This window comes from Rhinichthys klamathensis, unplaced genomic scaffold, assembly GCF_029890125.1.
Source record: "Rhinichthys klamathensis goyatoka isolate OS25496 unplaced genomic scaffold, OSU_Roscu_1.1 h1tg000035l_1, whole genome shotgun sequence".
In the NCBI taxonomy this organism is placed as follows: Eukaryota; Metazoa; Chordata; class Actinopteri; order Cypriniformes; family Leuciscidae; genus Rhinichthys; species Rhinichthys klamathensis.
In genome coordinates this window covers 855,409-927,497 of record NW_026606583.1, presented here as the reverse complement: position 1 = coordinate 927,497, position 72,089 = coordinate 855,409, and the positions used below count along the sequence as shown (strand labels likewise).

General features: G+C 41.4%; 1 protein-coding gene and 3 non-coding genes across 4 annotated transcripts in view; all 4 read left to right on the top strand.

Moving 5' to 3' along the window:
- Positions 1 to 43,288: 43,288 nt before the first annotated feature.
- Positions 43,289 to 44,132, top strand: LOC130080423 (zinc finger BED domain-containing protein 5-like). The gene has a single exon (XM_056245772.1). It carries the CDS (start codon positions 43,518 to 43,520, stop codon positions 44,130 to 44,132), a length of 615 nt encoding a protein of 204 aa, XP_056101747.1. The 5' UTR covers positions 43,289 to 43,517.
- Positions 44,133 to 50,964: 6,832 nt separating this feature from the next.
- Positions 50,965 to 51,046, top strand: trnal-uag (transfer RNA leucine (anticodon UAG)). The gene has a single exon. It is a non-coding gene; the product is annotated as a tRNA-Leu (tRNA).
- Positions 51,047 to 56,327: 5,281 nt separating this feature from the next.
- Positions 56,328 to 56,409, top strand: trnal-uag (transfer RNA leucine (anticodon UAG)). Its single transcript has one exon. It is a non-coding gene; the product is annotated as a tRNA-Leu (tRNA).
- A 15,664-nt stretch (positions 56,410 to 72,073) lies between these two features.
- trnal-aag (transfer RNA leucine (anticodon AAG)) overlaps positions 72,074 to 72,089 on the top strand; it is an 82-nt gene continuing 66 nt past the window's right edge. Inside the window, exon 1 of the tRNA in view lies at positions 72,074 to 72,089. This exon is cut by the window's right edge and continues 66 nt beyond it. This is a non-coding gene — a tRNA (tRNA-Leu).

The following is a 72,089-nucleotide window of genomic DNA, read 5'->3' as shown; positions in this document are numbered from 1 at the left end:
TCAATATGATATTGGCTAATTATAAATATATCAAGTAGTGGTTAAGTTTATAAACTTACAGGAAGTTATTGAAACAATAACAAACAGGCCCTTGGAAACAATCTAAATGGCACCAGAGGGGGGTCAAACATAAATATTTGGCATTCACATGAAGCATAGATTGTTGAACCAACAATAATTTTGAATATACTCAATCAAAAATGCGCAATGGTATTAAACCAGTGCGCAAAGGGGGGAGTAAGGTAAGGAAATATTAAGGCAGAGTAAAGGGGAGTAAAATTAAGGCAAAATTAATTAAGAATAAGGAAATTAAATTAATTAAGAATAAGGAAATTAAATCAAAAGGAAATTAAAATTAAAGGCATTTTAAATTAAAAGGCATTTCTGCAAAGTTTTGTGAAATTTATGGCAAAAACAAAGTTAAGAAAAGAACAGCGACAAAAATAGGCCAAATGTCAGTATACCAGAAGGACTATTAAAACATTTGGTAAGGAATATGTGGACATGATATAGATGGGTAAAAAGCAATGAAATCAACAGAGGGGCAGGAACAGAAATTAAATCTCTTACAGAGAAGTAATCCTTAGATTAGAAGTCTATCAGAAATAAGGTCAGATAATGGGTCAACTAAACAGAAGTTTTGAAGATTAAAAATAAGTTGCATACGAACACAAGGAAGTTTAATAATAAGGAAGTTTTAATAATGAAGTTATAATGCTAATGGTTTAAATGGTTGATATAAAAAACTTTTAGATCGTTAGATATACAGAAAAAGAAGTGTATCTAAGGAATATGGAAGAGTGCAAAAAGTTGTTGTCTAGAGTTATTTTTCTAATTGTCTAATGAGTTTATGAATGACTGTTATGGGGTAAATGTAACATTTCTTAGTTAGAGTGATTACATGAGACATAATTATCTTATTCATGATGGTTTATTTAGAAATTAGTAAAGAAGAAAAGGTATTCAGTTAAGGTAGTCTTGAACTGAAGAGCTATAAGGAGCTAACATGTGAGATTAAACATTTAAAAAATGGTATTTATTGTTTAAAATTTGGTAAAAAAAAAATAGACAGAATGTGAAATGTAAAACTTTATAACAAATATTAAAGCGTATTGCGAATAATGAAATAGAAGATTCACTAAAGTGTTCTGTTCGTTCATCAACTAAAAATGACTGACTAAAAAGATTGATTCTTCGAATTTAAGAATTGATATTCCTTCATAAAAATAAGAAGCAATTAAAAAATAGGAAAGAGGTATTTTTACCCAGCCATATTTTGATCTCATATTAATATGGATCATGAGAAACAAAAATGCAGAATTAATCAATTAGACAACTATAATAAGCAGAGATTTATTATAATGCTTTGTCTGCATTAGGAGAAAAACAATTACATGAAAAAAGTAGAATGACTTATGTTAGGAGATCAGTGTTGCACTTTTACTAAATAATACTGCGCAGGGAAAATTTAGCGAATACATCAAGTAAAAAAAAATAAAAAAATAAAACTTAAGAGCAGAAGTTAAGGAAAACGTGATTTAAACTTTGGAGAATTATGAGCATATTTTGCTAAATCAGGAATGTTTTTGGATTTGCAATATTGAGAGTGGGTTATTATTCTGTTGTGTACTTTGCATATTAAGATTAAATGAATGGAAATTTCATATTTTGAGATAATTAAAACTAATTTGTGAGGGCAACCAAATTGATATTTACAACCCCTGGATGTTGATTTAAGTTCCTCAAATGAGGATGAAGAAGATGATTGATGAGCCAGACCCTGGGTGTGTGTGCTAGCATAACCTCTCCCCAGAAGGGGGACCATCTATGATGTGCAAAGTGTCTGGGTCGAAGAAGATGTCTACACTGCAAGAAACCTTTTAATAGTATAATGTATTTTTATGTTTGACATATTTTACATAACTGTGACAATAACAGGCAATGCTGAACCAACTTTATACACACACTTATAACACTGTCTTATTCTTGGTTTAATTTTGAGTAGGGAGAATTCCGAGTCTTTTACTCTTTTCATTGAAAGAAAAAACAACTGAAAGAATATAGCTGCGAGCAGCGATTACGGGCCCAAGCCGGTGGCACCGCAACCCCGGTGCCTTTAGTTACCTAAAGGCACCGGAGTGGCGGTGCCGCCGGCTTTGGCCCTTCATCGCTGCTCGCAGCTATATTCATATATATATATATATATATATATATATATATAAACAAGCCGGTGGCACCGCCACCCCGGTGCCTTTATATATATATATATATGTCTACATTGTTCAATCACGCCTCACACACACACACACACACACTTTTGCAGAGCCCACACCAATGCAAGCTCTATAGCACACATCTTCTCAAAGGTCAAAGCGGAGTTACGATATTGCCCGTCATGCACAGTAACCCTAAAGGCACCGGGGTGGCGGTGCCACCGGCTTGTTTATATATGTATATCGTATTATTCTAACTTGTAAAAAACTATTAACTTTTGTTAATATTCAACCATTTCACAACTAACTTTTTTCCATAGATCAAACACAACATAATTATATGGTGGACTGAAACAAAAATTATTAATTAAATAAAATTATTGTTTTCCTCTGAAATAGCAAAAGCATCACACACTAGCTGTACCTGCTCTAAATAAAAAATAGTAATTCAATAAAAATACAAAATCGAACTAAATAAAATAAATTATTACAAAAACAAAATCAAACCAAAGAAAATATATCTTCGAAAAAAAAAGCGAGTGTCATGAGGAAAGGCGCCTCAGGAATCGTCAGGATTAACTCCATGTGTAAGGAATTTTGATTGATTTTATTTGTCACTTGAAAATTATTGTTAAATGTGTGCCTGCATAACTTTAATAAGATTTATTTTCTTTGATTTGATTTTGTTTTATATAATTTATTTATTTCGATTTTGTATTTTTATTTAAATACTATTATTTATTTAGAGCAGGTACAGCTAAGTGTGCGATGCTTTTGCTATTTCAGAGGGAAAAAAACACATTTTATTTCAAAAAGGCTTTTCAATTAAATAAAATGTTCAAGCTTTGTTTTCGTTTTATTATTTTGTTTGTTTTAAGCTTTGTTTAATTTATATTGTTAATCATCTGACACAAAACAAATGCATAAAGTATCATTTTAACTTTTAAAAAACTATTAACATTTGTTAATAGTACATTGCCTGTCTTTTGTTAATAGGACAAAACATATTTATTATATTTTATAATATTTTATAAATATATAAAATAAACATTTGTAATGAAATCGTTCAAAAAAATGATATTAGCATTGTTTTAAACTTTGAAATAGAAGTAGCGCAATGCCTGGCCACTCCCGCGCCGCCTCCTTTTCACAATCCGAGGGAACCGTCTCCGGAATATTAACCTCACTCCTAGAAGTCCAATTCTCATTATTCATGCCTCTTACCTGGGATTGATTGCACACACACACACACACACACACGCACGCACGCACGCACGCACGCACTCACACGCACACACACACACACACACACACGTGTCAAGTCACTTACATTTTAGATGCAATATTGACTGTTCTTCTGTTTCAGCAGCGAAAATAGTTAAACAAAGATCACAGCAGAACCATTGCATCTCACAGCAACGTGTTTTCTCATTACTGAATGATTCAGCATTTTGAACAAATTGGTTGACTCAAAGATTCAATGACCGATCCATAAACATCTGTCTCATTCATGAATGACTCAGTCGTTCAAACGAATCGTTTGAACGAATGAATCAATGACCCGCTCATTAAGACGGTCGCCTGGCGACACCTAGTGACGGTTTAGTGTTATTTGATTATACACTCAAAATATTCCACAACAAATCCTTTAAATTTAATGATATTCAGAACAGAACACGAATAAAAAAATAACTATAATAAAGCCAAAACGAAATAATTTAAAAACAAAAGTAAAAGTAAGTGGTGTTAGGCTCACGTAAATCTCTCTTTAGAATCTAAATGTTGCAACATTTGCGATGTATTTGGATGCTAAACTATTCTTTATTACAGGCTTTGTACTTCACTCACGTTCCAATATCGACGGAAAAAATCATCCTCTTCACTTGTTCAAAAATGTGCTTGGAAAAATCACAGTGGAGCGGTGCTTACTGTGAATGATACAAATTGTACTACTGACTATTTCAACATAGCAGTGTAATTTGTATATGTTAGGTTGAATGTTTTATTATTGTGTGTGTGTGTGTGTGTGTGTTTGTGTGTGTGTGTGTGTGTGTGTGTGTGTGTCAGTGTGTGTGTGGGGGTCTGGGTGGCTCAGCGCGATTGAACAGTGAAACATACTCCGTCATTTTCTTCATACAGGACATCATTCAAACGTCAAAGTGTTTACTTATATTTGTGTACACTCGCAATAAAACACAACATTGTGTTTTTGTTAAATAAATTAAAGTAATACGTCCCCCGAAATGGCGCTAATTTTAAAATGAAACTAAAATGCTCACGGCTGCACGGGCATTCATAACTCTGCGCGCCCACGGTGAGGGACGAGCAGAACAGAGCGAACGTTGTTTAGTTCATTCCTACTTCCATAGGAATTAATTGAAAAAGCTCACTCTACTCTGCACCATTATTAATGAATTGTGCAGACGTCCTTATTTTACTTTCGCTTTTTACCTGATTTTGAACACAAGAGGGCAGTATAACACTATGTATGATTTGGAAAAAAAATTTTTTTGACTAAACAACCATTCTGGCTGTTTTTAAACTTAAACATTATTCTCTCATTGCTCTCACCATGCCCGTTTCTGAAACTCTGCACATGTCTACTGTCTAATAAATGTGATGTGTCTGTCGGGTTTCATGCAATTTCAAGTATGTTAAGAGTCTCAAAAGCATCAACAAAGAATAATAAAGTTTGATGCGTTGCCACGGCAACAGTATCTAAGATATCAATAATCCTTTCTCAGGTCTACATCTGCCGTGTGTCTACATTATACACATAAAGTTTGAAGCAAATTGGGTAAAAATAAGAGGGTGATTTCAAAGCCTTTAGGAAGTGACACACTTCCTGCTGCCAGTTGGTGGCGCTATAACTTTGACTCACAATAGTCACATCCATGTGATCGGACTCTTACAGCGAACACACTGCTGAAGTTTCATCAAGATCAGTTAATGTATGCAGAAGTTATAACACACTTCCTGTTTCCTTTATTCGCCATAAATTCGTTTCCTCGCCACGGCCAAACCGTTCGAGATATCAAAAATCCCCTGGCAACTTTTCATCCTCAATGTCTTGACTTCATGCTGACCGAGTTTCGTGGCGATTGGTTAAATTCTCTAGGAGGAGTATATCGAATTCCAGGGGCATACGCTTCCAAACAAACCATAATAGCCGACTTCCTGTTGGGCTGGGGTAAAAAGTAAAAGTACAAAGGATATATGAATCGATGAGATCTATATGTGTACCGAGTTTCATATTATTACATTCAAGCGTGTTTGATTTATGGACCAAGTTTTCGGACCCTGTTCCAGGGGGCGCTGTCGAGCCCCCCTGCCACGCCCGGGTACCAGCTTCAGCCCGGCCCTGATGGCCGCGGGTTCTGACCCGTGTGCAAAGTTTCAAGAGTTTTTGAGCATGTTAAGGGCCCCAAAAGTGCGCTGAGAGTCTCAAAAGTATCCAAAAAGAATATTAAAGTTTGATGCGTTGTCACGGCAACAGCATCTAAGATATCAACAATCCTTTCACAGGTCTACATCTGGCGTGTGTCTACATTATACACATCAAGTTTGAAGCAAATCGGGTAAAGCCTGTTTGATTTATGGACCAAGTTTTCGGACCCCGTTCCAGGGGGCGCTGTCGAGCCCCCCTGCCACGCCCGGGTACCAGCTTCAGCCCGGCCCTGATGGCCGCGGTTTCTGACCCGTGTGCAAAGTTTCAAGAGTTTTTGAGCATGTTAAGGGCCCCAAAAGTGCGCTAAGAATCTCAAAAGTATCCAAAAAGAATATTAAAGTTTGATGCGTTGTCACGGCAACAGCATCTAAGATATCAACAATCCTTTCACAGGTCTACATCTGGCTTGTGTCTACATTATACACATCAAGTTTGAAGCAAATAGGGTAAAGCGTGTTGGATATATGGACCAAATTGTCTGACCCGTTCAAGGGGGCGCTGTCGAGCCCCCCTGCCACGCCCGGGTACCAGCTTCAGCCTGGCCCTGATGGCCGCGGGTTTTGTCCCGTGTGCAAAGTTTCAAGAGTTTTCGAGCACGTTAAGAACCCCAAAAGTGCCCGAAAGCATAAAAAAGCACGAAAAAGCTTAAAAAAAGGAATATTAATGTTTGATGCATTGCCATGGCAACAGTATCTAAGATATCAATAATCCTTTCACAGGTCTACATCTGGCGTGTGTCTACATTATGCACATGAAGTTTGAAGCAAATCGGGTAAAAATAAGAGGGTGATTTAAAAGCATTTTGAAAGTGACACACTTCCTGCTGCCAGTTGGTGGCGCTATAACTTTGACTCACAATAGTCACATCCATGTGATCGGGCTCTTACAACGAACACACTGCTGAAGTTTCATCAAGATTAGTTAATGTATGCAGTAGTTATAACACACTTCCTGTTTCACGTTTCTCGCCATAATTTCGTTTACTCGCCACGGCCAAACCGTTCGAGATATCAAAAATCCCCTGGCAATTTTTCATCCTCAGTGTCTTGACTTCATGCTGACCGAGTTTCGTGCCGTGTGTTTGAATTCTCTAGGAGGAGTATTTCACATTCCATTGCATGTGTTTTCCAAACAACCCTTAATAGCCGACTTCCTGTTGGGCTGGGGTAAAAAGTAAGAGCATGAAGTATATATGAACCGATGAGATCTATATGTGTACTGAGTTTCATATTATTACATGCAAGCGTGTTTGATTTATGGACCAAGTGTTCAAACCCCGTTCCAGGGGGCGCTGTCGAGCCCCCCTGCCACGCCCGGGTACCAGCTTCAGTCCGGCCCTGATGGCCGCGGGTTCTGAGATGTGTGCAAAGTTTCAAGAGTTTTCGAGCACGTTAAGGCCCCCAAAAGTGCCCAAAAGGTAGTAAAATAATAATAATAATAATAAATATAGCTGCGAGCAGCGATTACGGGCCCAAGCCGGTGGCACCGCAACCCCGGTGCCTTTAGTTACCTAAAGGCACCAGGGTGGCGGTGCCGCCGGCTTTGGCCCTTCATCGCTGCTCGCAGCTATATTTATATATATATATATATATATATATATATATATATATATATATATATATATATATGTATATATATATATATATATATATATATATATATTTATATATATATATATATATATATATATATATATGTATATATATATATATATATATATATATGTATATGTATATGTATATGTATATATATATATATATATATATATATATATATATATATATGTATATATATATATATAAAAAGCCGGTGGCACCGCCACCCTGGTGCCTTTAGGGTTATTGTGCACGACGTGACACAAAATATCTGCTCACTATCTGCCGAACGACTCTGGTAGTTCCGCTTCAGCACTGATGATGTTGTAGAAATAGTGCGCTCTGGTTGGTCTGGATTATTCGGGATTTTTTATTTTATACAGAAATAAGTTATTTATAATTCAGATGAGAATAAAGTTAGTGTTGATTAAAATGAAGGAAAACAAATATATTGATCTGAAATATAGAACATTAATTTTAAATTTATTTAGGTTCAATTACCAAACATACAATCTTAATTTAATTTAAAGCAAACAATACATTTAAAATATATTGGTTGTATGCACTTTTTTTTATAAAAAAAAGATATATATCCAAAAAGACAAGGCCTTAAAGGGTTAAACTCTTGTCACTGTAACAGACACAATCTCTCTCTAATATATAAATATATATAAATTCAATAGGCCTACCTGATTTTGAACACAAGAGGGCAGTATAGCACTATATATGATTTGGATTATTATTATTTTTGACTAAACAACCATTCTGGCTGTTTTTAAACTTAAAAATAATTCTTAAATTGAAAAAAAATTTCTGCTCTGAAAATATAAATAAGCATAAAAATTGAATAAGCACTTTGAATATTCTAAACAGAATAAGCACTAGTCACTAATGAGTAAGTACTAGTACTTAATGGAATAGATACTAGTATCTAAAAAATAAGTACTAGTAGCATGAAAATAGAGACTAGTAGGTTAAAATGATTAAATGTTAAAACGGCTTGCCATATTAGCTCAGAGAGAGACAGAGAGAGGCTCACCATATTCAAACCAAAATATCTGACTTCCTCTTGGTCTGAGCTAATTACGGTAAATTAGAAAGTTGTCCGGCTCGAAGAGTACAATATACATATCGAGTTTTGTTACTGTGGATAAAACTAACCCCCCCACTTTTGTCAAAAGCATTTAGAAAGTGACACACTTCTTGCTGCCAGTTGGTGGCGCTATAACTTTGACTCACAATAGTTACATCCATCTGATCGGCCTTCCTAAACCCATAATATATGGGTTTAGGAAGGCCGATCAGATGGATGTAACTATTGTTGCTATATAGCCGACTTCCTAATTTTAAATTTATTTAGGTTCAATTACCAAACATACAATCTTAATTTAATTTAAAGCAAACAATACATTTACAATATATGGGTTGTATGCACATTTTGTAATAAAAAAAGAGATATATATCCAAAAAGACAAGGCCTTAAAGGGTTAAACTCTTGTCACTGTAACAGACACAATCTCTCTCACACACACGTCAAATCACTTACATTTTATATGCAATATTGACTTTTTTCTGTTTCAGCAGTGAAACTAGTTAAACAAAGATCACAGCAGAACCATTGCGCATCTCACAGCAACGTGTTTTCTCATTACTGAATGATTCAGCATTTTGAACGAATCGGTTGACTGAAAGATTCAATGACCAATCCATAATCTGTCTCATTCATGAATGACTCAGCCGTTCGAACGAATCGTTCGAACAAATGAATCAATGACTCGCTCATTAAGACGGTCGCCTGGCGACACCTAATGACGGTTTAGTGATATGTTTAAAAGTATCATTCTTTCAAACGATTGTTAATTAACTCATATTTGAAACATAAGCTATATATATATATATACACACACATATATATACACAAAAATAAAATAAAAACACATTTGAAGCGTGTTTGCTTACTAAATTGTGAGCGGAACGAAAGTTGCAGCAAATATCAGCAATAAATTTCATTAATCACGAGAGTGAAGTGCTGACTGAAAAGATGATGACGGAATAGGCTATTTTATGTAAAAGCGCCTATTTAAGCGAATCTGTCATTGTACTCTTTTGTTGTTGTGTTTTCCGTGAAAAATAATAGACTATTGAACTCACAATTCAAGCAATCGGCCCCCGATATTGCACTAATTTTAAAGTGACACTAAAAAGTATGCGGCTGCAGTGGCATTCATTACAGTGCGCATCCATGGCGACGAGCGAGCAAAACAGAGCGAACGTTTTTTCATTTCTACTTCCATAGAAATTCATTCGAGCGCACTGCGAGCGCCACCACTATAAATGTCCTTACTTTACTTTCACTTTTAACTTAGCGATATAAAAGCCCCCGGTGTTACACGTCAAATAACCGGTGAGAAAAAATTCTCGGAGTCACATAGCAGCTACCTATATTTAAATACAACAGGCCTACCTGATTTTGAACACAAGAGGGCAGTATAGCCCTATGTATTATTTGATATATTTATTTTTTAACTGAATAGTGCATCCTGGCTGTTTTTAAACTTGTACATTATTCTTAAATTGAAAACAAGAATAAAATGGGTTTAGTTCTGATATTTGTATAATTTTATCTAGAAATAAATGGTGTATAATTACATTTTTAGAAGATATGAAGCTTTTAGTGTTTTTTTTTTTTTTTTTACATGACTTTAATCCCTCGCCATAGCAAAACAATTAGAGATATTCAATAGATATTCACAATTATGCTTCTTTAATGTATTTTCATCATGTTGAAAAAGTTTGGTGGGAATAAAATAAACCACTTAAGAGGAGTGATGCATATTTTGTCATTTAAAAAAAAATACAAAAATTGTTATGCGAAAAGACAAGGACTTAGAGATTTCTTTATCCTTTAATGCAGGAAAAATCATACAGCCAGCCACACACACACACACACACACACACATAAACACAGACACCAACCCTCCCTCCCTCCCCTCCCCTCTGCTCCCCTCCCCACACAGACACACACACAAACAGAATGGCAGGGGGACAAGAAATCCATTCAAACTACAATATCTGACTTTCTGTTGCTCTGAGCTAATGACTTTAAATTAGAAAGTCGATTGGCTTGATGAGAACAATATGCGTGGCAAGTTTTGTAACTGTAGGTAAAACGAGCAAAGTTATAACACACTTTATGTGTCCTTTTTTAGTCATAAAATTAATTTCCTCGCCACGGCCAAACCGTTCGAGATATCAAAAATCCCTCCGGAATTTAGCATCATCAATGTCTTGACGTCATGCTGACCGAGTTTGCTTGAAATCCGATCAATTCCCAAGGAGAATTAAATAGAATTTCAGGGGTATGCGTTTCCAAACAAACCATGATAGCCGGCTTCCTGTTGGGATGTCGTAAAACTTAGAGCACGAAAGTTGTTTAACCCAATGAGATCTATAAGTGTACACAGTTTCATATTATTACATGCAAGTGTCTTTGATTTATGGACAAGTGTTCGAATCCCAGTCCAGGGGGCGCTGTCGGTCCGCCCTGCCACGCCCGGGTACCAGCTTCAGTCCGGCCCTGATGGCCACGGGTTCTGACCCGTGTGCAAAGTTTCAAGAGTTTTAGAGGATGTTAAGAGCCCCAAAAGCCCCCGAAACCTTGATCAACAATAATTAAAAGCTTTGTCACTCAAACAGACACATCCCCCTCCCCCCACAGACACAGAGGTATGCAGAGAGAGGGAGAGAGGGACAGAGATTACTCCAAAACATCCCATTCAAACCAAAATATCTGACTTCCTGTTGTTCGGAACCAAAAACTGTAAATTAGAAAGTTGTCCGGCTTGATCTGAACAATATGCCTACCGAGTTTTAAGATTGCAGGTAAAACTATGAAACTAACCCTCTCACTTTTGTCAAAAGGTGGCGCTACTGAGTCCCTGCACCACGCCCGTTCCTGAAACTTTGCACATGTCTACTGGCTAATATATGTGACATGTCTGTCGAGTTTCATGCAATTTCAAGCATGCTAAGAGTCTCAAAAGCATCAAAAAATAATTTTAAAGTTTGATGTGTTGCCACGGCAACAGTATCAAAGATATCAAGAATCCATTCACAGGTCTACATCTGGCGTATGTTTACATTATACAGATGAAGTTTGAAGCAAATTGGGTTAAAATAAGAGGGTGATTTCGAAGCATTTTGAAAGTGACACACTTCCTGCTGCCAGTTGGTGGCGCTATAACTTTGACTCACAATAGTCACATCCATGTGATCGGCCTCTTACAGCGAACACACTGGTGAAGTTTCATCAAGATCAGTTAATGTATGCAGAAGTTATAACACACTTCCTGTTTCACGTTTCTCGCCATAATTTCGTTTCCCCGCCACGGCCAAACCGTTCGAGATATCAAAAATCCCCTCGCAATTTTTCATCCTCAATGTCTTGACTTCATGCTGACCGAGTTTCGAGGCATTTCTTTGAATTCTCTAGGAGAAGTACTTTAAATTCCATTGCATGCGTTTTACAAACAACCCTAAATAGCCGACTTCCTGTTGGGCTGGGGTAAAAAGTAAGAGCATGAAGTATATATGAACCGATGAGATCTATATGTGTACCGAGTTTCATATTCTTACATACAAGCGTGTTTGATTTATGGACCAAGTTTTCGGACCCCGTTCCAGGGGGCGCTGTCGAGCCCCCCTGCCACGCCCGGGTACCATCTTCACCCCGACCCTGATGGCCGCGGGTTCTGACCCGCGTGCAAAGTTTCAAGAGTTTTCGTGCACGTTAAGAGCCCCAAAAGTGCCCGAATAGTCGTAAGAAAAATAAAAGAGGAGAAAAAAAAAAAAAAAAAAAAAAAATATAAATATAGCTGCGAGCAGCGATTACGGGCCCAAGCCGGTGGCACCGCAACCCCGGTGCCTTTAGTTACCTAAAGGCACCAGGGTGGCGGTGCCGCCGGCTTGGGCCCTTCATCGCTGCTCGCAGCTATATTTATATATATATATATATATATATATATATATATAAAGCCGGTGGCACCGCCACCCTGGTGCCTTTAGGGTTATTGTGCACGACGTGACACAAAATATCTGCTTGCTATCTGCCGAACGGCTCTGGTAGTTTCGCTTCAGCACTGATGATGTTGTAGAAATAGTGCGCTCTGGTTGGTCTGGATTATTCGGGATTTTTTATTTTATACAGAAATAAATTCTTTATAATTCAGATGAGAATAAAGTTAGTGTTGATTAAAATGAAGGAAAACAAATATATTGATCTGAAATATAGCACATTAATTTAAAATTTATTTAGGTTCAATTACCAAACATACAATCTTAATTTAATTTAAAGCAAACAATACATTTAAAATATATGGGTTGTATGCACATTTTTTTTAATAAAAAAAATATATATCCAAAAAGACAAGGCCTTAAAGGGTTAAACTCTTGTCACTGTAACAGACACATCTCTCTCTCTCTCACACACACACACACACACACGTCAAGTCACTTACATTTTTAGATGCAATATTGAATAAGCAGAAAAATCGGATTTTCTGCTCTGAAAATATAAATAAGCAAAAAAATTGAATAAGCACTTTGAATATTCTAAACAGAATAAGCACTAGTCGCTAATGAATAAGTACTAGTACTTAATGGAATAGATACTAGTATCTAAAAAATAAGTACTAGTAGCATGAAAATAGAGACTAGTTGGTTAAAATGATTAAATGTTAAAACGGCTTGCCATATTGGCTCAGAGAGAGAGAAAGAGAAAATGACCTTTTAGATACTATTACCTATTAATAGATACTAGTATTTATTCAATAAATACTAGTACTAAGTCATTAGATACTAGTACCTATTAAATAAATACCAGTACTTATTCATTAGCTACTAATACGTATTCAAAAGAATATCTAAAGAATAAGCACTAGTATCTAAAGAATAGGCACTAGTACTAAAGAATAAGCACTAGTCGCTAATGAATAAGTACCAGTACTTAATGGAATAGATACTAGTATCTAAAAATAAGTACTAGTAGCATGAAAATAGAGACTAGTAGGTTAAAATGATTAAATGTTAAAGCGGCTTGCCATATTGGCTCAGAGAGAGAGAGAGAGAAAATGACCCTATTCAAACCACAATATCTGACTTTCTGAGGGTCGGAGCTAATTACTTTAAATTAGAAAGTTGTTTGGCTTGAGGAGAAGAATATACACGCTGAGTTTTGTAACTGTAGATAAAACTAACCCCCCCACTTTTGTCAAAAGCATTTAGAAAGTGACACACTTCCTGCTGCCAGTTGGTGGCGCTATAACTTTGACTCACAATAGTCACATCCATGTGATCGGCCTCTTACAACGAACATACTGTTGAAGTTTCATCAAGATCAGTTAATGTATGCAGAAGTTATAACACACTTCCTGTTTCCATTATTCGCCATAAATTTGTTTCCTCGCCACGGCCAAACCGTTCGAGATATGAAAAATCCCCTGGCAATTTTTCATCCTCAATGTCTTGACATCATGCTGACCGAGTTTCCTTGCGATTGGTTGAATTCTCTAGGAGGAGTATATCGAATTCCAGGGGCATACGCTTCCAAACAAACCATAATAGCCGACTTCCTGTTGGGCTGGGGTAAAAAGTAAAAGTACAAAGGATATATGAACCGATGAGATCTATATGTGTACCGAGTTTCATATTATTACATGGAAGCGTGTTTGATTTATGGACCAAGTTTTCGGACCCCGTTCCAGGGGGCGCTGTCGAGCCCCCCTGCCACGCCCGGGTACCAGCTTCAGCCCGGCCCTGATGGCCGCGGGTTCTGACCAGTGTGCAAAGTTTCAAGAGTTTTCGTGCACGTTAAGAGCCCCAAAAGTGCCCGAATAGTCGATAAAATAATAATAATAATAATAAATATAGCTGCGAGCAGCGATTACGGGCCCAAGCCGGTGGCACCGCAACCCCGGTGCCTTTAGTTACCTAAAGGCACCGGGGGTGGCGGTACCACCGGCTTTGGCCCTTCATCGCTGCTCGCAGCTATATTTATTTATATATATATATATATATATATAAAGCCGGTGGCACCGCCACCCTGGTGCCTTTAGGGTTATTGTGCACGACGTGCAAAAACGTAACCCTGCTTTGACTGTCGAAAAGAAGTGTGCTGTAGAGCTTGTATCAGTGTGGGCTCTGCAAAAGTGTGCATTGAGGGCACATGTCAACCACAAAGTATGCGAGAGCAACCTTCTGAAAGGTCAGGTCTACATCCAGGTCTACATCTGCCGTGTGTTTACATCATAGTAGTGAAGTTTGAAGCAATCAGGTGATTTCAAAGCTTTTTGAAAGTGACAGACTTCCTGCTGCCAGTTGGTGGCGCTATAACCGGGGTGGCGGTGCCGCCGGCTTTGGCCCTTTCATCGCTGCTCGCAGCTATATTTATATATATATATACACACACACACACACACATATATATATATATATATACATAAATATATATATATTGTTTTTTTAAGAGACAAGACAGAATATTACTTGCCTGATCTGATTAGAAAAATAGTGTTTGTGTGTGTGTGTGTGGCGTAATTGAACAATGTAGACATAAAGACATACTCCGTCCTTTTGTTCATACAGGACATTATTCAAACTGCAAAGTGTTTACTTATATTTGTGTACACTCGCAATAAAACACAACATTGTGCTTTTGTCAAACTATAAACTCTTGTCAAACTGTAAACTACAACTGTCACCCAACCAAAATCTCTTACACACACACACACACACACACACACACACACACACACACACACACACACACACACACACACACACACACACACACACACACACACACACACACACACACACACACACACACACACACACACACACACACACACACACACAGTTTAAAAGCAAAAAATATCAAACAATCCTATTTAAAAACAGTCTGTGGGAGCCATCTTTTGGACATTCATCATATCGCATTGGTTTTCATTTCTTGTCATCAAACATAGCCCTAATCTGTTTATTTTTTCAGTTACACATTCTACATTGATTAAAAAAGAAAAATCAAAGGTGTTTTTATTTTATACAGAAATAAATAATCTATCATTCAGATGAGAATAAAGTTAGTGTTAGTTCAAATTTTAAGGAAAACAAATATATGATCTGAAATATAGCACATTCATGTAAAATTCATTTAGGTTCGATTACCAAACATACAATCTTAATGTAATTTAAAGCAAACAATACATTTAAAATATATGGGTTGTATGACTATTTTTTAATATAAAAAGATATATATCCAAAAAGACAAGGTCTAAAGTTTAACAAGGGTTAAACTCTTGTCACTGTAACAGACACAATCTCTCTCACACACACGTCAAATCACTTACATTTTATATGCAATATTGACTTTTTTCTGTTTCAGCAGTGAAACTAGTTAAACAAAGATCACAGCAGAACCATTGCGCATCTCACAGCAACGTGTTTTCTCATTACTGAATGATTCAGCATTTTGAACGAATCGGTTGACTGAAAGATTCAATGACCAATCCATAATCTGTCTCATTCATGAATGACTCAGCCGTTCAAACGAATCGTTCGAACAAATGAATCAATGACTCGCTCATTAAGACGGTCGCCTGGCGACACCTAATGACGGTTTAGTGATATGTTTAAAAGTATCATTCTTTCAAACGATTGTTAATTAACTCATATTTGAAACATAAGCTATATATATATATATATATATATATATATATATATATATATATGTATATAGGGCCTATATATATATATATTATACACACACATATATATACGCAAAAATAAAATAAAAACACATTTGAAACGTGTTTGCTTACTAAATTGTGAGCTGAACGAAAGTTGCAGCAAATATCAGCAACAGGAGTCAAATTTCATTAATCACGAGAGTGAAGAGCTGACTGAAAAGATGATGACGGAATAGGCTATTTTATGTAAAAGCGCCTATTTAAGCGAATCTGTCATTGTACTCTTTTGTTGTTGTGTTTTCCGTGAAAAATAATAGACTATTGAACTCACAATTCAAGCAATCGGCCTCCAATATTGCACTAATTTTAAAGTGACACTAAAAAGTATGCGGCTGCACTGGCATTCATAACGGTGCGCGTCCATGGCGACGAGCGAGCAGAGCTGAGCGAACATTTAGTTAATTTATTCATTCGACCGCTCTGCAAGCGCCACCATTATCAATGTGGACGTCCGTATTTAAAAGCTCTCGATCCTCAGTCACATACTAAATATGTATATAATTTTGAACACAAGAGGGCAGTATAGCCCTATGTATGAGTTGGTGTTTAAACTAAACTATCACTCAAAGAGCCCCCCCCCCCCCCCCCTCCCCCCTCCCCCCTCCCCACACAGACACACACAAACAGAATGGCAGGGGGACAAGAAATCTATTCAAACTACAATATCTGACTTTCTGTTGCTCTGAGCTAATGACTTTAAATTAGAAAGTCGATTGGCTTGATGAGAACAATATGCGTGGCAAGTTTTGTAACTGTAGGTAAAACGAGCAAAGTTATAACACACTTTATGTGTCCTTTTTTAGTCATAAAATTAATTTCCTCACCACGGCCAAACCGTTCGAGATATCAAAAATCCCTCCGGAATTTAGCATCATCAATGTCTTGACGTCATGCTGACCGAGTTTGCTTGAAATCCGATCAATTCCCAAGGAGAATTAAATAGAATTTCAGGGGTATGCGTTTCCAAACAAACCATGATAGCCGGCTTCCTGTTGGGATGTCGTAAAACTTAGAGCACGAAAGTTGTTCAACCCAATGAGATCTATAAGTGTACTGAGTTTCATATTATTACATGCAAGTGTCTTTGATTTATGGACAAGTGTTCGAATCCCAGTCCAGGGGGCGCTGTCGGTCCGCCCTGCCACGCCCGGGTACCAGCTTCAGTCCGGCCCTGATGGCCACGGGCTCTGACCCGTGTGCAAAGTTTCAAGAGTTTTAGAGGATGTTAAGGGCCCCAAAAGCCCCCGAAACCTTGATCAACAATAATTAAAAGCTTTGTCACTCAAACAGACACATCCCCCTCCCCCACAGACACAGAGGTATGCAGAGAGAGGGAGAGAGGGACAGAGATTACTCCAAAACATCCCATTCAAACCAAAATATCTGACTTCCTGTTGTTCGGAACCAAAATCTGTAAATTAGAAAGTTGTCCGGCTTGATCTGAACAATATGCCTACCGAGTTTTAAGATTGCAGGTAAAACTATGAAACTAACCCTCTCACTTTTGTCAAAAGGTGGCGCTACTGAGTCCCTGCACCACGCCCGTTCCTGAAACTTTGCACATGTCTACTGGCTAATATATGTGACATGTCTGTCGAGTTTCATGCAATTTCAAGCATGCTAAGAGTCTCAAAAGCATCAAAAAAGAATTTTAAAGTTTGATGTGTTGCCACGGCAACAGAATCAAAGATATCAAGAATCCATTCACAGGTCTACATCTGGCGTATGTTTACATTATACAGATGAAGTTTGAAGCAAATTGGGTTAAAATAAGAGGGTGATTTCGAAGCATTTTGAAAGTGACACACTTCCTGCTGCCAGTTGGTGGCGCTATAACTTTGACTCACAATAGTCACATCCATGTGATCGGCCTCTTACAGCGAACACACTGTTGAAGTTTCATCAAGATCAGTTAATGTATGCTGAAGTTATAACACACTTCCTGTTTCACGTTTCTCGCCATAATTTCGTTTCCTCGCCACGGCCGAACCGTTCGAGATATCAAAAATCCCCTCGCAATTTTTCATCCTCAATGTCTTGACTTCATGCTGACCGAGTTTCGTGGCATTTCTTTGAATTTTCTAGGAGAAGTACTTTAAATTCCATTGCATGCGTTTTACAAACAACCCTAAATAGCCGACTTCCTGTTGGGCTGGGGTAAAAAGTAAGAGCATGAAGTATATATGAACCGATGAGATCTATATGTGTACCGAGTTTCATATTCTTACATACAAGCGTGTTTGATTTATGGACCAAGTTTTCGGACCCCGTTCCAGGGGGCGCTGTCGAGCCCCCCTGCCACGCCCGGGTACCATCTTCACCCCGACCCTGATGGCCGCGGGTTCTGACCCGCGTGCAAAGTTTCAAGAGTTTTCGTGCACGTTAAGAGCCCCAAAAGTGCCCGAATAGTCGTAAGAAAAATAAAAGAGGAGAAAAAAAAAAAAAATATAGCTGCGAGCAGCGATTACGGGCCCAAGCCGGTGGCACCGCAACCCCGGTTCCTTTAGTTACCTAAAGGCACCGGGGTGGCGGTGCCGCCGGCTTTGGCCCTTCATCGCTGCTCGCAGCTATATTTATATATATATATATATATATATATATATATATATATATATATATATATATATATATAAAAAAAAAAATATATATATATATATATATATATCACTTGCCTTACCGGATTAGAACAATGAAAACAATAAAAAAATAACTAGGGAATCACTAAACCGAGAGAATTAATCTGTTTTGATGATACACTCAAAATATTACACAAGCAATTCTTTAAATTTAATGATATTCAGAACAGAACAAGAATAAAAAAAAACTATAATTAAGAAATAACCGAAATAATTGAAAGCGAAAGTGAAAGTAGGTGGTGTTTGGCTCACGTAACTCTCTCATTAGAATCAAACTGTTTCAACATTTGCGATGTATTTGGATGCTAAACTATTCTTCATTATGGGCTTTGTACTTCACTCAGGTTTCAATATGTGTGTGTGTGTGTGTGTGTGTGTGTGTGTGTGTGTGTGTGTCTGTGTGTCTGTGTGTGTGTGTGGGTGAGGTGCGGGTGCGGGTGCGGGTGCGATTGAACTGTTACACATAAAAACATACTCCGTCATTTTGTTCATAGAGGACATCATTCAAACTGCAAAGTGTTTACTTATATTTGTGTACACTCGCAATAAAACACAACAAAGTGCTTTTGTCAAACTATAAACTCTTGTCAAACTGTAACCTACAACTGTCACCCAACTAAAATCACACGCACACACTGTCTAAAAGCAAAAAATATTTATCCAACCCCATTTAAAACAGTCTGTGGGAGCCATCTTTTGGACATTCACCATATCGCATTGATTTTCATTTATTGTCCTCAGAGCCCTAATCTGTTTATTTTTCAATTACACATTCTACATTGATTAAAAAAGAAAATTCTAATGTGTTTTTATTTTATACAGGAATAAGTTATTTATAATTCAGATGAGAATAAAGTTAGTGTTAGTTCAAATTTTAAGGAAAACAAATATATTGATCTGAAATATAGCACATTCATCTCAGGTTAAATTACCAAACATACAATCTTAATTTAATTTAAAGCAAACGATACATTTAAAATATATGGGTTGTATGCATATTTTGGAATTTAAAAAAAAGATATATATCCAAAAAGACAAGGCCTTAAACTTGAACAAGGGTTAAACTCTTGTCGCTGTAAGAGACACAATGATTCAGCATTTTGAACGAATCGATTGACTCAAAGATTCAATGACCAATCCATAAACATGTATTGTCTCATTCATGAATGACTCAGTCGTTCGAACGAATCATTTGAACGAATGAATCAATGACTCACTCATTAAGACGGTCGCCTGGCGACACCTAATGACGGTTTAGTGTTATGTTTAAAAGTATCATTCTTTCCAACTCATATTTAAAACAATCTCACATTATTTAATGCATTGTTATTTTTCAGTGTAAACGATTTAATTTGATCACCCCTACCTAGAGTAACAGCCATATAGTGTCTTATTATTCTAAATAATTGAATTTATTGATCAAATTTACAAATTAAAAATGAAAGATGAAGCATACATTTAATAAGACTAGACTAGGGGTGCCCAGCAGATATTACAATTGGCAGATTTAAATATACCATGGCCCCCCACCGTCAATTTGGTGTGTGTATAATAAAATCATTTAGTCACTACAATTAAAACTTGAACGTATTTGCTTACTAAATTGTGAGCAGAACGAAAGTTGCAGCAAAGATCAGCAACAGGAGTCAAAATTCATTAATCACGAGAGTGAAGAGCTGACTGGAAAAATTATGACGGAATATTTTGTGTAAAAGCGCCTATATAAGCGAATCTGTCATTTACTCTTTTGTTGTTGTCTTTTCCCTGAAAACCGGAAGCAATCGGTCCCCGATATGGCGCTAATTTTAGTGACACTAAAAAGTATGCGGCTGCACTGGAATTCATAACGGTGCGCGTCCATGGCGACGAGCAAGCAAAACAGAGCGAATGTTTTTTCATTTCTACTTCCATAGAAATTCATTCGAGCGCACTGTGAGCGCCACCACTATAAATGTCCGTGCGGACGTCCTTACTTTACTTTCACTTTTAACTTAGCGATTTAACACGTTTTACACGTCAAATAACCGGTGAGAAAATATTCTCGGAGTCACATAGGCTACCTAATATATTTAAATACAATAGGCCTACCTGATTTTGAACACAAGAGGGCAGTATAGCCCTATGTATTATTTGATATATTTATTTTTTTAACTGAATAGTGCATCCTGGCTGTTTTTAAACTTGTACATTACTCTTAAATTGAAAACAAGAATAAAATGGGTTTAGTTGTGATATTTGTATAATTTTATCTAGAAATAAATGGTGTATAATTAAATTTTTAGAAGATATGAGGCTTTTAGTGTTTATTTTTTTTTTTACATGATTTTAATCCCTCGCCATAGCAAAACAATTAGAGATATTCAATAGATATTCACAATTATGCTTCTTTAATGTATTTTCATCATGTTGAAAAAGTTTGGTGGGAATAAAATAAACCACTTAAGAGGAGTGGGTAAAAATGTAGAGCCTGGTTTTGCAAAACATCCACATTAAGACAAAAATAGCCCACTTCCTGTTGGGCTGGCTTAAAGTTGTTTGGCCCGATGAGATCTATATACCGAGTTTCATAATATTACATGCAAGTGTGTTTGATTTATGGACCAAATTTTCTGACGAAGTTTATGGACCAAGTTAATTTAATTAATAAACTAATTATATAAAACTATTTTCAATGCACTACAATTCAACTGGTTATATGCCTTTACTTATTAATACAACTTATTTAAAAAATACAAGGCGTAAGACATTTATTTTCTTTTTTAATGCAGGCCAAACAACACAGCAGTCAAATGGTTAATCTAGCCCCCCTCCCCCTCCCCACACTCACAGACACACACACACACAGAGACGTAGGCTCAGAGAGAGAGAGAGACATAAAATGACAATTTTCAAACCAAAATATCTGACTTCCTGTTGGTTGGAGCTATTGAGTGTAAATTAGAAACTTGTCTGGCTGGAGGAGAACAATACACATACCGATTTTTATTACTGTAGATAAAATTAATCTCCCCACTTTTGACAAAAGGTGGCGCTACTGAGCCCTCAACACGCCCGTTTCTGAAACTTTGCACATGTCTACTGGCTAATAAATGAGATGTGTCTGTCGAGTTTCATGCAATTTTAAGCAATTTCAGGCATGCTAAGAGTCTCAAAAGCATAAAAAAAGAATATTAAAGTTTGATGCGTTGCCACGACAACAGTATCTAAGATATCAAGAATCCATTCACAGGTCTACATCTGCCGTGTGTTTACATTATAGTAGTGAAGTTTGAAGCAAATCGGGTAAAAATAAGAGGGTGATTTCAAAGCATTTAGGAAGTGACACACTTCCTTCTGCCAGTTGGTGGCGCTATAACTTTGACTCACAATAGTCACATCCATGTGATCGGGCTCTTACAACGAACACACTGGTGAAGTTTCATCAAGATCAGTTAATGTATGCAGTAGTTATGACACACCTCCTGTTTCACGTTTCTCGCCATAATTTTGTTTCCTCGCCACGGCCAAACCGTTCGAGATATCAAAAATCCCCTCGCAAACTTTCATCCTCAATGTCTTGACTTCATGCTGACCGAGTTTCGTGCCGTTTGTTTGAATTCTCTAGGAGGAGTATTTCACATTCCATTGCGTGTGTTTTACCAACAACCCTAAATAGCCGACTTCCTGTTGGGCTGGGGTAAAAAGTAAGAGTGTGAAGTATATATGAAACGAGGAGATCTACATGTGTACCGAGTTTCATATTATTACATGCAAGCGTGTTTGATTTATGGACCATGTTTTCGGACCCCGTTCCAGGGGGCGCTGTCGAGCCCCCCTGCCACGCCCGGGTACCATCTTCAGCCCGGCCCTGATGGCCGCGGGTTCTGACCAGTGTGCAAAGTTTCAGGAGTTTTTGAGCATGTTAAGGCCTCCAAAAGTGTCCAAAAGGTAGCAGAAAAATAATAAGAATAATAATAATAAATAATCCTAAGGAAAACAATAGGGCCTTCGCCCTTTGGGCTTGGGCCCTAATAATAATAATAATAATAATAATAATAATAATCCTAAGGAAAACAATAGGGCCTTCGCCTTTTCAAGGCTTGGGCCCTAATAATCCTAAGGAAAACAATAGGGCCTTCGCCTTTTCAAGGCTTGGGCCCTAATTAAAGCTGCAAGCAGCGATGAAAGGGCCCTCGCACCTGTGCCACCGCCACCCGGTGGCTTTAGGAAGACAGAGCACGGTGGGCAGTATGTAAATATAGGGGGAATATGTTAAAGTAATTTGCCCCACCCAATTCTGAAACCCACATCACATGTACATTTTCACCACTTCTGAAGTGTGTGCAAAGTTTCATTAGTTTTCGAGCATGTTTAAGCCGGAGGACTATGTCAAAGTCATTTATTTTTATCACACTTCCTGCTACCAGCAGGTGGCGCTATTACAATAATCTAATATGAGGATGGTCATGTGTTCAGGACAGGACTCTTATCACACATGTGAAGTTTGGGGCAGATCGGACATTGTATGCCTGAGTTACTGCAGGCTGTCTGTGGTTGCCTAGCAACATCGGAACTGCATCATTTACACAGAAGTTATCTGATGATGCATATTTCACCCAGAGGCTGAAATTGGATTTGCACATCTACATTTTTGTCAGGCCGCCGAGGTCACATCCTTTGACGAAAACTCTAGATCTTCGCAATTTAACGTCGCAAAGGCCTTAAGATTAGACTGACAAAATATGATGTGGATCTGATTTAATCTCTAGGAGGAGTTCGTTAAAGTACAACATCAGGAAATTACGAAAAATGCACAAAATCTAGGAGGAAGTTCAAAATAGCTCACTTCCTGTTGTGTTTAGGGCTATGCTCCAAGAGACTTTTTTGTAGGTATTGGGTCATTACATGTATGTACCAAATTTCATACCTGTACGTGAAACGTAGAGCCGGGGCAAAATTTGGGGGCAATAATTTACCGAATTTGCCCCACCCAATTTTGAAAACCACATCACACGTAAATTTTCACCACTTCTGAAGCGTGTGCAAAGTTTCATGAGTTTTCGAGCATGTTTAGGCCCTCAAAAATGCAATTAATTTAGGAGAAGAAGAAGAAGAAGCGGAATAATAATAAACGGAGCAAAAACAATAGGGTCCTCTCACCATCGGTGCTCGGGCCCTAATAATAATAATAATAAATATAGCTGCGAGCAGCGATTACGGGCCCAAGCCGGTGGCACCGCAACCCTGGTGCCTTTAGTTACCTAAAGGCACCGGGGTGGCGGTGCCGCCGGCTTTGGCCCTTCATCGCTGCTCGCAGCTATATTTATATATATATATATATATATATATATATATATATATATATATATATATATATATATATATAAAAAAGCCGGTGGCACCGCCACCCTGGTGCCTTTAGGGTTATTGTGCACGACGTGACACAAAATATCTGCTCGCTATCTGCCGAACGGCTCTGGTAGTTCCGCTTCAGCACTGATGATGTTGTAGAAATAGTGCGCTCTGGTTGGTCTGGATTATTCGGGATTTTGTATTTTATACAGAAATAAGTTATTTATAATTCAGATGAGAATAAAGTTAGTGTTGATTAAAATGAAGGAAAACAAATATATTTATCTGAAATATAGCACATTAGTTTTAAATTTATTTAGGTTCAATTACCAAACATACAATCTTAATTTAATTTAAAGCAAACTATATATTAAAAATATATGGCTTGTATGCACTTTTTTTTTATAAAAAAAAAAGATATATATCCAAAAAGACAAGGTCTTAAAGGGTTAAACTCTTGTCACTGTAACAGACACAATCTCTCTCTCACACACACACACACACACACACACACACGTCAAGTCACTTACATTTTAGATGCAATATTGAATAAGCAGAAAAATCGGATTTTCTGCTCTGAAAATATAAATAAGCTTAAAAATTGAATAAGCACTTTGAATATTCTAAACAGAATGAGCACTAGTCGCTAATGTATAAGTACTAGTACTTAAAGGACAACTCCGGCGCAAAATGAACCTCGGGTGTAATAACACATTGGTACAGAAAATCGTTCCCTGAGATTTGTTTTCATGATAATCGAATATAAAGAGTTTTATCTCTAAAAACAATTTAGCTTATAACGCTAGTATATTGGGCATCGAGTAAGCAAAAAGAGATCGCTAGTTAATACCATTAACAAGGCTCAAATTAGCCCCACACTAACACGGCAGCATAATGAGTGTCCTTGCATGCAAACCGAAGCATTGAGAACTTTGTAAGTGTATAGACAGTTTAATAAGAAGATACTTTACACAGACAGTACAGTTAGCGCATACAGACAGCAGCCATCTTGGAAAACAGTCTCGATCAATCGAACCACGAAGGTGAGCGAACAGTACGTGTAGATATTGAAGATAAGATGAATTATATTTATTTTTTTATTTTCTCTGTTGCGTTCAGTGCTTCTCTTATGCGCTCAGTGCTTTCTTCCGGAAACAACGGACCATATGAGATTCCAAGTCACAGTTCAGCTCACGTATCACCGTGTTCGTGGTTTGACTGATCGAGGCTGTTTTCCAAGATGGGTCCTGTCTGTATGCGCTAGCTGTACTGTCTGTGTAAAGTATCTTCTTATTAAACTGTCTATACACTTACAAAGTTCTCAATGCTTCGATTTGAATGTAAGGACACTCATTATGCTGCCGTGTTAGTGTGGGGCTAATTTGAGCCTTGTTGATGGTATTAACTAGCGATCTCTTTTTGCTTACTCGATGCCCAATATACTAGCGTTATAAGCTAAACTGTTTTTAGAGATAAAACTCTTTACATTCGATTATCATGAAAACAAATCTCAGGGAACGATTTAGTCTGTACCAATGTGTTATTACACCCGAGGTTCATTTTGCACCGGAGTTGTCCTTTAATGGAATAGATACTAGTATCTAAAAAATAAGTACTAGTAGCATGAAAATAGAGACTAGTAGGTTAAAATGATTAAATGTTAAAACGGCTTGCCATATTGGCTCAGAGAGAGAGAGAGAGAGAGAGAGAGAGAGAGAGAGAGAGAAAATTACCTTTTAGATACTAGTACCTATTAATAGATACTAGTATTTAGGCTCTAGATCCACTCCGAAAGTCACTTCGTGATCATTTAACCGCTTCATTTGAGAAAAACTATCATTATGACATAAACAAACAAACTCAAAAGGTCTTCACGGCAACCCGTCAAAATAAAAGTTCAGTTTAACTTGACAGAAACATATTACCGTTGTACAGTAGAATTTAGATATGTCCCAATGTAATAATACTAACACTAATCCAAATAAATTATCATCAAAACTGAATTTAAGGAATAATCCATGTTTTAATTTTAACAGTAAAGCTCATTGTGCAGCACGTTATTTGACAAAAAGTTTATTTAATTTCATATGATTAAAATTGATGATAAATGATAAAATTTGTGTTTTATGTCTTCATTTTATTACCAGAAAAAACACAACACAGAATTAGTGTGACATTTTTTTTCATATTTTTTTTAAATGTTGTATACGTTTAATGATTCATAATACACTATTTCAATTAATTAGACATGCTTTTTGATTGCTAAAAAATTTACACCACGTATTCGTAATACACCCGCTCCGCAACACTAGCAGTTCCCCCAATCCCCCATCCCCCCCCCCCGAAAAAAAATCCTAGGGGAAACACTGGGCATTCATAACGGTGCGCGTCCATGGCGACGAGCGAGCAGAGCTGAGTGAACGTTTAGTTAATTTATTCATTCGAGCGCTCTGCAAGCGCCACCATTATCAATGTGGACGTCCGTATTTAAAAGCTCTCGATCCTCAGTCACATACCAAATATGTATATAATTTTGAACACAAGAGGGCAGTATGGCCCTATGTATGAGTTGGTGTTTAAACTAACCTATCACTCAAAGAGCCCCCCCCCCCCCCCCCCCCCTCCCCCTCCCCACACAGACACACACACACACACACACACAAACAGAATGGCAGGGGGACAAGAAATCCATTCAAACTACAATATCTGACTTTCTGTTGCTCTGAGCTAATGACTTTAAATTAGAAAGTCGATTGGCTTGATGAGAACAATATGCGTGGCAAGTTTTGTAACTGTAGGTAAAACGAGCAAAGTTATAACACACTTTATGTGTCCTTTTTTAGTCATAAAATTAATTTCCTCGCCACGGCCAAACCGTTCGAGATATCAAAAATCCCTCCGGAATTTAGCATCATCAATGTCTTGACGTCACGCTAACCGAGTTTGCTTGAAATCCGATCAATTCCCAAGGAGAATTAAATAGAATTTCAGGGGTATGCGTTTCCAAACAAACCATGATAGCCGGCTTCCTGTTGGGATGTCGTAAAACTTAGAGCACGAAAGTTGTTCAACCCAATGAGATCTATAAGTGTACCGAGTTTCATATTATTACATGCAAGTGTCTTTGATTTATGGACAAGTGTTCGAATCCCAGTCCAGGGGGCGCTGTCGGTCCGCCCTGCCACGCCCGGGTACCAGCTTCAGTCCGGCCCTGATGGCCACGGGTTCTGACCCGTGTGCAAAGTTTCAAGAGTTTTAGAGGATGTTAAGGGCCCCAAAAGCCCCCAAAACCTTGATCAACAATAATTAAAAGCTTTGTCACTCAAACAGACACATCCCCCTCCCCCCACAGACACAGAGGTATGCAGAGAGAGGGAGAGAGGGACAGAGATTACTCCAAAACATCCCATTCAAACCAAAATATCTGACTTCCTGTTGTTCGGAACCAAAATCTGTAAATTAGAAAGTTGTCCGGCTTGATCTGAACAATATGCCTACCGAGTTTTAAGATTGCAGGTAAAACTATGAAACTAACCCTCTCACTTTTGTCAAAAGGTGGCGCTACTGAGTCCCTGCACCACGCCCGTTCCTGAAACTTTGCACATGTCTACTGGCTAATATATGTGACATGTCTGTCGAGTTTCATGCAATTTCAAGCATGCTAAGAGTCTCAAAAGCATCAAAAAAGAATTTTAAAGTTTGATGTGTTGCCACGGCAACAGTATCAAAGATATCAAGAATCCATTCACAGGTCTACATCTGGCGTATGTTTACATTATACAGATGAAGTTTGAAGCAAATCAGGTAAAAATAAGAGGGTGATTTCAAAGCATTTTGAAAGTGACACACTTCCTGCTGCCAGTTGGTGGCGCTATAACTTTGACTCACAATAGTCACATCCATGTGATCGGTCTCTTACAGCGAACACACTGCTGAAGTTTCATCAAGATCAGTTAATGTATGCAGAAGTTATAACACACTTCCTGTTTCACGTTTCTCGCCATAATTTCGTTTCCTCGCCACGGCCAAACCGTTCGAGATATCAAAAATCCCCTCGCAATTTTTCATCCTCAATGTCTTGACTTCATGCTGACCGAGTTTCGTGGCATTTCTTTGAATTCTCTAGGAGAAGTACTTTAAATTCCATTGCATGCGTTTTACAAACAACCCTAAATAGCCGACTTCCTGTTGGGCTGGGGTAAAAAGTAAGAGCATGAAGTATATATGAACCGATGAGATCTATATGTGTACCGAGTTTCATATTCTTACATACAAGCGTGTTTGATTTATGGACCAAGTTTTCGGACCCCGTTCCAGGGGGCGCTGTCGAGCCCCCCTGCCACGCCCGGGTACCATCTTCACCCCGACCCTGATGGCCGCGGGTTCTGACCCGCGTGCAAAGTTTCAAGAGTTTTCGTGCACGTTAAGAGCCCCAAAAGTGCCCGAATAGTCGTAAGAAAAATAAAAGAGGAGAAAAAAAAAAAAAAAAAAAAAAATAATCCTAAGGAAAACAATAGGGCCTTCGCCTTTTCAAGGCTTGGGCCCTAAATATAGCTGCGAGCAGCGATTACGGGCCCAAGCCGGTGGCACCGCAACCCCGGTGCCTTTAGTTACCTAAAGGCACCGGAGTGGCGGTGCCGCCGGCTTTGGCCCTTCATCGCTGCTCGCAGCTATATTTATATATATATATATATATATATATATATATATATAAACAAGCCGGTGGCACCGCCACCCCGGTGCCTTTGGGGTTACTGTGCATGACGGGCAATAACGTAACCCCGCTTTGACCTTTGAGAAGATGTGTGCTGTAGAGCTTGCATTGGTGTGGGCTCTGCATAAGTGTGCATTGAGGGCACATATCAACCACAAAGTATGCGTGAGCAACCTTCTGAAACCTAAAATGAAAAATGAGACACCCTACGGTCTCATGGACTTAATAGACACATGAAATAAGTACACAAGTTTGAAAGTTATATGAAGTGTGCCAAGACAGAATATTTGCCTGATCTGATTAGAAAAATAGTTGGTGTGTGTGTGTGTGTGTGTGAGGCGTGATTGAACAATGTAGACATAAAAACATACTCCGTCCTTTTGTTCATACAGGACATTATTCAAACTGCAAAGTGTTTACTTATATTTGTGTACAATCGCAATAAAACACAACATTGTGCTTTTGTCAAACTGTACTGCTAAACTACAACTGTCACCCAACCAAAATCTCTTACACACACACACACACACACACACACACACACACACACACACACACACACACACACACACACACACACACACACACACACACACACACACACACACACACACACACACACACACACACACACACACACACACACACACACACACACACACACACATAGTTTAAAAGCAAAAAAATCTTTTGGACATTCATCATATTGCATTGGTTTTCATTTCTTGTCCTCGAACAGAGCCCTAATCTGTTTATTTTTTCAGTTACACATTCTACATTGATTAAAAAAGAAAAATCAAATGTGTTTTTATTTTATACATAAATAAATAATCTATCATTCAGATGAGAATAAAGTTAGTGTTAGTTCAAATTTTAAGGAAAACAAATATATGATCTGAAATATAGCACATTCATTTAAAATTCATTCAGGTTCAATTACCAAACATACAAATCTCAATGTAATTTAAAGCAAACAATACATTTAAAATATATGGGTTGTATGCTATTTTTTTAATATAAAAAGATATATATCCAAAAAGACAAGGCCTAAACTTTAACAAGGGTTAAACAATCACTGTAACAGACACAATCACACACACACACACACACACACGTCAAATCACTTACATTTTAGATGCAATATTGACTTTTTTTCTGTTTCAGCAGCGAAAATAGTTAAACAAAGATCACAGCAGAACCATCGAGGATCTCACAGCAACGCGTTCTCATTACTGAATGATTCAGCATTTTGAACGAATTGGTTGACTCAAAGATTCAACGACCAATCCATAATCTGTCTCATTCATGAATGACTCAGCCGTTCGAACGAATCGTTTGAACGAATGAATCAATGACTCGCTCATTAAGACGGTCGCCTGGCGACACCTAATGACGGTTTAGTGTTATGTTTAAAAGTATCATTCTTTCCAACGATTGTTAATTAACTCATATTTGAAACATAAGCTATATATATATATATATATATACACACACATGTATACACAAAAATAAAATAAAAACACATTTGAAGCGTGTTTGCTTACTAAATTGTGAGCTGAACGAAAGTTGCAGCAAAGATCAGCAACAGGAGTCAAAATTCATTAATCACGAGAGTGAAGAGCTGACTGAAAAAAATGATGACGGAATATTTTGTGTAAAAGCGCCTATTTAAGCGAATCTGTCATTTACTCATTTGTTGTTGTGTTTTACCTGAAAACCGGAAACAATCGGCCCCCGATATGGTGCTAATTTTAAAGTGACACTAAAAAGTATGCGGCTGCACTGGCATTCATAACGGTGCGCGTCCATGGCGACGAGCAAGCAGAACAGAGCGAACGTTTTTTCATTTCTACTTCCATAGAAATTCATTCGAGCGCACTGCGAGCGCCACCACTATAAATGTCCGTGCGGACGTCCTTATACTTTACTTTCACTTTTATATTAGCGATTTAAAAGGCCTCGCTGGTGTCTAACGTCGATTAACCGGTGGGAAAAGATCCTCACAGCCACATACCTAATATATTTATATTTAATTACAATAGCCATACCTGATAAAAAAGTTTTATGTACTGAGTTGATATCATTTTGGACACAAGAGGGCAGTATAGCCCTTTGTATTACTTGATGTATTTATTTTTTAACTGAATAGCACATTCTGGCTGTTTTTAAACTTGTACATTATTCTTAAATTGAAAAATTCCCATTAATATTGTAAGAAAACACTTATTTTACCTGTAGGGGTGTAACGGTACACAAAAATCACGGTTCGGTACGTACCTCGGTTTTAAAGTCACGGTTCGGTACGTTTTCAAAAAGTAAGAAATGCCAGAGAAATTTCCTATTTGTTAAAAGAAAAAATATTTTTTAAATAAGTGTGAGTTTTCCTACATCTTGAAACTTTCAGGTTTATAAATGGGTGTCATCTTTGAAGGATGATCAAATAATGTTTTGGTAATCACATTAAAAATAACATTTAAATATATGAAGAGTTCAGATGCAAAAGCCATTTGAAATTTTCTTCTAGAATTATCATTTTTATCAAGCTTGTATATTTAAGTTCAGTAATTTCACTTAAATGGCAATGAAGATTACCTATTAATTGTCATTTGAGTGAAATTACTGAACTTAAATGACAATTACATTTAAATCTTTAAATTTTAATTATTTTTTTTAATTTAAATCTTTAAATTTAAATCTTTAATCTTTTAAATCTTACATTTAAAAGATGGGGGTTATATGCATATTTTGTAATTTAAAAATAAATACAAAATTGTTATGCAAAAAGACAAGGACTTAGAGATTTCTTTATCCTTTAATGCAGGAAAAATCATACAGCCAGCCACACACACACACACACATAAACACAGACACCAACCCTCCCTCCACTCCCCTCCCCTCCCCTCCACTCCCCTCCCCTCCCCTTCCCTCCCCACACAGACACACACACACACAAACACACAGAGAATGGCAGGGGGACAATAAATCCATTCAAACTACAATATCTGACTTTCTGTTGCTCAGAGCTAATGACTTTAAATTAGAAAATTGATCGGCTTGATGAGAACAATATGCGTGGCAAGTTTTGTAACTGTAGGTAAAACGAGCTAAGTTATAACACATTTTATGTGTCCTTTTTTAGTCATAAAATTAATTTCCTCGCCACGGCCAAACCGTTCGAGATATCAAAAATCCCTCCGGAATTTAGCATCATCAATGTCTTGACTTCATGCTGACCGAGTTTGCTTGAAATCCGATCAATTCCCAAGGAGAATTAAAAAGAATTTCAGGGGTATGCGTTTCCAAACAAACCATGATAGCCGGCTTCCTGTTGGGATGTCGTAAAACTTAGAGCACGAAAGTTGTTCATCCCAATGAGATCTATAAGTGTACCGAGTTTCATATTATTACATGCAAGTGTCTTTGATTTATGGACAAGTGTTCGAATCCCAGTCCAGGGGGCGCTGTCGGTCCGCCCTGCCACGCCCGGGTACCAGCTTCAGTCCGGCCCTGATGGCCGCGGGTTCTGACCCGTGTGCAAAGTTTCAAGAGTTTTAGAGGATGTTAAGGGGCCCAAAAGCCCCTGAAACCTGTATCAACAATAATTAAAAGCATTGTCACTCAAACAGACACATCCCCCTCCCCCCACAGACACAGAGGTATGCAGAGAGAGGGAGAGAGGGACAGAGGGACAGAGATTACTCCAAAGCATCCACATTCAAACCAAAATATCTGACTTCCTGTTGTTCGGAACCAAAATCTGTAAATTAGAAAGTTGTCCGGCTTGATCTGAACAATATGCCTACCGAGTTATAAGATTGCAGGTAAAACTATGAAACTAACCATCTCACTTTTGTCAAAAGGTGGCGCTACTGAGTCCCTGCACCACGCCCGTTTCTGAAACTTTGCACATGTCTACTGGCTAATAAATGTGACGTGTCTGTCGAGTTTCATGCAATTTCAAGCATGCTAAGAGTCTCAAAAGCATCAAAAAAGAATTTTAAAGTTTGATGTGTTGCCACGGCAACAGTATCAAAGATATCAAGAATCCATTCACAGGTCTACATCTGGCGTGTGTTTACATTATACAGATGAAGTTTGAAGCAAATTGGGTTAAAATAAGAGGGTGATTTCGAAGCATTTTGAAAGTGACACACTTCCTGCTGCCAGTTGGTGGCGCTATAACTTTGACTCACAATAGTCACATCCATGTGATCGGCCTCTTACAACGAACACACTGCTGAAGTTTCATCAAGATTAGTTAATGTATGCAGAAGTTATAACACACTTCCTGTTTCACGTTTCTCGCCATAATTTCGTTTCCTCGCCACGGCCAAACCGTTCGAGATATCAAAAATCCCCTCGCAATTTTTCATCCTCAATGTCTTGACTTCATGCTGACCGAGTTTCGTGGCATTTCTTTGAATTCTCTAGGAGAAGTACTTTAAATTCCATTGCATGCGTTTTACAAACAACCCTAAATAGCCGACTTCCTGTTGGGCTGGGGTAAAAAGTAAATGCACGAAGGATATATGAACCGATGAGATCTACATGTGTACCGAGTTTCATATTCTTACATGCAAGCGTGTTTGATTTATGGACCAAGTTTTCGGACCCCGTTCCAGGGGGCGCTGTCTAGCCCCCCTGCCACGCCCGGGTACCATCTTCAGCCCAACCCTGATGGCCGCGGGTTCTGACCCGCGTGCAAAGTTTCAAGAGTTTTCGGGCACGTTAAGGGCCCCAAAAGTGCCCGAATAGTCGTAAGAAAAATAAAAGAGGAGAAAAAAAAAAAAATATAGCTGCGAGCAGCGATTACGGGCCCAAGCCGGTGGCACCGCAACCCCGGTGCCTTTAGTTACCTAAAGGCACCGGGGTGGCGGTGCCGCCGGCTTTGGCCCTTCATCGCTGCTCGCAGCTATATTTATATATATATATATATATATATATATATATATATATATATATAAAAAGCCGGTGGCACCGCCACCCTGGTGCCTTTAGGGTTATTGTGCACGACGTGACACAAAATATCTGCTCGCTATCTGCCAAACGGCTCTGGTAGTTCCGCTTCAGCACTGATGATGTTGTAGAAATAGTGCGCTCTGGTTGGTCTGGATTATTCGGGATTTTTTATTTTATACAGAAATAAGTTATTTATAATTCAGATGAGAATAAAGTTAGTGTTGATTAAAATGAAGGAAAACAAATATATTGATCTGAAATATAGAACATTAATTTTAAATTTATTTAGGTTCAATTACCAAACATACAATCTTAATTTAATTTAAAGCAAACAATACATTTAAAATATATTGGTTGTATGCACTTTTTTTATAAAAAAAAGATATATATCCAAAAAGACAAGGCCTTAAAGGGTTAAACTCTTGTCACTGTAACAGACACAATCTCTCTCTCTCTCTCACACACACACACACACGTCAAGTCACTTACATTTTAGATGCAATATTGAATAAGCAGAAAAATCGGATTTTCTGCTCTGAAAATATAAATAAGCATAAAAATTGAATAAGCACTTTGAATATTCTAAACAGAATAAGCACTAGTCGCTAATGAATAAGTACTAGTACTTAATGGAATAGATACTAGTATCTAAAAAATAAGTACTAGTAGCATGAAAATAGAGACTAGTAGGTTAAAATGATTAAATGTTAAAACGGCTTGCCATATTAGCTCAGAGAGAGACAGAGAGAGGCTCACCATATTCAAACCAAAATATCTGACTTCCTCTTAATCTGAGCTAATTACGGTAAATTAGAAAGTTGTCCGGCTCGAAGAGTACAATATGCATATCGAGTTTTGTTACTGTAGATAAAACTAACCCCCCCACTTTTGTCAAAAGCATTTAGAAAGTGACACACTTCTTGCTGCCAGTTGGTGGCGCTATAACTTTGACTCACAATAGTTACATCCATCTGATCGGCCTTCCTAAACCCATAATAGCCGACTTCCTAATTTTAAATTTATTTAGGTTCAATTACCAAACATACAATCTTAATTTAATTTAAAGCAAACAATACATTTACAATATATGGGTTGTATGCACATTTTGTAATAAAAAAAGAGATATATATCCAAAAAGACAAGGCCTTAAAGGGTTAAACTCTTGTCACTGTAACAGACACAATCTCTCTCTCACACACGTCAAATCACTTACATTTTATATGCAATATTGACTTTTTTCTGTTTCAGCAGTGAAACTAGTTAAACAAAGATCGCAGCAGAACCATTGCGCATCTCACAGCAACGTGTTTTCTCATTACTGAATGATTCAGCATTTTGAACGAATCGGTTGACTGAAAGATTCAATGACCAATCCATAATCTGTCTGATTCATGAATGACTCAGCCGTTCGAACGAATCGTTCGAACAAATGAATCAATGACTCGCTCATTAAGACGGTCGCCTGGCGACACCTAATGACGGTTTAGTGATATGTTTAAAAGTATCATTCTTTCAAACGATTGTTAATTAACTCATATTTGAAACATAAGCTATATATATATATATATATATATATATATATATATATATGTATATAGGGCCTATATTCATATATATATTATACACACACATATATATACGCAAAAATAAAATAAAAACACATTTGAAACGTGTTTGCTTACTAAATTGTGAGCAGAACGAAAGTTGCAGCAAATATCAGCAATAGGAGTCAAATTTCATTAATCACGAGAGTGAAGAGCTGACTGAAAAGATGATGACGGAATAGGCTATTTTATGTAAAAGCGCCTATTTAAGCGAATCTGTCATTGTACTCTTTTGTTGTTGTGTTTTCCGTGAAAAATAATAGACTATTGAACTCACAATTCAAGCAATTGGCCCCCGATATTGCACTAATTTTAAAGTGACACTAAAAAGTATGCGGCTGCAGTGGCATTCATTACAGTGCGCATCCATGGCGACGAGCGAGCAAAACAGAGCGAACGTTTTTTCATTTCTACTTCCATAGAAATTCATTCGAGCGCACTGCGAGCGCCACCACTATAAATGTCCTTACTTTACTTTCACTTTTAACTTAGCGATATAAAAGCCCCCGGTGTTACACGTCAAATAACCGGTGAGAAAAAATTCTCGGAGTCACATAGCAGCTACCTATATTTAAATACAACAGGCCTACCTGATTTTGAACACAAGAGGGCAGTATAGCCCTATGTATTATTTGATATATTTATTTTTTAACTGAATAGTGCATCCTGGCTGTTTTTAAACTTGTACATTATTCTTAAATTGAAAACAAGAATAAAATGGGTTTAGTTCTGATATTTGTATAATTTTATCTAGAAATAAATGGTGTATAATTACATTTTTAGAAGATATGAGGCTTTTAGTGTTTTTTTTTTTTTTTACATGACTTTAATCCCTCACCATAGCAAAACAATTAGAGATATTCAATAGATATTCACAATTATGCTTCTTAAATGTATTTTCATCATGTTGAAAAAGTTTGGTGGGAATAAAATAAACCACTTAAGAGGAGTGGGTAAAAATGTAGAGCCTGGTTTTGCAAAACATCCACATTAAGACCAAAATAGCCCACTTCCTGTTGGGCTGGCTTAAAGTTGTTTGGCCCGATGAGATCTATATGAGTACAGAGTTGCATAATATTACATGCAAGTGTGTTTGATTTATGGACCAAATTTTCTGACGAAGTTTATGGACCAAGTTAATTTAATTAATAAACTAATTATATAAAACTATGTTCAATGCACTACAATTCAACTGGTTATATGCCTTTACTTATTAATACAACTTATTTAAAAAATACAAGGCGTAAGACATTTATTTTCTTTTTTAAATGCAGGCCAAACCACACAGCAGTCAAATGGTTAATCTAGCCCCCCTCCCCCTCCCCAGACTCACAGACACACACACACACACAGAGACGTTAGGCTCAGAGAGAGAGAGAGACATAAAATGACAATTTTCAAACCAAAATATCTGACTTCCTGTTGGTTGGAGCTATTGAGTGTAAATTAGAAAGTTGTCTGGCTCGAGGAGAAGAATACACATACCGATTTTTATTACTGTAGATAAAATTAATCCCCCCACTTTTGACAAAAGGTGGCGCTACTGAGCCCTCAACACGCCCGTTTCTGAAACTTTGCACATGTCTACAGGCTAATAAATGAGATGTGTCTGTCGAGTTTCATGCAATTTCAAGTATGCTAAGCATAAAAAAAGAATATTAAAGTTTGATGCGTTGCCACGACAACAGTATCTAAGATATCAAGAATCCATTCACAGGTCTACATCTGCCGTGTGTTTACATTATAGTAGTGAAGTTTGAAGCAAATCAGGTTAAAATAAGAGGGTGATTTCAAAGCATTTTGAAAGTGACACACTTCCTGCTGCCAGTTGGTGGCGCTATAACTTTGACTCACAATAGTCACATCCATGTGATCGGCCTCTTACAGCGAACATACTGTTGAAGTTTCATTAAGATCAGTTAATGTATGCAGAAGTTATAACACACTTCCTGTTTCCATTATTCGCCATAAATTCGTTTCCTCGCCACGGCCAAACCGTTCGAGATATGAAAAATCCCCTGGCAATTTTTCATCCTCAATGTCTTGACATCATGCTGACCGAGTTTCCTTGCGATTGGTTGAATTCTCTAGGAGGAGTATATCGAATTCCAGGGGCATACGCTTCCAAACAAACCATAATAGCCGACTTCCTGTTGGGCTGGGGTAAGTAAAAGTACAAAGGATATTTGAACCGATGAGATCTATATGTGTACCGAGTTTCATATTATTACATGGAAGCGTGTTTGATTTATGGACCAAGTTCTCGGACCCCGTTCCAGGGGGCGCTGTCGAGCCCCCCTGCCACGCCCGGGTACCAGCTTCAGCCCGGCCCTGATGGCCGCGGGTTCTGACCAGTGTGCAAAGTTTCAAGAGTTTTCGTGCACGTTAAGAGCCCCAAAAGTGCCCGAATAGTCGATAAAATAATAATAATAATAATAATAATAATAATAATAATAATAATAATAATCCTAAGGAAAACAATAGGGCCTTCGCCTTTTCAAGGCTTGGGCCCTAATAATCCTTAGGAAAACAATAGGGCCTTCGCCTTTTCAAGGCTTGGGCCCTAATAATAAATAATAATCCTTAGGAAAACAATAGGGCCTTCGCCTTTTCAAGGCTTGGGCCCTAAAAATGGAGAGAGATGTTTGGCTCGAATGCTCCTCCGGAGTGTGGGGGCATAATTCAGTCATTGTAAAGGATGGGTGACGTGATTGAGTCACTAGGTAGCATAACTGAGGGGGCTGGATTTTGAAACTACACTCTGGAAAAGGATAGTGAATGTGGGGCTTAGATAAGCCCCAGAGGAGGGAATGTTGAAGATTTTATTATTTAGAAAACAAGTAATTTAGCCTTATAAGAATACACAATTATTTATTGTATGAGTCCTCTAGAAGGACTCTATGTGTCTTTGAAAGCTGCAAGACCTTCTGTAAAAAGACCCTGAATGTCAATTCTATTCTGAGAAGTCACATGGTACAAGACCTTCACCCAAAACTATCTATAAGTGTATGACCATCTTTGGAAAAGGATGTATGCATATATGTGAGAAGCTGGGCACTGATCGGGAGTGATCGCCTGCAGGAGGAAGGGATCTCCTGCTGGAGGGAGTGATCCCCTGCAGGAGATGCTCGGCTTTGTTTGTTAATAAAGTCTAATATTTCTGGCATCAAAGATCTATGCGAAGTTATTTTACAGAACAATTGAAACCACTTCACCAGCAGTGATTTTAAAGAGGGCCAGACACCTTAAGACTGCTCCGAAAAGGCGCAAAAGCGGCTGAAAATCTGCACCCTCTTGAATCAGGGACAGTAATAATGTCACTTCAAAAATGTATTTAAACATAATAATAACAAATGTCTAGTCTATAATGATGGAGTTAGCCAATTTGACTCATTGAGATTTTTTTGGTGATCTGACAGCTACCTCATGATTTTGAGTTTAACTGCGACACAGCTGGCTGCCATTTTGGAGGATGGCCCAAAGGCTTTGATTAGGTAATTCAGGTGTGTTTGATTAGAGATGGAATTGCAATCTGCAGGGAGGGGGGCCTCCAGGAGTGTAACTGCGTCCCCCTGTATTTAGGAGGCCTTTCCACCTGTCGAGGTGCTCCTTCAAGGCACGTAGAATTTCGACGGATTTAACTGTGGAGAAGAGAGACATTAAAAGAAAAAATTGGCGAAAATGGCCCACGGAAGTTGCCCTCACAAGGTAGCGTGGCAGAGCGGTGTAAGGCGCTGGATTAAGGCTCCAGTCTCTTCGGGGGTGTGGGTTCGAATCCCACCGCTGCCAAGACAGCATTTTAGAAGGCACTCGTGGCTGCTATGCCTAAGCGAAAACACTGGAGAAGTGACACTGCTTGCTCCCGGTCTCTTCCAAACCCTGCCGCTTTTGCTTTCCTTGGCCGAACTGGGCGTGCTTCAGAGCCTGACGATGAAGGTCCGCACCCAACGTTTAATCTATTTATGAAAAAAAAAAATGCCCAGAAGACGGCCCACGAATCGATCCACGTCAGGGTAGCGTGGCCGAGGGGTCTACGGCGCTGGATTTAGGCTCCAGTCTCTTCGGGGGCGGGGGTTCGAATCCCACCGCTGCCAGCAGTGATTTTAAAGAGGTCCAGACACCTTAAGTGTGCTCCGAAAAGGCGCAAAAGCGGCTGAAAATCTGCACCCTCTTGAATCAGGGACAGCAATAATGTCACTTCAAAAATGAATTTAAACATAATAATAACAAATGTCTAGTCTATAATGATGGAGTTAGCCAATTTGACTCATTGAGATTTTTTGGGTGATCTGACAGCTACCTCATGATTTTGAGTTTAACTGCGACACAGCTGGCTGCCATTTTGGAGGATGGCCCAAAGGCTTTGATTAGGTAATTCAGGTGTGTTTGATTAGAGATGGAATTGCAATCTGCAGGGAGGGGGGCCTCCAGGAGTGTAACTGCGTCCCCCCTGTATTTAGGAGGCCTTTCCACCTGTCGAGGTGCTCCTTCAAGGCACGTAGAATTTCGACGGATTTAACTGTGGAGAAGAGAGACATTAAAAGAAAAAATTGGCGAAAATGGCCCACGGAAGGTGCCCTCACAAGGTAGCGTGGCCGAGCGGTCTAAGGGGCTGGGTCTAAGGCGCAAAAGCGGCTGAAAATCTGCACCCTCTTGAATCAGGGACAGCAATAATGTCACTTCAAAAATGAATTTAAACATAATAATAACAAATGTCTAGTCTATAATGATGGAGTTAGCCAATTTGACTCATTGAGATTTTTTTGGTGATCTGACAGCTACCTCATGATTTTGAGTTTAACTGCGACACAGCTGGCTGCCATTTTGGCCGAAAATGCCGAAAAAGTGGCCAAAACCGACATGCCTGCAAATGGCCCGTGGGACGGCCCCTGTACGCAGACGGAGGGTCGTGGCACCCCGGGACTTTGGATTCCGACTCTCCAGTGGCCCCTGACGCGGGGCCCCGAATCCTGGAACTCGAGGGCCTTTGCAAAAAATCGCCCCTCCCCCGCCATCAAATCATTTAAAGGCCTGAAAGGCTCTTTCAGTGTGAGAGTGAAACAGCCTCGAGGGAGAGATTTTGCATAGAGGCTAAAATATATTTGCCTTTACTCTAGGGCCCGGTGCTTTCGGTACGTCGCTCGGGGCGGGCCCAGGGGTCACCGTGCCGAATTTGGGGCCCCTGGGACCTTTCCATGAAAATCCCACTCGCCAATTAAATGAATCACCACAACGGTTTCGCGGACTTCGCTTAGAAACGTCCGATCGACTAGGGCAGTGGTTCCCAAAGTAGGGGTCGCGACCCCCCGGGGGGGCGTGAGACAGCGAGGGGGGGTCGCGAGATGATTTCCAAGGGACCGTTCGGTATTTATGGAAAGGTCCACCGGAGGAAAATAGGGGAGGGTGTATTTTTATTCTTTGTTGAGGGGAGGGTCATTCAACTTTTTGTATCCATGAAAACAGCAAAATTTCAAATATTTTTTCCATGTAGCTTTGTAGCTCTCTCGGTCTCGGTTCCCCATCGCTATCAGATGGGTCTCCCAACAAAAATCCAGTTTAGCGCTGTCTGACAGTGCGCGCTCAGAAAAAGTACATCATGTACAGAACGCCAATGAAATGTTTACCTGGCATAGCTTTAAAGCACGATTTAATAATTAACTTTTGTGATTACGAATAAGTGCAGTGTCCTGTGAGTGTAACTCTACCGCTGCATTAACATGTGATATGAATGTACGTTGAGTGTTTGAGTGTATTGGGACTGAAGCGCCAGAACTGCAGCTGATATAATGTGCGCTGTAGCACGATACTTCCATATTTTAGTTTCCATTCTTATTGTGTTTCCACAACAATGTTAGTGAGTAAATACTGAAATTGCCACCATAACAGTGGAGTGTGATGTGACGTAGGGCTATCACATTTTTAAATTACTATTAGTATTATTTGAAGTTAAAATAATCGGAAATACGCAGACCTACACCAAAGAACTATTTGAGGATAAATTATTTAAAATTGGGCAATTCCAGCGTTATGGACGTGACATTTGCAGTCAAAACTTGAAATATAAATGATCAGAAAATGTATTTAATACTGAAACGTCTGTTTATATAGGCTATCCATACCCCCAAAGGAGTCAAGACATTAGAAAAATATCAGTCTACACATGCGTTTTATATTTAATATGAGCGAAATACACATGTGACGTGACACAAAAAATCTTTAACTTTTATGTGGCAAAATATTTTTTAATAATTCTACGAATTACACTGAATTACACAAAACAAAAGTACGCTAATAACCGGATGAAGAAGGGTCGGCCTCCACAGAACATAAAATATCCTTTATTTTATTTTATTTTTCGTGTTCGCATTTATGAGGAAAAAAACAATACGGACGTGACAGTTCTCCGTTTCGGACATGACCGCTCTGAAAGCGACTTTAAAACTTCCACAGAGACTTCAGAAAGCACAAAGCCTTTCTTTAAAGTAAATTTCGTTTTTTATTAATTGTATCTAAATTTTAATTAATGTTTCATCAACCAATTACCTGGATTAATGAATAAGAAGTAAATATAGTAGAAAATAGATCATCATGACATGGAGTCGCCGGCGCGTGAACTGGACTCTTTCTCATGAACCGAAACTCAGCGTATAATGTAGCTACTTGCCTCACAGAATTGAGAAATATATAGAAAGCTTGATGTCAACTTTTAAACAGAACATTTAAAAACGAAAAACAGACTGCTCTCTGCTTATGTAATCCGTATGAAATCTGCATTTCTCTCTGGCGCCTTACTGTGAAGATGGCGAGTCAGCATCGTGAAATTCATCTTGAAGCCGACACACTGACACAGAAAAACCTTGTTTATTAATAAACAATTAATATCTCTCCCTGCTATACTATTTGACATATTCATAATCATTACTTTTGCCGGTTCTTTGTGGCAGCTTTTAGATACTTTATTGGGAGCGCCACCCTTGTTACATGAACGCGTCACCACTGCATCAGCACCGAAAACATGATTTTTCTTCTTTTTTTTAAAATCTAAAATAAAAAATCATGATACGAACCGAGTTGTAGGTTTGGTCCATCGTTACAGCCTTAGTAAAACGAGAAAGTAGGAGTTTAGTCGTTTGTCATTTTGTAAAAAAAAAACAATGGCTATCTGAGCATCTTTGCCAACCGCAAACCAGCAATCAATAAATTATCGGGGAGGGTCATGCCTTTTTCACAATCATTTTGGAGGGTCATGGAAAAATGTATTACTGGCGAAGGGAGGGTCAAGTTTTTTGACTACAGATCTCAAAACTCCTCCGGTGGCCCCTTAAATAAAAAACGAACAGTCCCTAAATAAAAAAAAATAATAGGCTAAAAAAAAAAAATTATATATATATATATATATATATATATATATATATATATATATATATATATATATATATATAACGATTAGAAATAGCATATTGTATCCATAATTGTAACAAAATACAAAAAAATAGTTGTTAAATAAAAAAAATAAAAAATAAAAACATACAAATAAAAAAAAAGCCGTTGGTCCTGAGCCTGAGGTGATGACGAGAGATTAACGACAATTAGCGGTCACTTTACTACAGCACCAAGATAAACAGTCTTTCTGACACGTAGCGCAAGGTATTTTTTTAGGTTTAAGTATAGGATAATATTGTTTTCGAAATGAAACGTTGGTTAATATCGACCAAAGACAACAAAGGAAGGCCAGCAGAGGTGCCAGTGGAGGAGAGTGGAGAAGTAGGCCTACCACCGTCGGAAATGCCATCGACCTCAGATACGGAAAGAGGCCGGCGTGTGCATAAAGAGCACATCCATCAGCAGTCGGATCAGCCTTCCTCCAAGTGTCGAAAGTATCGAGACGAATTTATCCAGTATGGATTCACATGCGTCATCATCAACGAAGTACAACATCCCCAGTGTGTGCACATGAAAGCCTAAAGCCTGTAAAAATGCTACGACACTTGAAAACCAAGCACCCCTCTCTTGCTGCTAAACCAGTAGATTTTTTCCGACGAAAGGAGCGAGAGTTGCAAGGCCAAAAGAAAGTTCTAACTAAACAAACAACAATCCCTGCCAAAGCTCAACAGGCATCATATGAGGTGGCATATTTAATTGCACTGGCAAAAAAGCCACACACGATCGGTGAAACCCTTATCAAACCCGCTGCTATAGCAATAAGTCGGGCTATGCATGGGGATAAACTGGCCCGTGAGCTAGAAGCAGTGCCTCTGTCTAACGGGACTATTGCCCGGCGCATCTCCGACATGGCCCAGGACATAAAGTGTCAGCTGGTGGACAGAGTGAAGAAAGGGAAATATGCTTTACAATTAGATGAATCCACAGATGTATCAAACTCTCCCCAGCTGCTTGTATTCGTCAGATACAGTTTTGACGGAAAACTTAACGAGGACATTCTGTTTTGCACCGCGCTTGAGGGAACGTGCACAGGCGAGGACATTTTCACAAAAGTTGACAACAAACTAAAAGAAGAGGGACTGTCTTGGGGTGAGTGCATCGGTGTGTGTACAGATGGTGCTGGAGCGATGCTGGGGAAAAAGAAAGGTCTTAAAGCAAGAGTCTTGCAAGTGGCGCCTCACATAAATTTCACGCATTGCATTATACACAGAGAAGCTCTTGCGAGCAAAACCCTTGACCCAGAACTTAAACGTGTTCTTGAAACCGCGATAAAAATTGTCAACTACATAAAAGCGCGTCCACTCAATATCAGGCTGTTTGCCACTCTCTGTCACGAACTGGGATCGGAGCATGAGTGCTTGCTGCTCCACACAGAAGTCAGGTAGCTTTCGCGAGGGAATGTGCTCAGCCGCCTGTTTGAGCTGCGGGACGAAGTGCGCTTATTTCTGATGGAGCATGCGTCCCAGCTCGCTGACCACCTCACTGATCCTGACTGGTTAACAAGGCTAGCGTATTTGTCTTGCATATTTGAAAAACTGAATGGCCTTAATATGTCATTGCAAGGTGAAAACACAAGCATCATGTCACTGAATGATAAAATCTACGCATTCACGAGAAAACTTGAGCGCTGGACTGAGCGAGTTGAAATGGGTAGGATTGACATGTTTTCTGAGCTGGACGAATTCATTGAGGAAAATGAACTGAGTGTTAACATAGTGATGAAGTCTATCACTACTCACCTTCAATCCCTACTGGAACACTTCAACAAATATTTCCCAAAGGAAACAGCTCCAGAACAATATGACTGGGTAAGATCACCGTTCACTGTAACAAGGGCTAATCATCTGACATCCAACCTGGAGGACGCATTGGTTGAACTGTCAAGCGACCGAACCTTAAAAACAGCGTTTAATTCCAAGACGCTGGCTGAGTTCTGGATTTCTGTCGAGAAGGAATACCCACAGCTATCCAAGGCCGCTATGGATGTACTGATGCCTTTTGGCACTACCTACTTGTGCGAAAAGACTTTCTCGGCACTCACGTACATTAAAAATAAACACAGATCGCGACTGAATGTGGAGGATGAACTCCGAGTGGCGGTCTCCAAAATTAAACCAAGAATGGACTTGCTGTGCTCCAAGCATTGTGCCCATCCATCTCATTAGGAGATGGTAGGCTAATATTTAAATGAAAGTAATGAGTAAATTACTATAAAACAGTATTATAGTTTGATTGTTGTGTTCTTTTTTGTTGTAAACATGCTCGTGTTTAGATAGGCCTATTTGTGCGTGTGCGCCTTTGTGCGCAACGATATTGTGCCCATCCATCTCATTAGGAGATGTTAGGCTAATATTTAAATGAAAGTAATGAGTAAATTACTATAAAACAATATTAGAGTTGTTTGATTGTTGTGTTCATTTTTTTGTTGTAAACATGCTCGTTTTTAGATAGGCCTATTTGTGCGTGTGCGCCGTTGTGCGCAACGATATTGTGCCCATCCATCTCATTAGGAGATGTTAATATTTAAGTAAGGAATAATTGACGACAGGCCGTTGAATTATTAGAAAAATAGTGCACACTCGAGCTAATAGGCTAAATGAAACACAAAGCCCTTTTAACAAGTAGGCCTATCAATAATTGTTTATTTGTTATAGAATAATAACGAAAACCCGTGCAGTTTAATTTTTATTAAAATTAAACTGCATGTGTCCATTTATTGTGAAGTTAGACATTAAAAAATTGCAGATCAAGCGCATGGGGCTGCATGTTTTTTCTTGTTATGAATTGTACCCTATTTTCCGTTATTACAGTTATTACTACGCGCAGTGATATGGAACTGTAATGCGGTCAAAACTACTTTAGCCGTGCGTTTCCCTGAAAATAATTGCACACCTTATAACGTTCTCAACCAATCAGAATCAAGCATGTAACAGCCCTGTAGTATAATATAAAATAATATAATGGTTGTTTTGACTGTTGTGTTCTTCTGTGTTGTAAGTATGCCTATTAGTGCGTGTGCACAGTTTCACGCAATGTTTGTATACTTTAACCACCTCCGAGGATAGTAGGGGTCGCGAGTCACTCGCACCTTTATTTTGGGGGTCGTGGGCTGAAAAGTTTGGGAACCCCTGGACTAGGGGACGCCATTTTCCTTCTCGCCACGGCCCCCTGGTGCGGCCCTAAAAGTTTGGTGGCCCTGGGGCCTCGTTCGGCGGTCGAAAGGGTGAAAAACACGTCACGGGGTCAAAAAGGTCAAACCGACGGAACGCGCTCCCGTGAGGAGACGGAAGGTCGCAGGAGCCCGAAACTCGGCGAGTTCCGTCGTCTCCCGTCCCTAAATGGGGCCCCCGAGTTTGAGGGCCCTAGCCGCTTTCTAAGCGTTTCCCAACCCCCGTTTGTGATGAGGCCATTGATTGTGCTTGGTGACTGATGTGAGCAGCGACGTATTAATTTTTGGTGATGTCCCACTGGGTCCTACGGACACCAAAATTGTATCTCGTTTAGAGGGGGACGAGACCTTTACTTTGAGACCACCCACGGCCCCGTGGGCCCCCGGGGGCCAGAGATGGAGATGAAAATACACATTTATCTAAGCGAAAACGCAACGGATCCGGCCGTGGCTGGGCTCTTTGGAACCGTCTAGTTGAGCTGAAAAGAATGATAAAAAATTATGAATTTTGGCCGTGTTTTCGCGGAGATATTAGCCGAAAACCGTCGGGCGCGTTCTAAAATGGCGCCCGCTGATGACGTCACGATCTCGGGAACAAAATCGCTCATATCTCGGGAACGCGAAGACCCAGAGAGCTCAAATTGGGGTGAGGAGGTCCCACGGGGGCCCCGACTCGAACCAGGGCGATGGCGGGCCGCGGGGACGCCCCCTAGTGGTTCGCCGTTCGCTGGGTCCCCCGACTTTGAACGGCTATAACTCGGGGACCCGGGCGAGTTGGACCTCGGGGGTGGGCTCATTCGAAAGGGCCCGTCCAGCACTACAATCTATTAGAGTTTGGGGAACATTGAGCCAGGGGTTCTCGAGATATAAGCCGACAAAGCTGCGACTTTGACCGGACGTAACTCCCAGGCCCCGAGGCCCTCGGGGACGGGGGTGGGCTCATTGGATAGGGCTCCTCGAGGCCTACAGACGACCCGAGTTTGAAATTTTTTCGCCGTGTGGTTTTTGAGATATTCGAGAAAAACAAACATTCCCATACGTTCAGTGGTTAAATGGCTGTCACCCATGTCTCCAACGGGACTTCCAGATGATTAAAAACTACTTTTTCAGGCCCAACCACCTCTACTGTACTAAGCACACTCCACTGAACACATCTCACTAATTTTCAAGTCATTTCAGTGTTTAGTTTGCATTAAAATGGGTGTCCTTGAAACCACGTTTTGGTACTGTGATAAATGCTACGTGGGATGGGACACATTTTCTGTGAAACACATATTAATGAAAGTTCCAAATCATGATAAAAACTATTTTACTGCACTCAGGGGCCCCCCTTGAGTCCGTAGCACCAAGTCCCATCCCATAATTCCACTGACCACGAACCCATTATTTTTTTATAATGTAATAAATGCAACGTGGGATGTCCATAGCTCTGGTCAGGAAGGGTCTAGAGCCTCCATTTTTGCACTCAGGTCTAAGTCTCATCACCCTCTAACAGAATCCAGAGTTTCAAGAAGATTGGAGAAACCTTTTTTTCCGACCCGAAAAAACCGACAGGGATATAACATATACCCCCTGTCGGTTTTTTCGGGTCGAGATTTTGAGTTTCTCCAATCTTCTTGAAACTCTGGATTCTGTTAGAGGGTGATGGGACTTAGACCTGAGTGCAAAAATGGAGGCTCTAGACCCTTCCTGACCAGAGCTATGGACATCCCACGTAGCATTTGTTCCATTGTAAAAATAGTGGTTTCGCGGTCAGTGGAATTATGGGATGAGACTTGGTGCTACGGACTCAGGGGAGGCCCCTGAGTGCAGTAAAATGGTTTTCATCATGACAGCAACTTTAATTCAAATGTCTATCAGAGAAACTCTCTGAATCCCCATTCAATCGATGGCACGTGGGATTCTGTCCGATTGCAGCTTGTTGAATGAAGGGCGGGGTTAGTATTTTACAAAAATAGTGGGTTATTGGACAAATAGTGGCTTCTTGGGATGATCCCACGTAGCATTTATTCCATTGTACCAAATATAGGCTTCGCGGACAGTTGCTCTACCCGGCTTAGTTCTTAGCACTTTTTGACCGGGCATAACTCAGGAACCAAGCCGACTTTGGGCTCCATACTCTGGGGTCCTGGGGGGCCCATGGGTACCTTTACACACCCAGAGTTTGGAGCTCCAAGTCGGCTTGGTTCCCGAGATACACCCAGTCAAACCTGGAAAGGAAGTGGCCGTATCTCGGAAGCAGAAGGACCTAGGAGCTGGGGACGGTGGGGTCTGAAGGGGACCCATGGGCCCTCCCCACACCAAGAGTTTGGAGCCCAAACTCGGCTTGGTTCCCGAGATAAACCCGGTCAAAGCTGGAAAGGAAGTGGCCGTATCTCGGAACCAGAAGGACCTAGGAGCTGGGGACGGTGGGGTCTGAAGGGGACCCATCGGCCCTCCCCACACCCCGAGTTTGGAGCTCGAACTCGGCTTTGTTCCCGAGATACACCCGGTCAAAGCTGGACAGGAAGTTGCCGTATCTCGGAACCGGAAGGACCTAGAAGCTGGGGACGGTGGGTTCCGAAGGGACCTAAAGGGCCCTACTCACACCCGGAGTTTGGAGCTCCAACTCGGCTCCACCCCCAAGATACACCCACTTATACATAAGGGTCTTTTGGACAAAACGGTCAATATCTCGGAAATGACGAGTCCCAGCGGATCGTCCTTTGGGGTGGTGAGGGGTCACTAGGGGCCCTCTCAGACCCCAGAGTCCCGAGCCTCTGGGACCCTTCCTTCTGAAGTGCACCCTTTTCTGTTGGGCCCCGTATCTCGGACCGTGGGGGAGCTAGAAGCACGGGCTAGGGCGCGTGATGGGGGGGCATTTCCGCCATATAGTGGGTTATTGGACAAAAAGTGGGTTAGTGGGACGGGGGTGGGGGGGGGTCTGGTCACTCTAGTGGTCAATCGGACAAATAATGGGTTAGCGGGACGGGGCACGTGTGGCGCCCCACCAAGGACGAAGGCAGAACTGCTTGGGTAGGCCTCGGGCTTCGGGTCACTCCCGTCGGGCCCCTGAGGGGGTCGGGTCACCCCGACCCTGCCCGCGTGGGTCGGGCGCCCGGGGAGGGTCGGCCTGCGGCGTCGGCCGACCCCCCAAAAATTTCGGGGGGTCAGCGCGCTCGTCCGCCAACCCCCGTCCTAATCGCCGCGCCCCGTTTACTGAATGGACGCTTTTTATTTTTATGGACTATCTAGAGGTACTAACTGCGGTGGAAAAGCAACCGAGCTAAAGCGAACCGAACCGTGCCGTACCGAGTCGAGTCGTACCACGCAGTGGAAAAGCGAAGCGAGCCGAACCGTTCCGCGCCGAGTCGAACCGTACCGAGCCGAACCGAGCCGTACCAGCAGTGGAAAAGCGCCATTAAGGTGTCTGGCCCTCTTTAAAAACCGTCTAATTTCGACGGATTTAACTGTGGAGAAGAGAGACATTAAAAGAAAAAATTGGCGAAAATGGCCCACGGAAGGTGCCCTCACAAGGTAGCGTGACCGAGCGGTCTAAGGCGCTGGTCTAAGGCGCAAAAGCGGCTGAAAATCTGCACCCTCTTGAATCAGGGACAGCAATAATGTCACTTCAAAAATGAATTTAAACATAATAATAACAAATGTCTAGTCTATAATGATGGAGTTAGCCAATTTGACTCATTGAGATTTTTTTGGTGATCTGACAGCTTCCTCATGATTTTGAGTTTAACTGCGACACAGCTGGCTGCCATTTTGGAGGATGGCCCAAAGGCTTTGATTAGGTAATTCAGGTGTGTTTGATTAGAGATGGAATTGCAATCTGCAGGGAGGGGGGCCTCCAGGAGTGTAACTGCGTCCCCCCTGTATTTAGGAGGCCTTTCCACCTGTCGAGGTGCTCCTTCAAGGCACGTAGAATTTCGACGAATTTAACTGTGGAGAAGTCCCACCGCTGCCAAGACAGCATTTTAGAAGGCACTCGTGGCTGCTATGCCTAAGCGAAAACACTGGAGAAGTGACACTGCTTGCTCGCGGACTCTTCCAAACCCTGCCGCTTTTGCTTTTCTTGGCCAAACTCGGCGTGCTTCAGAGCCTGACGATAAAGGTCCGCACCCAACGTTTAATCTATTTATGAAAAAAAAATGGCCAGAAAACGGCCCACGAATCGAGCCACGTCAGGGTAGCGTGGCCGAGGGGTCTAAGGTGCTGGATTTAGGCTTCAGTCTCTTCGGGGGCGTGGGTTCGAATCCCACCGCTGCCAGCAGTGATTTTAAAGAGGTCCAGACACCTTAAGTGTGCTCCGAAAAGGCGCAAAAGCGGCTGAAAATCTGCACCCTCTTGAATCAGGGACAGCAATAATGTCACTTCAAAAATGAATTTAAACATAATAATAACAAATGTGTAGTCTATAATGATGGAGTTAGCCAATTTGACTCATTGAGATTTTTTTGGTGATCTGACAGCTACCTCATGATTTTGAGTTTAACTGCGACACAGCTGGCTGCCATTTTGGAGGATGGCCCAAAGGCTTTGATTAGGTAATTCAGGTGTGTTTGATTAGAGATGGAATTGCAATCTGCAGGGAGGGGGGCCTCCAGGAGTGTAACTGCGTCCCCCCTGTATTTAGGAGGCCTTTCCACCTGTCGAGGTGCTCCTTCAAGGCACGTAGAATTTCGACGGATTTAACTGTGGAGAAGAGAGACATTAAAAGAAAAAATTGGTGAAAATGGCCCACGGAAGGTGCCCTCACAAGGTAGCGTGGCCGAGCGGTCTAAGGTGCTGGGTTAAGGCTCCAGTCTCTTCGGGGGCGTGGGTTCGAATCCCACCGCTGCCAAGACAGCAATTTTAGAAGGCACTCGTGGCTGCTATGCCTAAGCGAAAACACTGGAGAAGTGACACTGCTTGCTCCCGGTCTCTTCCAAACCCTGCCGCTTTCCTTGGCCGAACTCGGCGTGCTTCAGAGCCTGACGATGAAGGTACGCACCCAACGTTTAATCTATTTATGAAAAAAAAAATGGCCAGAAAACGGCCCACGAAATGAGCCTCGTCAGGGTAGCGTGGCCGAGGGGTCTAAGGCGCTGGATTTAGGCTCCAGTCTCTTCGGGGGCGTGGGTTCGAATCCCACTGCTGCCAGCAGTGATTTTAAAGAGGGCCAGACACCTTAAGTGTGCTCCGAAAAGGCGCAAAAGCGGCTGAAAATCTGCACCCTCTTGAATCAGGGACAGCAATAATGTCACTTCAAAAATGAATTTAAACATAATAATAACAAATGTCTAGTCTATAATGATGGAGTTAGCCAATTTGACTCATTGAGATTTTTTACAGCTACCTCATGATTTTGAGTTTAACTGCGACACAGCTGGCTGCCATTTTGGAGGATGGCCCAAAGGCTTTGATTAGGTAATTCAGGTGTGTTTGATTAGAGATGGAATTGCAATCTGCAGGGAGGGGGGCCTCCAGGAGTGTAACTGCGTCCCCCCTGTATTTAGGAGGCCTTTCCACCTGTCGAGGTGCTCCTTCAAGGCACGTAGAATTTCGACGAATTTAACTGTGGAGAAGTCCCACCGCTGCCAAGACAGCATTTTAGAAGGCACTCGTGGCTGCTATGCCTAAGCGAAAACACTGGAGAAGTGACACTGCTTGCTCGCGGACTCTTCCAAACCCTGCCGCTTTTGCTTTTCTTGGCCAAACTCGGCGTGCTTCAGAGCCTGACGATAAAGGTCCGCACCCAACGTTTAATCTATTTATGAAAAAAAAAATGGCCAGAAAACGGCCCACGAAATGAGCCTCGTCAGGGTAGCGTGGCCGAGGGGTCTAAGGTGCTGGATTTAGGCTTCAGTCTCTTCGGGGGCGTGGGTTCGAATCCCACCGCTGCCAGCAGTGATTTTAAAGAGGTCCAGACACCTTAAGTGTGCTCCGAAAAGGCGCAAAAGCGGCTGAAAATCTGCACCCTCTTGAATCAGGGACAGCAATAATGTCACTTCAAAAATGAATTTAAACATAATAATAACAAATGTCTAGTCTATAATGATGGAGTTAGCCAATTTGACTCATTGAGATTTTTTTGGTGATTTGACAGCTACCTCATGATTTTGAGTTTAACTGCGACACAGCTGGCTGCCATTTTGGAGGATGGCCCAAAGGCTTTGATTAGGTAATTCAGGTGTGTTTGATTAGAGATGGAATTGCAATCTGCAGGGAGGGGGCCTCCAGGAGTGTAACTGCGTCCCCCCTGTATTTAGGAGGCCTTTCCACCTGTCGAGGTGCTCCTTCAAGGCACGTAGAATTTCGACGGATTTAACTGTGGAGAAGAGAGACATTAAAAGAAAAAATTGGGGAAAATGGCCCACGGAAGGTGCCCTCACAAGGTAGCGTGGCCGAGCGGTGTAAGGCGCTGGATTAAGGCTCCAGTCTCTTCGGGGGCGTGGGTTCGAATCCCACCGCGACCAAGACAGCATTTTAGAAGGCACTCGTGGCTGCTATGCCTAAGCGAAAACACTGGAGAAGTGACACTGCTTGCTCCCGGTCTCTTCCAAACCCTGCCGCTTTTGCTTTCCTTGGCCGAACTCGGCGTGCTTCAGAGCCTGACGATGAAGGTCCGCACCCAACGTTTAATCTATTTATGAAAAAAAAAATGGCCAGAAAACGGCCCACGAATCGAGCCACGTCAGGGTAGCGTGGCCGAGGGGTCTAAGGCGCTAGATTTAGGCTCCAGTCTCTTCGGGGGCGTGGGTTCGAATCCCACCGCTGCCAGCAGTGATTTTAAAGAGGGCCAGACACCTTAAGAGTGCTCCGAAAAGGCGCAAAAGCGGCTGAAAATCTGCACCCTCTTGAATCAGGGACAGCAATAATGTCACTTCAAAAATGAATTTAAACATAATAATAACAAATGTCTAGTCTATAATGATGGAGTTAGCCAATTTGACTCATTGAGATTTTTTTGGTGATCTGACAGCTACCTCATGATTTTGAGTTTAACTGCGACACAGCTGGCTGCCATTTTGGAGGATGGCCCAAAGGCTTTGATTAGGTAATTCAGGTGTGTTTGATTAGAGATGGAATTGCAATCTGCAGGGAGGGGGGCCTCCAGGAGTGTAACTGCGTCCCCCCTGTATTTAGGAGGCCTTTCCACCTGTCGAGGTGCTCCTTCAAGGCACGTAGAATTTCGACGGATTTAACTGTGGAGAAGTCCCACCGCTGCCAAGACAGCATTTTTGAAGGCACTCGTGGCTGCTATGCCTAAGCGAAAACACTGGAGAAGTGACACTGCTTGCTCGCGGACTCTTCCAAACCCTGCCGCTTTTGCTTTCCTTGGCCAAACTCGGCGTGCTTCAGAGCCTGACGATGAAGGTCCGCACCCAACGTTTAATCTATTTATGAAAAAAAAATGGCCAGAAAACGGCCCACGAATCAAGCCACATCAGGGTAGCGTGGCCGAGGGGTCTAAGGTGCTGTATTTAGGCTTCAGTCTCTTCGGGGGCGTGGGTTCGAATCCCACCGCTGCCAGCAGTGATTTTAAAGAGGTCCAGACACCTTAAGTGTGCTCCGAAAAGGCGCAAAAGCGGCTGAAAATCTGCACCCTCTTGAATCAGGGACAGCAATAATGTCACTTCAAAAATGAATTTAAACATAATAATAACAAATGTCTAGTCTATAATGATGGAGTTAGCCAATTTGACTCATTGAGATTTTTTTGGTGATCTGACAGCTACCTCATGATTTTGAGTTTAACTGCGACACAGCTGGCTGCCATTTTGGAGGATGGCCCAAAGGCTTTGATTAGGTAATTCAGGTGTGTTTGATTAGAGATGGAATTGCAATCTGCAGGGAGGGGGGCCTCCAGGAGTGTAACTGCGTCCCCCCTGTATTTAGGAGGCCTTTCCACCTGTCGAGGTGCTCCTTCAAGGCACGTAGAATTTCGACGAATTTAACTGTGGAGAAGTCCCACCGCTTCCAAGACAGCATTTTAGAAGGCACTCGTGGCTGCTATGCCTAAGCGAAAACACTGGAGAAGTGACACTGCTTGCTCGCGGACTCTTCCAAACCCTGCCGCTTTTGCTTTCCTTGGCCAAACTCGGCGTGCTTCAGAGCCTGACGATGAAGGTCCGCACCCAACGTTTAATCTATTTATGAAAAAAAAATGGCCAGAAAACGGCCCACGAATCGAGCCACGTCAGGATAGCGTGGCCGAGGGGTCTAAGGTGCTGGATTTAGGCTTCAGTCTCTTCGGGGGCGTGGGTTCGAATCCCACCGCTGCCAGCAGTGATTTTAAAGAGGTCCAGACACCTTAAGTGTGCTCCGAAAAGGCGCAAAAGCGGCTGAAAATCTGCACCCTCTTGAATCAGGGACAGCAATAATGTCACTTCAAAAATGAATTTAAACATAATAATAACAAATGTCTAGTCTATAATGATGGAGTTAGCCAATTTGACTCATTGAGATTTTTTTTGGTGATCTGACAGCTACCTCATGATTTTGAGTTTAACTGCGACACAGCTGGCTGCCATTTTGGAGGATGGCCCAAAGGCTTTGATTAGGTAATTCAGGTGTGTTTGATTAGAGATGGAATTGCAATCTGCAGGGAGGGGGGCCTCCAGGAGTGTAACTGCGTCCCCCCTGTATTTAGGAGGCCTTTCCACCTGTCGAGGTGCTCCTTCAAGGCACGTAGAATTTCGACGGATTTAACTGTGGAGAAGAGAGACATTAAAAGAAAAAATTGGCGAAAATGGCCCACGGAAGGTGCCCTCACAAGGAAGTGTGGCCGAGCGGTCTAAAGCGCTGGATTAAGGCTCCAGTCTCTTCGGGGGCGTGGGTTCGAATCCCACCGCTGCCAAGACAGCATTTTAGAAGGCACTCGTGGCTGCTATGCCTAAGCGAAAACACTGGAGAAGTGACACTGCTTGCTCCCGGTCTCTTCCAAACCCTGCCGCTTTTGCTTTCCTTGGCCGAACTCGGCGTGCTTCAGAGCCTGACGATGAAAGTCCGCACCCAACGTTTAATCTATTTATGAAAAAAAAAATGGCCAGAAAACGGCCCACGAATTGAGCCACGTCAGGGTAGCGTGGCCGAGGTGTCTAAGGCGCTGGATTTAGGCTCCAGTCTCTTCGGGGGCGTGGGTTCGAATCCCACCGCTGCCAGCAGTGATTTTAAAGAGGGCCAGACACCTTAAGAGTGCTCCGAAAAGGCGCAAAAGCGTCTGAAAATCTGCACCCTCTTGAATCAGGGACGGTAATAATGTCACTTCAAAAATGAATTTAAACATAATAATAACAAATGTCTAGTCTATAATGATGGAGTTAGCCAATTTGACTCATTGAGATTTTTTTGGTGATCTGACAGCTACCTCATGATTTTGAGTTTAACTGCGACACAGCTGGCTGCCATTTTGGAGGATGGCCCAAAGGCTTTGATAAGGTAAATCAGGTGTGTTTGATTAGAGATGGAATTGCAATCTGCAGGGAGGGGGGCCTCCAGGAGTGTAACTGCGTCCCCCCTGTATTTAGGAGGCCTTTCCACCTGTCGGGGTGCTCCTTCAAGGCACGTAGAATTTCGACGGATTTAACTGTGGAGAAGAGAGACATTAAAAGAAAAAATTGGCGAAAATGGCCCACGGAAGGTGCCCTCACAAGGTAGCGTGGCCGAGCGGTCTAAGGCGCTGGGTCTAAGGCGCAAAAGCGGCTGAAAATCTGCACCCTCTTGAATCAGGGACAGCAATAATGTCACTTCAAAAATGAATTTAAACATAATAATAACAAATGTCTAGTCTATAATGATGGAGTTGGCCGATTTGACTCATTGAGATTTTTTTGGTGATCTGACAGCTATCTCATGATTTTGAGTTTAACTGCGACACAGCTGGCTGCCATTTTGGAGGATGGCCCAAAGGCTTTGATTAGGTAATTCAGGTGTGTTTGATTAGAGATGGAATTGCAATCTGCAGGGAGGGGGGCCTCCAGGAGTGTAACTGCGTCCCCCCTGTATTTAGGAGGCCTTTCCACCTGTCGAGGTGCTCCTTCAAGGCACGTAGAATTTCGACGGATTTAACTGTGGAGAAGAGAGACAGTAAAAGAAAAAATTGGCGAAAATGGCCCACGGAAGGTGCCCTCACAAGGTAGCGTGGCCGAGCGGTCTAAGGCGCTGGATTAAGGCTCGAGTCTCTTCGGGGGCGTGGGTTCGAATCCCACCGCTGCCAAGACAGCATTTTAGAAGGCACTCGTGGCTGCTATGCCTAAGCGAAAACACTGGAGAAGTGACACTGCTTGCTCCCGGTCTCTTCCAAACCCTGCCGCTTTTGCTTTCCTTGGCCGAACTCGGCGTGCTTCAGAGCCTGACGATGAAGGTCCGCACCCAACGTTTAATCTATTTATGAAAAAAAAAATGGCCAGAAAACGGCCCACGAATCGAGCCACGTCAGGGTAGCGTGGCCGAGGGGTCTAAGGCGCTGGATTTAGGCTCCAGTCTCTTCGGGGGCGTGGGTTCGAATCCCACCGCTGCCAGCAGTGATTTTAAAGAGGGCCAGACACCTTAAGAGTGCTCCGAAAAGGCGCAAAAGCGGCTGAAAATCTGCACCCTCTAGAATCAGGGATGGTAATAATGTCACTTCAAAAATGAATTTAAACATAATAATAACAAATGTCTAGTCTATAATGATGGAGTGTAGTGGCAATTTTAATGATATTCATTGATCTTTAGTAAAATATAGATGATTCAAAGAATGTCACATGTGTGTCTCTCACTTGTAGTGAGAGAGGATTCTGTTTATGTACCTGGGGAGGCAGAAGAGGGAGACACTCCAGAGAACAGACGAACAAGGACCTCTGACCTAGATGTCAGAAGGCCACTTAGTGCAGGGGAGCTTAGTGGGCCAACTAGTGACGTCTATGGAAAACTACCGGGAGGAAGGCTCTGGGGGGAAGAAGGCCTTGAAACTAAGATAAAAGCTAGTTCAGTCTGTCTGGGGGGGTGTCACTCTTCTGCACAGGGTAACAACTGTGTATTAGACTGCTCCTATTCTTGCAAGAATAAATACTTCTATTTTATATAATTTGACTCTGAGTGTCTCTTACGCAGTGATGTTTGTTTGAGATGAATTTTTGCCACAACAGTTTTGGTGTCAGAAGTGGGATTCCTTGGACGTGCCTCCTGGACCTGAGATCGGACGGTGTTTGGCCACCTGGACTAAGTAAGTTCCAGCTCTACCTCGTAAACTTGAGAGAGAGGGGCCGACCGATATCAGGGCCGGGAGAATCGACCACTGGAATCTAAAGAACCCGCAGGTGGCAACAGAAGCATCTCTGGTAAGAGACAGTTCAATTTATTTTCTTTTGGGTAAGTTAATTAAATTCAGTTTAATTGGGGAGAAGAGTAAAATTGAACCATATTGGCTGAAGGCTGTTTCTGTGGTACGTAATCTGAGATTAATTGAGATCTATATAGATCAAGAAATTTCAAACAGATACGAGGGAAAAATCTGAGATTAATTGAGGTCTGCAACAGAACAAGAAATTTCAAGCAGATAAATAATCTGGGATTAAGTGAGAACTGTAACAGATCAAGAGATTTCAAACAGATAGGTACCCTGAAAATTAGTTGTTCCACGACGGAGCAAATTGTTTTTAGGTACTGAGGCTAATTAGGGGGAACCAGAATTTTTTGGTAAACCATAATTAGGAGGGCACTAATAGTGCAACCCGACCGATTTGGGTTAAAAGAAAGAATCGGATTTGTTTAGGGACGCCTAACAGATTAAAGAAAACGCGCGTTGAAGAGAAATCCACAGAGAACAGAAAACAGCCAGTATGGGAAAATCTCAGAGTAAGCATGCCAAATTTGATACACCGGTTTTCTGTAGAACTAGGAAAGTATGGGGGGAAATGTATGTTTTAGATATTGGAAAAAAAACTGAGAAAATACCATGATCATGAGCTACCATGAGCACAAATAGACTAAGAGTGTGCGAGAATCAGTGGAACAGGGCAGCGGGACAAAAGGTTGTTGTGGCTGCGTTCAACATGTGTGTAAAAAATGTGAACAGATAATGGATTGTTCAGTTGAAGATAAAATGTCGAACTGCCAGGAGAAATAATGTTTTTACTTCTTCATCCAGTAAATGGATGCATGACATTAGATGTCTATAGAACTTAAATTTATATGACAAGGATTGAAGTAGCAAGAAGCAATAAGGCTGTCTGTGTGAAATAGAGGGAACGGTAAGTGAGACTTGGTGGAAGAGGGAATTGAAAAAAACAAAAAGGTTGGTGTGTGAGATATGTGTGTGTGGGGATTGTTCAAACAATCATGTACTGGTTAGATAATGAAGGAACTGGCATGTTTGAGAAAAGAAAGGAGAGGATAATGAAGGAACTGGCATGTAGGGAAAAGAAAGGAGAAATATAGTAGAAAACTATATGTGATGAAAATAGACATGGTCTGATAGAATTTATGGAAGTCAAATGTAAAATGTTTAAATGATATGAAAAGTTTTAGAATAAAATAAGGCATTGTATGATTGACAGGGATTAACATGATATGAAGAATGTTTTAAGCAGAATGGGGAGCAATTCTAGATTTTGATAAAATAATGATTGAAATGATGATATATCTGCCTTATTTTATTAATGTTAAGAAAATAAGGGTATTGAAGCAAGTAGCTATAATGGTTGTCTGTGTAATTTACGGACTGAGTGATATAATCTGTTTTGGAGAAACAGTAGAGATAAGACTGAGACAATAATGTGATGGAAGGAAAAAAGGCTTCAAACCAGTGGAAATGAAAATAATGATGTACAAATTGTTACACTTTATGAAGAGTAACGGAACAGTCCGGGAAAATAAATAAGTAAATAAATAGTGAGACAGAAGAGAGCAAATGCTGTAAACAGCTCTGCTCTGAAGATCTCACTTTGAAGAGATTTGCAGATGATGTTTTGTAAAAGATAAGCTGGGATAACAGCAACAGTACTTGTAATTAGTGTTGTTGATGATAATACCAAATTAGTAAGGTGTAAAGACAGCTATGTCCAAAGATTCTGGAAATCAATAATGTATAATGTTCTGCCAATAATAATGATGAAGATTATGATTTGGCTATTGTGATTGAATCCGCCATTGGTGGATGGTCAAAGGAATACAGAGAACTGCTTATCAGTGGGTCTGTTTACATTCCTGAATGGGACACTGCTTCAAGGGTGTGCAGTTAAGTTGAAGCCCTTTGGAAGCTCACAGTGATCAAACTGCAAGGTGTCTGATGCTGTAGTTGAGGCTGACACACGAACCAACCAGATGACAGAGATTGTCTTGACTGTGGTCAGTAGGACCATTTAACACGTGACACATTTCTGATAATAATGTAGGGTTGAAAATAGATCAGTGTTTAAATGACGACAGTGACAATTTTTTGGTCTGAGAAATAAGAGATAAAAAACAAGGTAAAAGATTGAAGTCTTAAAGTGAATCCTTTTGTGACTCCAACAAATGTGAGTTGCAAAATATGTAAAGGTAATATAGAGAGACAGATCTCAAAGATGATTTATAATAACTGCAAAAGATGCAGAGTAGCCTTGTCAAAGTTAGTGTGAATCCTGATTGGAGACTGATAAACTCCTAGAAGAGAAAACTTTTGAAGATATTAAGTTATGGTAATTGAGAACTTGACAACTAAAATTGAGATTGAGAAATGTGAAACGTTATTGAGAACTAGAATAATTACCATTATGTAAGAACAAATAAGCAGAAGCAGTAGGCTACTGAATTAACAGTTGCTAAATGTAAAATGTGTTGAAAGGCATCTGATTAAACAAACAGCTTGAAAAGTTGACCATGAAAGAACTAGAAGCTGATGTTTTGCTTTCAAAAGATAAGTTTGTTATGGGCTGTATTGAAACAGTTCGCTTATCTAAAATCTGATGTGTGCTGTGCCTGAAACTGCCAGTGTGACAGAGACTCAATCTGAGTGGAAATTTGTAATGTCTAAATTCCCTGAGGTGGGCAAAAGACAAATATAAATAATATGTTTATTTGAAACCGTATGTAATTTCTGGCAAAGATGCCTTAAGCTGGGATAGAGTTAAAAGATGATAGATAAATGTTTGATGTTAGAAGTATATGAGAGAGCAGTGTACCATCCAATAGAGTCTCAGAGTCTCTCTCATTCAATGAGTCAGCTAAAAGCTGGTATCTGTGATAATAAGTAAAGCACAGTGTTTCAGTTGAAGATCATAGACACAGAGATGTTTTAAAAATAAAACTGAATGACTTTAAAGAAGTATTTAAAACAATAATACAGATAGAGATGACATTTTGATTAGCTTATTTTAGGACCAGTAACTTCTTTGTCTCATTTAGTCTCCACCATTCAGGACCGATGGCTCCGGCTACAGATGAAGTACACTGAATGTACGGTTGTGATCTAAATTCACTGAGTATAATCCAAGTAGCTTGGTTGCTGCTTTTAAGATAGTTAATGGATTTAAGTGATTAAATACTGTTGTTATTGACCTGTCTCCCTGTGTGAACACTATTGGGCAATCCGAATGGCTCTGGTGACTCTTGAACGTGCCTTTCCTAAGCTCTAGAAAACAGCTGAGTTCTGTTGAAGCAAACAGCCTGTGATGGGAAAGAGCGGTCACCAGTGGGCACGACTGACCATCTCTATGACGGGTAAGACCTTCTATTGGCCAGACAGGGGGCAACCCAAGCCAGAGTGGATCACGTAAAGTCACTGGCATCTCAAGATGGAGGTGTTTATGTGAGAAAGGTATGAGAGTGGAGCGGATGACTGTGAGGCCAGCAGCATCCTTTATCGTTAGGGCGGATGAGCTGTGAGGAGTTACAGGCAGTCTGACCCAGAAACGTGAGTGTTCCTCTAATACCAATCACCAGAAACCGCATTCATTGTATGGCTTGTTTTTTTTATTTGTGACAAGCGTCTGCAAATATGCCAGGGGAAAACACCCTGATGGAGATTATAGATAAAGGGCTAACAGGAGTGGGCTTTCAAGAGCCAGCTGAGGCCATGAAGTGATTCCCATTAGTTGTTGTGGAGACAGTAGCAAAACTTTTTATGTACTGGTTTGCCTTATGGGCAAGGAAAATCATAGTGTTGATTTTGAACTAATAGGTCTATGACATAGTTTTAACTCCTGAAGGTCGTTAGACATGGTGGTGGCTAAAGATGAAGACAGCTCTTGTAGATTTAAGAAAAGTCTGGATAACAAAGGTGAATGGTCAAAGATTAGTGTAACGAATTTAATATTACATTTTATATAAGTTACAGTCTTAGAAATTTATTTATAGTGAGAGAGACTGCCTGAGTTGGAGGAAGGGATGGTAACTGTGTCTGTCTTTCTGTTATCTGCCTGCTAGAGCAAGCTGAAGCAAAATAATGATAATGAAACAAAACAACCCAGCTGACTTGTCTAAAAATCAAATGAATAATGAACAAGACGTGCTTTGAAAGTGGTTAAGATACCATGTAAAATTAGGTAGAAGCTACAGGAAAAATGGAAAGGTTAAAATCTTATTTAAAATTTAAATCTTTTAGCAATAATATAAAGAAAAGTGAACATTGAGAATGAGCAGTTAACATATGTGTGTCTAGTATGAGTGTGTGTGATGGTGACAGCACTTTATGTCTTGTATGTATTAGTTTGGGGCACTAATATTCCGCCTGAATGGTGTGTATATTGCGTCATTAACCTCTGGAATGAGTTTATCATTACAGATGGGTTAAGGCAAATGACAAATTTTAAAGAAGCTGATAATTCTGATGAAAAGACAATACAGAACATGGGACAAGCTTTAAGTTGATTGGCCATCAAGCTCTGTCTGGTAGTAATACTTTTGTCATACATAATGTAGATTTGAAGATCAGTTTAAGTAAATTGGAATTGTGTAGTTGTAGATCAACATCTGGCATGGGCTGAGATAAATGAAAATGTTGTAGATTTGAGGGAAACAACAAAGTGACATATTGGCTAAGTCAACATGAAATTATCAAGAGAGCCTCTCACATTTATGATTATTGTGAACAAAGGGGGAGAAATGATTGACTGACATTGACCAAGTCTGTACAGCACGACTTGACCTGATAGGGAAAATTGATGACTTTGGAAATGTTTGTAGATGACTGACTTGAGAGACCAAACAACAGGCCTGAAAAGCAAGATTCGCTGTGAGACTGAGGGCCGTTGCCTTTCAAATACTTCGATAAGAAGATGAGATTGTGGCTTTAAGTGAAGAATGTAATATTTTTGTTTCAGAGGCAGAGAAAGATGTCTGGAGGGAATTTGTCTGAAGGACAACGTTTGGGTTAGTGTTGATGGCAAACTTTATAAAAACACTATGTTAAATGTTATGTTAAATTGATGCTCGAGGTGTGTCGTGCATCAAGAGGGAGATGGTATAACAATTGCCAAATATGGTTTATTAAGGGGTTCACAGTTGCTGAATAAATGTTGGGAGAACACTAGGGGTAATTTGATAAAAGCCCTGAAAGAAGCCATTTTTTCTGCCTAACAAAATTGATGTCTGTGAGTGTGCACACACCAATAACAAAGATTGTTTCAACAGGAAACGCCAGGGCATCGAAGGCCACGGGAGAACAGTAGACAAAAGAAACTACGTACTTTACTATCTGACAATAACCTCGAAATTTGTTTCTCTTTACAGAGAGCATGCAGGATTGGGAGACAGGGCAACATGTGCCAATAAAATGATGGTTATGGATGAATTTGGCTAACTATCCTGGCCTGGGTTATTATTGTGGCAGAAAGGTGCTACACCTGCGCAGCGCATAACTTAAAATTTTCCTTTTACAGAATGTCAGGATGGATTGGATCAAACAGAACTAATTCTCTTCCAAATGTATAAATATTGTGTGGACATGAGGACAGGGGTTGAGTGTTTTTCAGGGTAAAAGGACCCCGAGTGCTATTAAGTGAGCAAGAAATTATCCGGAGATAATGTTTCAGGTTGTTGATTCCACAGGTCACACCAAAGGGGACGAGCTGCTAGACAAGCGGCCACTAACAAAATACTTAAGGTCTCCATTCACAGGTGAAAGTTCACTCCAGTGGGGGTGCGGTCGTGATATAAGGGAAAACCTTATAAGGATCAGAAAATGGTTGGAGAGTGTGACACCTGGGTCCAAGCCTCTCACCTACACCAACAGGCCACAACCATCCCATAGTCCATGGGGCGAACGAGATGATCAACACGCCTGGAGGAGGATGTGAACCAACTAATGGTTTAAGAATGTGGTTTTGTGATTATTTTGAGGATTTTATTTGATTAAATCAAAATAGGGCTTAGTATTGATATACAGTAGATCAAAAGATTTGATTGGTTACTTATTCATTAGGAAATATTTAAGGAAAATGTTTTTGGGAAGAGAAGATCTATTAATTAATGTAAATTGTAGGGATAATTGTTGAAGCTTATTAAGTAGAACCACAGCATGTTTGAATTGAAAGTTAAAGGTAAAAGAACACGGAACGTCCATGGGGCGAACGAGATGATCAACACAACTGATGGTTTAAGTTTAACAGAATAATCTGTTTTCGTGATGATTTTGTTTGATTGAATCAAACTAGGTATTGATTTGATTGTAAATGTAGAAAATATATTGATTGTGTCTGTAATGGAAATATTAGAGTTAATATTGAACAACTGCATTGGTTAGAAGAATGGACAAAATTATAAGACTTCTCTGGTTAGATTTTGTTAAATATGGCATTAAATAGAGCTTACTAAATTGAATTAGAAGTGAACAAAATATGGTTAGGAAAACCGAGGTGAAATATGGAGATGGGTGTAGATTAATGGAAAAGGCTTAATGATAGGAGTTAGGATTGTTATTCTAATAATTTTGTTATTCATGGGGGAATATGATTACAGTGACAGGTGAAACATGCTGTCTGTTCAATTGGTGAAAATGACAGTCTATCCCAAGGATGAACAAAATTATGCGACGATACAGGTAGCGGGAGCTACAGTGGGATATGTGTTAAATGTATGTTCTGTTTGTTTTTCTTCTATTTGTTTATTTTCTGAGAAAGATTAAGGGCAAAAGATTTAAAGAAGGTTACAAGCAGCGGTCATCCGTGTTACGAGATGGCGTACAAAGATAGGGTTTGAAACTGAGTGATTTTTATTATACTTTATCTGTTTGTTTCCTTACTATGTTATAACTACCTTTTTCCTTACTGGCGTGACTGAGGGTCTGTTTACAGGAGCGCAGGAACAGTGATTTCTCGCTTAGCCCGGCGTCGTAAAAATGTTTACTTGCTAGCTAAAATATTACGGGGCCTTTCCCCCACAAAAACAGCCTTATGCTTCTTCATTCTAAACTTTTCTTCACAAGTTCAAGGAGAGTGATCATTTATGCAAAAAATCAGAGATGAAGAGTATAAGTGTGATGATATGACTTAAAATTTGTTTTATTGTTTATTATTGTGATTATGGGTAATCAGAATGATAAAAAGTGAGGAGTTGTAGTGGCAATTTTAATTATATTCATTGATCTTTAGTAAAATATAGATGATTCAAAGAATGTCACATGTGTGTCTCTCACTTGTAGTGAGAGAGGATTCTGTTTATGTACCTGGGGAGGCAGAAGAGGGAGACACTCCAGAGAACAGACGAACAAGGACCTCTGACCTAGATGTCAGAAGGCCACTTAGTGCAGGGGAGCTTAGTGGGCCAACTAGTGACGTCTATGGAAAACTACTGGGAGGAAGGCTCTGGGGGGAAGAAGGCCTTGAAACTAAGATAAAAGCTAGTTCAGTCTGTCTGGGGGGTGTCACTCTTCTGCACAGGGTAACAACTGTGTATTAGACTGCTCCTATTCTTGCAAGAATAAATACTTCTATTTTATATAATTTGACTCTGAGTGTCTCTTACGCAGTGATGTTTGTTTGAGATTAATTTTTGCCACAACAGGAGTTAGCCAATTTGACTCATTGAGATTTTTTTGGTGATCTGACAGCTACCTCATGATTTTGAGTTTCACTGCGACACAGCTGGCTGCCATTTTGGAGGATGGCCCAAAGGCTTTGATTAGGTAATTCAGGTGTGTTTGATTAGAGATGGAATTGCAATCTGCAGGGAGGGGGGCCTCCAGGAGTGTAACTGCGTCCCCCCTGTATTTAGGAGGCCTTTCCACCTGTCGAGGTGCTCCTTCAAGGCACGTAGAATTTCGACGGATTTAACTGTGGAGAAGAGAGACATTAAAAGAAAAAATTGGCGAAAATGGCCCACGGAAGGTGCCCTCACAAGGTAGCGTGGCCGAGCGGTCTAAGGCGCTGGGTCTAAGGCGCAAAAGCGGCTGAAAATCTGCACCCTCTTGAATCAGGGACAGCAATAATGTCACTTCAAAAATGAATTTAAACATAATAATAACAAATGTCTAGTCTATAATGATGGAGTTAGCCAATTTGACTCATTGAGATTTTTTTGGTGATCTGACAGCTACCTCATGATTTTGAGTTTAACTGCGACACAGCTGGCTGCCATTTTGGAGGATGGCCCAAAGGCTTTGATTAGGTAATTCAGGTGTGTTTGATTAGAGATGGAATTGCAATCTGCAGGGAGGGGGGCCTCCAGGAGTGTAACTGCGTCCCCCCTGTATTTAGGAGGCCTTTCCACCTGTCGAGGTGCTCCTTGAAGGCACGTAGAATTTCGACGGATTTAACTGTGGAGAAGAGAGACATTAAAAGAAAAAATTGGCGAAAATGGCCCACGGAAGGTGCCCTCACAAGGTAGCGTGGCCGAGCGGTCTAAGGCGCTGGATTAAGGCTCCAGTCTCTTCGGGGGCGTGGGTTCGAATCCCACCGCTGACAAGACAGCATTTTAGAAGGCACTCGGGGCTCCTATGCCTAAGCGAAAACACTGGAGAAGTGACACTGCTTGCTCCCGGTCTCTTCCAAACCCTGCCGCTTTTGCTTTCCTTGGCCGAACTCGGCGTGCTTCAGAGCCTGACGATGAAGGTACGCACCCAACGTTTAATCTATTTATGAAAAAAAAAAATGGCCAGAAAACGGCCCACGAATGAGCCTCGTCAGGGTAGTGTGGCCGAGGGGTCTAAGGCGCTGGATTTAGGCTCCAGTCTCTTCGGGGGTGTGGGTTCGAATCCCACTGCTGCCAGCAGTGATTTTAAAGAGGGCCAGACACCTTAAGTGTGCTCCGAAAAGGCGCAAAAGCGGCTGAAAATCTGCACCCTCTTGAATCAGGGACAGCAATAATGTCACTTCAAAAATGAATTTAAACATAATAATAACAAATGTCTAGTCTATAATGATGGAGTTAGCCAATTTGACTCATTGAGATTTTTTTGGTGATCTGACAGCTACCTCATGATTTTGAGTTTAACTGCGACACAGCTGGCTGCCATTTTGGAGGATGGCCCAAAGGCTTTGATTAGGTAATTCAAGTGTGTTTGATTAGAGATGGAATTGCAATCTGCAGGGAGGGGGGCCTCCAGGAGTGTAACTGCGTCCCCCCTGTATTTAGGAGGCCTTTCCACCTGTCGAGGTGCTCCTTCAAGGCACGTAGAATTTCGACGGATTTAACTGTGGAGAACAGAGACATTAAAAGAAAAAATTGGCGAAAATGGCCCACGGAAGGTGCCCTCACAAGGTAGCGTGGCCGAGCGGTCTAAGGCGCTGGATTAAGGCTCCAGTCTCTTCGGGGGTGTGGGTTCAAATCCCACCGCTGCCAAGACAGCATTTTAGAAGGCACTCGTGGCTGCTATGCCTAAGCGAAAACACTGGAGAAGTGACACTGCTTGCTCCCGGTCTCTTCCAAACCCTGCCGCTTTTGCTTTCCTTGGCCGAACTCGGCGTGCTTCAGAGCCTGACGATGAAGGTACGCACCCAACGTTTAATCTATTTATGAAAAAAAAAATGGCCAGAAAACGGCCCACGAAACGAGCCTCGTCAGGGTAGCGTGGCCGAGGTGTCTAAGGCGCTGGATTTAGGCTCCAGTCTCTTTTTTGCTCCGAAAAGGCGCAAAAGCGGCTGAAAATCTGCCCCCTCTTGAATCAGGGACAGCAATAATGTCACTTCAAAAATGAATTTAAACATAATAATAACAAATGTCTAGTCTATAATGATGGAGTTAGCCAATTTGACTCATTGAGATTTTTTTGGTGATCTGACAGCTACCTCGTGATTTTGAGTTTAACTGCGACACAGCTGGCTGCCATTTTGGAGGATGGCCCAAAGGCTTTGATTAGGTAATTCAGGTGTGTTTGATTAGAGATGGAATTGCAATCTGCAGGGAGGGGGGCCTCCAGGAGTGTAACTGCGTCCCCCCTGTATTTAGGAGGCCTTTCCACCTGTCGAGGTGCTCCTTCAAGGCACGTAGAATTTCGACGGATTTAACTGTGGAGAAGAGAGACATTAAAAGAAAAAATTGGCGAAAATGGCCCACGGAAGGTGCCCTCACAAGGTAGCGTGGCCGAGCGGTCTAAGGGGCTGGGTCTAAGGCGCAAAAGCGGCTGAAAATCTGCACCCTCTTGAATCAGGGACAGCAATAATGTCACTTCAAAAATGAATTTAAACATAATAATAACAAATGTCTAGTCTATAATGATGGAGTTAGCCAATTTAACTCATTGAGATTTTTTTGGTGATCTGACAGCTATCTCATGATTCTGAGTTTAACTGCGACACAGCTGGCTGCCATTTTGGCCGAAAATGCCGAAAAAGTGGCCAAAACCGACATGCCTGCAAATGGCCCGTGGGACGGCCCCTGTACGCAGACGGAGGGTCGTGGCACCCCGGGACTTTGGATTCCGACTCTCCAGGGGCCCCTGACGCGGGGCCCCGAATCCTGGAGCTCGAGGGCCTTTGCAAAAAATTGCCCCTCCCCCGCCATCAAATCATTTAAAGGCCTGAAAGGCTCTTTCAGTGTGAGAGTGAAACAGCCTCGAGGGAGAGATTTTGCATAGAGGCTAAAATATATTTGCCTTTACTCTAGGGCCCGGTGCTTTCGGTACGTCGCTCGGGGCGGGCCCAGGGGTCACCGTGCCGAATTTGGGGCCCCTGGGACCTTTCCATGAAAATCCCACTCGCCCATTAAATGAATCACCACAACGGTTTCGCGGACTTCGCTTAGAAACGTCCGATCGACTAGGGGACGCCATTTTCCTTCTCGCCACGGCCCCCTGGTGCGGCCCTAAAAGTTTGGTGGCCCTGGGGCCTCGTTCGGCGGTCGAAAGGGTGAAAAACACGTCACGGGGTCAAAAAGGTCAAACCGACAGAACGCGCTCCCGTGAGGAGACGGAAGGTCGCAGGAGCCCGAAACTCGGCGAGTTCCGTCGTCTCCCGTCCCTGAGTGGGGCCCCCGAGTTTGAGGGCCCTAGCCGCTTTCTAAGCGTTTCCCAACCCCCGTTTGTGATGAGGCCATTGATTGTGCTTGGTGACTGATGTGAGCAGCGACGTATTAATTTTTTGTGATGTCCCACTGGGTCTTACGGACACCAAAATTTTATCTCGTTTAGAGGGGGACGAGACCTTTACTTTGAGACCACCCACGGCCCCGTGGGCCCCCGGGGGCCAGAGATGGAGATGCAAATACACATTTATCTAAGCGAAAACGCAACGGATCCGGCCGTGGCTGGGCTCTTTGGAACCGTCTAGTTGAGCTGAAAAGAATGATAAAAAATTATGAATTTTGGCCGTGTTTTCGCGGAGATATTAGCCGAAAACCGTCGGGCGCGTTCTAAAATGGCGCCCGCTGATGACGTCACGATCTCGGGAACAAAATCGCTCATATCTCGGGAACGCGAAGACCCAGAGAGCTCAAATTGGGGTGAGGAGGTCCCACGGGGGCCCCGACTCGAACCAGGGCGGTGGCGGGCCGCGGGGACGCCCCCTAGTGGTTCGCCGTTCGCTGGGTCCCCCGACTTTGAACGGCTATAACTCGGGGACCCGGGCGAGTTGGACCTCGGGGGTGGGCTCATTCGAAAGAGCCCGTCCAGCACTACAATCTAATAGAGTTTGGGGAACATTGAGCCAGGGGTTCTCGAGATATAAGCCGACAAAGCTGCGACTTTGACCGGACGTAACTCCCAGGCCCCGAGGCCCTCGGGGACGGGAGTGGGCTCATTGGATAGGGCTCCTCGAGGCCTACAGACGACCCGAGTTTGAAATTTTTTCGCCGTGTGGTTTTTGAGATATTCGAGAAAAACAAACATTCCCATACGTTCAGTGGTTAAATGGCTGTCACCCATGTCTCCAACGGGACTTCCAGATGATTAAAAACTACTTTTTCAGGCCCAACCACCTCTACTGTACTAAGCACACTCCACTGAACACATCTCACTAATTTTCAAGTCATTTCAGTGTTTAGTTTGCATTAAAATGGGTGTCCTTGAAACCACGTTTTGGTACTGAGATAAATTCTACGTGGGATGGGACACATTTTCTGTGAAACACATATTAATGAAAGTTCCAAATCATGATAAAAACTATTTTACTGCACTCAGGGGCCCCCCCTGAGTCCGTAGCACCAAGTCCCATCCCATAATTCCACTGACCACGAACCCATTATTTTTTATAATGTAATAAATGCAACGTGGGATGTCCATAGCTCTGGTCAGGAAGGGTCTAGAGCCTCCATTTTTGCACTCAGGTCTAAGTCTCATCACCCTCTAACAGAATCCAGAGTTTCAAGAAGATCGGAGAAACCTTTTTTTCCGACCCGAAAAAACCGACAGGGATATACATACATACCCCTGTCGGTTTTTTCGGGTCGAGATTTTGAGTTTCTCCAATCTTCTTGAAACTCTGGATTCTGTTAGAGGGTGATGGGACTTAGACCTGAGTGCAAAAATGGAGGCTCTAGACCCTTCCTGACCAGAGCTATGGACATCCCACGTAGCATTTGTTCCATTGTAAAAATAGTGGTTTCGCGGTCAATGGAATTATGGGATGGGACTTGGTGCTACGGACTCAGGGGAGGCCCCTGAGTGCAGTAAAATGGTTTTCATCATGACAGCAACTTTAATTCAAATGTCTATCAGAGAAACTCTCTGAATCCCCATTCAATCGATGGCACGTGGGATTCTGTCCGATTGCAGCTTGTTGAATGAAGGGCGGGGTTAGTATTTTACAAAAATAGTGGGTTATTGGACAAATAGTGGCTTCTTGGGATGATCCCACGTAGCATTTATTCCATTGTACCAAATATAGGCTTCGCGGACAGTTGCTCTACCCGGCTTAGTTCTTAGCACTTTTTGACCGGGCATAACTCAGGAACCAAGCCGACTTTGGGCTCCATACTCTGGGGTCCTGGGGGGCCCATGGGTACCTTTACACACCCAGAGTTTGGAGCTCCAAGTCGGCTTGGTTCCCGAGATACACCCAGTCAAACCTGGAAAGAAAGTGGCCGTATCTCGGAACCAGAAGGACCTAGGAGCTGGGGACGGTGGGGTCTGAAGGGGACCCATGGGCCCTCCCCACACCAAGAGTTTGGAGCCCAAACTCGGCTTGGTTCCCGAGATAAACCCGGTCAAAGCTGGAAAGGAAGTGGCCGTATCTCGGAACCAGAAGGACCTAGGAGCTGGGGACGGTGGGGTCTGAAGGGGACCCATCGGCCCTCCCCACACCCCGAGTTTGGAGCTCGAACTCGGCTTTGTTCCCGAGATACACCCGGTCAAAGCTGGACAGGAAGTTGCCATATCTCGGAACCGGAAGGACCTAGAAGCTGGGGACGGTGGGTTCCGAAGGGACCCAAAGGGCCCTACTCACACCCGGAGTTTGGAGCTCCAACTCGGCTCCACCCCCAAGATACACCCACTTATACATAAGGGTCTTTTGGACAAAACGGTCAATATCTCGGAAATGACGAGTCCCAGCGGATCGTCCTTTGGGGTGGTGAGGGGTCCCTAGGGGCCCTCTCAGACCCCAGAGTCCCGAGCCTCTGGGACCCTTCCTTCTGAAGTGCACCCTTTTCTGTTGGGCCCCGTATCTCGGACCGTGGGGGAGCTAGAAGCACGGGCTAGGGCGCGTGATGGGGGGGCATTTCCGCCATATAGTGGGTTATTGGACAAAAAGTGGGTTAGTGGGACGGGGGTGGGGGGGGGTCTGGTCACTCTAGTGGTCAATCGGACAAATAATGGGTTAGCGGGACGGGGCACGTGTGGCGCCCCACCAAGGACGAAGGCAGAACTGCTTGGGGTGGCCTCGGGCTTCGGGTCACTCCCGTCGGGCCCCTGAGGGGGTCGGGTCACCCCGACCCTGCCCGCGTGGGTCGGGCGCCCGGGGAGGGTCGGCCTGCGGTGTCGGCCGACCCCCCAAAAATTTCGGGGGGTCAGCGCGCTCGTCCGCCAACCCCCGTCCTAATCGCCGCGCCCCGTTTACTGAATGGACGCTTTTTATTTTTATGGACTATCTGGAGGTACTAACTGCGGTGGAAAAGCAACCGAGCTAAAGCGAACCGAACCGTGCCGTACCGAGTCGAGTCGTACCACGCAGTGGTAAAGCGAAGCGAGCCGAACAGTTCCGCGCCGAGTCGCACCGTACCGAGCCGAACCGAGCCGTACCAGCAGTGGAAAAGCGCCATTAAGGTGTCTGGCCCTCTTTAAAAACCGTCTAATTTCGACGGATTTAACTGTGGAGAAGAGAGACATTAAAAGAAAAAATTGGCGAAAATGGCCCACGGAAGGTGCCCTCACAAGGTAGCGTGACCGAGCGGTCTAAGGCGCTGGTCTAAGGCGCAAAAGCGGCTGAAAATCTGCACCCTCTTGAATCAGGGACAGCAATAATGTCACTTCAAAAATGAATTTAAACATAATAATAACAAATGTCTAGTCTATAATGATGGAGTTAGCCAATTTGACTCATTGAGATTTTTTTGGTGATCTGACAGCTACCTCATGATTTTGAGTTTAACTGCGACACAGCTGGCTGCCATTTTGGAGGATGGCCCAAAGGCTTTGATTAGGTAATTCAGGTGTGTTTGATTAGAGATGGAATTGCAATATGCAGGGAGGGGGCCTCCAGGAGTGTAACTGCGTCCCCCCTGTATTTAGGAGGCCTTTCCACCTGTCGAGGTGCTCCTTCAAGGCACGTAGAATTTCGACGGATTTAACTGTGGAGAAGAGAGACATTAAAAGAAAAAATTGGTGAAAATGGACCACGGAAGGTGCCCTCACAAGGTAGCGTGGCCGAGC

What these genes read in the sequence shown, in the direction of transcription:
- LOC130080423 (XM_056245772.1), top strand. Translation starts at nt 43,518, where the DNA reads ATGCATGGGGATAAACTGGCCCGTGAGCTAGAAGCAGTGCCTCTGTCT.